The sequence below is a fragment of the Cupressus sempervirens genome, chromosome 9 (genome assembly GCF_028749045.1).
Source record: "Cupressus sempervirens isolate cs-2001-9-10 chromosome 9, ASM2874904v1, whole genome shotgun sequence".
NCBI classification, from domain to species: Eukaryota; Viridiplantae; Streptophyta; class Pinopsida; order Cupressales; family Cupressaceae; genus Cupressus; species Cupressus sempervirens.
This window is the reverse complement of record NC_143126.1, coordinates 472,139,088-472,211,176: the sequence shown is the minus strand read 5'-3', so window position 1 is coordinate 472,211,176 and position 72,089 is coordinate 472,139,088. Positions and strand designations below refer to the sequence as shown.

The 72,089-nt window shown below is 33.6% G+C and overlaps 1 protein-coding gene across 1 annotated transcript; it reads left to right on the top strand.

The window, feature by feature from the left end:
* Positions 1 to 30,094: 30,094 nt before the first annotated feature.
* LOC149539371 (G-type lectin S-receptor-like serine/threonine-protein kinase At2g19130) lies at positions 30,095 to 31,957 on the top strand. The gene has a single exon (XM_089802559.1). It carries the CDS (start codon positions 30,095 to 30,097, stop codon positions 31,955 to 31,957), a length of 1,863 nt encoding a protein of 620 aa, XP_089658685.1.
* The last annotated feature ends 40,132 nt before the right edge of the window (positions 31,958 to 72,089 follow it).

Sequence of the window (72,089 nt, the reverse complement as noted above, 5' to 3'; positions counted from 1 at the left end):
TGCATCCGTTGGTACAGGTACACCATTGGTAGCATAATCCTTGATACCATTCTCTTCCAACAACAAAGAAATTCTAGCCTTCCAGACACCAAAATTTGAGGCACCATCCAATCTATCCTGATCTCTCAAACCAGCTGAAGCCATCTCAAGGGTTTAAAGCAATAATAAATCTAAAGAGATCAAAATTTCTTTCCTAGGGCAAAACTCTTCTACCCTTAACAATGCTCTGATACCATGTGAAAAATCAAACTATTGCAGTCACTGATTATTAATCTCCTATCACAAATGATTATTAAACTGCTGAAAATAAATTCCTAGCTAATATCAAAGAATAACAAACAGCAACTTCACTTAAAAATACGAAAAGAAATGCGCAACACAATGAACACAATATTTTTGGACAAATTGTCCCTGGAAAAACCCCTAAGGGAAAACCAGTTCTACAGATGAGGAATTATATTAAACTTCAGCAAATCAAGAGATACAAAATTCCTTGCCTCTCACTGGCAAAACTCCGACAACCTCCTAATTTCTCTCGCTGATATTCCCCACTGCTATCCTCACGCTAACACTGCGCCCTTGCTAACACTGCAAGACTGTTTGCTAACACTGCAAATTGCTTCACAAAAGCTTCTTCCTGTGCCCTTGCTAACACTGCAAGACTATTTGCTAACACTGCAAACTGCTTCACGAAAGCTTCTTCTTGTGCCCTTGCTAACACTGCAAGACTATTTGCTAACACTGCAAACTGCTTCACAAAAGCTTCTTCACGCAATGCTTCCTTGCTAACACTGCAAGACTGTTTGCTAACACTGCAAACTGCTTTTCCAAAGCTTCCTTGCTAACACTGCAAACTGCTTCTCCAAAAGCTTCCTTGCTAACCCTGCTAAGCTTCCTATCCAAATGACCCAATGACCCCTTTCTATACTACTCCTGTTGGTAAACCAACGACCGAGATTAAATCTAACCAACGGCTGAGATTAAGACAACTCGACAGCCAATAATAGAAGTGGTTGCAAAGTATCCAAAAGGTATCACTAAAATTAGTAAATAATAACCATTTACTAATTTTTGGCAAGTGGACAAACAGCTATCCAAACCACCCATAAATACAACCGCTATTCATAGATAAGGACGAACAGCTGTCCAAGCTACCCATAAATAGTGCTGCTATTTCTGGGTCAGAAATAACAGCTGTCCAACTAACAATAATTAACAGCCATTGTCACTCGTCAATATTATGGGTATTTACAGAGACTAGGCATTGAATTATATGTCATGAGTATCTTACTAAATGAGCTTACACATATGTTAGGCCAGTCGAATAAGAATAATGATTTCTTATTTGGTGAACGCATATTTTCGATCCAATACCTGATGATGCACTTTTATATGTCACGCTTCAGATTTGGGACTTCCGTAAGACAATGATCAACATGCCAACGTTGCCAGAAATGGTTTTGTAATGCTTTGTGTGTAAATATTTTCATGTTAAAGTCCCAAATTTATCTACGTGATAGATTTCATATAAGGTATTTACACTTGTCCTTGATTGTGATCGATCCAAATTGCCCATTTGTGATCTTCCTCACACAACGCAGAGAACCCAACTACCAAGATCTGTAGCCCCCAAGCTCAGTGACTTGACCTCTCATTCAGCACATCATTGCATCCAACTTGTGCAAGCTTCCATTTTTATTAGACTCGACCCTTCAAAATATTTACATAAAAAAGACATCGTCGTCAAATGAGCGAGCACCAAAATGATATAGCTGTTATGTGCGTCTAACAACGGATTCCAAAAAATTATATAAATTGGGAAAGTATTATTGAGAATAGGAATGATGTATTCCAATAACAACAATTTTTTGGAATGGACATATATTCATTTTAGGGGTAAAATGGGAATATGTAGTCCTATTCTGATTTAGTCTACCAAATGGAAAATACAAAAGGTATTATTAATTTCCCAATCCTATTCCAACAACCAAACGGTCATATGATGGTAGGTCCCAAGATGCATAGGAACCTTGAGGGAACTAACCAATCGGCTATTTTTATGACCTAACAAAATAATTCTATTTTCCTTCTTAAGATTATTGATTTAGGTAGAAGGACTTGGTTTAATTGTGTATTACAAATCAATGATAGCTCCTTAATCAGATTGTAATGCATAGTGATGAATTATTTTTATTAAAAACAGTAGGAAAGGGGTCCTAAAAGCATTAAAATACACCCATAATTGCTCTAGGCCATTGCAACAAAACAACAGAACAAGACTACTCAAGCCCAAACAACATGAGTCCCACTAGAACATAATTAATAAACAACCATCAAGTTTGAAGAGCAATTAATAGTTTCATTCCTAACAACATTACTTAAAATATTGTAACTATAAAAAGATTTATAAAAAGTCTTCCAACCCCAATAGGAGTGAGGACCAACATAATACATATAAGTATTAAGGTTGTGTCTTGAAATTACAAGCGAGAGCACAACAACGAAGTCTAAGTAGATCAAACATATAAGTAGTGATAATCAGACAAAAAACCAAAAAAATTGAAGAAGGAGAAATCACTAAGCATGCTAAACAATTTTCCCAGTCTTCAACTAGGAACTTGAGGTCTTCCATCCAGTTAGTGACATCCTTTGGGTTCTTTGACTCCTCATGATTTTTGTATAAGCAGGCCAACCTTCTTGAGTTTTCTCTCTTCAATGATGGTTCCAAACATGGCCTTCCTCATCATTTCCTTCAGAACCTCTTAAATAGAGTTCAGACAAAAACACCTAGCTTGATACATCTTATAGCACTGAATTTTGTGTTGTTGAGGGTATCAATTTGTCCTAAACCTCCTTAATCTCGATTACGAAGTCCTTTTCCACATTGTCAATCCTATTTTGCATAGTAGGTACAAAATTATCCTTTTCTTTACTTTCCCCATCCACCGATATTTTGGGCAACTCAACCTCCTCTAGAATCCCTAGGTCAATCTCAATAAGAGTCTTCTAAGAGTTGTGTTTTGCATCTTCTGTCACCTTAGCATCTTCTACTTCAAAGTCCTCATCTTTAGTAGTGTTATTACCCAATTTTTTGGAGTCTTTTCCAGTTTAGTTTCATATATCACCTCTTCATTCTAATTATGGTGAGTTCCCTCTTTTCTCTCCTCCTTCTAGTTCTTATCTTTTTCATTTCTCAACCTAGAAGACCTTCTCTCTCCCAAACTCGACTCAACTTTTGGTTTCTTGTCTCCATCTTTACCATCTAAATTACCTTGTGAATCCTACTTATCCACTCCAATGTTTTCTTCTAAAATTATGCTCTTTTTAGGGGTTCATTTCTTCTAAAATTATTCTCTTTTTAGGAGTTCATATAGGATTGGACTTAGTAGAAACATTATTGCACTTAGCAAGGGATTCAAACAATAGGGATTCCTCAAGGATTTGGTTTTTTCCCTTAGAAATGTTGGTCTTGTTGTTAATTTTATCCATAATTTTTGAGTTTGGTAGGGCTTTGTCAGGAATATTTTTGGCAATAATTTCTTCAATAGTGATAGAGGATCTAGAGATATGAGGGGGGATTTTATTCCTAGGAAAGCATCTATCCAAACCAAGATGATGTGAGAAAGCATGGTGATATAGGGAAATAATGAGGCATTGGCGCATAGGCAAATTATCTCAATCAACAATACTATTAACCAAAGAGGAGTACAAAGAAAGGATCCATTGATCACCTCACTATGCCTTAACATATTGAGAAATTGAAAATGATACCTATGGTAGATGGTGAAGTGACCCTCTAGGGTAAGGTACTTGATAAACCACATTCACAAAATAGCAAAAGGGATAGTGAAAGAAAGATAATTGTAACGTCCCACCAAGGGATCCAAAAGAATTAACCTAAAGTTTTACTAAGTTCACTAAACATTTATTTTTTTTAAAGTAAGAAAGTATAACATACACATCAAACAAATAGTAGCAGAAGCAATAACATGTAATCATCAACAAACATACATAACAGGTTACATTCCTTAAGGATCCCAAGACATTGAGTCACATTTAAATTTAATCTAATCCTAAGTCTAACAACTACCACATCTACATGAAAGAATAATCAGAAAGTCCAATGTCCATATAATATACATTTATTCTAAATGCCTCTTGGCAAATTAATTCAGAATGCTCAATCATCCACTATACATGTCATAGGGTATGAAAGGCTTAAAAGAATATACATATGTAAAAATAGAAATGCATCAACCTCCACGAATCCATGATACAAGGTACAGTAAAATAAATGAAACTAATAACATACATGATACATCCATCCGTCATAAAAGATATAAAAATCTAACATACTAGAATAAAGCATAAGTAAACAGCATCATCTAAATATGATAAAAAAGCAGACCAAGAAGCTCCAGCCATGGTGACTATGGAGGCATCTCAGTGGTAAGAGTGAAAAAGCACTACCACCCAACCATGTGGAACCTAAATGGTCCACTCCCACCGCGTTGAGGAGATAGTCTCAAGTCCTAAACAGGATATCAAATCACATAGCTCAAGTACTCTCTAAGTCCAAGAATCCTAAAAGTATACTAACTCAAAGGTTCCAACACAAAGATCGACATCTAGACCCAGAGGCACCACAAAGACACGTAGGAAACCTACTATGCAAGTGGGAAAGTGTCATTGCAAAAGTCACGTAGAAGTTACATGAGTAATCCCTTAGGAATCCTGGGTCCCTAGTGATCCCTACAGCCACTAGTATCCTCTCGAACTGACGAGGCAAACTACGGAATGCAAGGTTGCAACCAAACATTCTCTCTACCCCATCCTAGTTTGTACTTGCACTCAAGGCATGGGTGAGAACATACAATTATCTTGTTAGGTTCATTTTTCTCTCATTTAGTGTACATTTTTTCACTTAGTAAAACAACTTACAATGGGTTTACATTAGCAGCCTCTTATGGCCCTAGCCCCCATTGCAAGCCACTTCCTGACACTACACATAGATAACCTACCCTAGGCTCACAAAATCACAAATCAAAAAATCATAATAAAATCACTTCAGCCCTATACAAGAAACTAGAAAGCATCAAATGTTAATCATAATAATCACAACAATTCTCTATCAACAACTGAAGACATCAATGATCAATCACAATATCAATGGTTCTCCAATGAGCAACCGACAAGTATCCCACTAATAGATCACAATACTAATCAAAGACTCCAAAAAGGTCAAGTCAAACATGTCACAACATGACATCATCAAAAAAAAATCACTTAAAACATCTCAGTCCTCTCAAAGCAACTAGAAGGCAAATCAAATATAACTGATCAAGACTCAAAAATGGTTAAGTCAGGTTTCTCATAAACATACATCTCAGCTTCACACAAGGAAACTGGAAAGCAATGACAACTAGTAAATACAACATATCATAGAGCACTCCATCACATTACTGTGGTTGGGTTAAGAAAGATCGAGACCAAATCATCATAACATCACATTCACAAACCCCGAGCCTCTAGTAACAACCTAAACTATTCAACACTAGGACAACCTCAAAACACCAAAACATAAACAGAACATAGAAAGCATCATAATCCCATAGTTCATAGTAAAGTTCCAACTTTCATTTTAGTGTGAGTTTTCAAATTTAAAGAGTTGCATTTTAATCCTTATAGTTTAACCCATTTCCTGTGCGTTGAATAAAAGGAACTTTTATCCTAATAAAATTTTCTAAAATGATCTAAAGACATGTTACTTATCAAAATAAATAAGTAGTTTAAATCTAAACAATATTATTAAAATAATATTAGGGTAAATTTACAAATTCCATTTAACTATATTTATCAATGGTTAATTTTAATTAAACTAATGTTTAATTAAATTAACTAATGATAATCAACTAAGTTCTTATATTACCAACTCTAGAATTATCAATTATTAATAATTAATATAATTACAATAATTTTATTATTTAAAATAAACTTATTTTAAATACATTATTATTTAAATTAATAAACAATAATAAAACTTTGCAAATACTTATAATTTAAATAATAATTAAGAATTGTTAATAATATTATTTAATAATATCATTAAAACTTTTTTTAATAAATAATATTAATTTAAGAAATAATTAAAAATCAAATTTTCAAAAAAACTTTTATAAAACTCATAACATAGTTAATGAGTATAGGCCATCGCCCTTTCAAACAAGCGAGCACGGCAGGCCTGCTAATGTAGGGCCTGCGACAACCTGGCCAATGCAGTCCCTGCGCTAGCAAAGGTGGGTGGGGAGCGTGGAATAGCCCCCTACCCAATAATTTTTTTTTAATAATTTTTTTAAAAATAAATTTTTCTTTGTAATGAATATTTTTACAAATCATTTCCTTTAACAAGTTTTATAAATTAAAAAAAATTAATAAAACAAATTCTTGTTTTAAATAAAAATCTATTTTTCTTTATTTTTATATATAAATTTTTTTTTTGTGAAAACCTAGCAAATCTCTGATAGGAGGAAAATGATCAACCAATCGAATTTACTATCTAAATTCGATTTACCATCCAAATTTCATCTAAAATTTTCATTTCCAAAGATTCAAACTCCTTTCAAATTTAAATTTCTTAATTCTATTTAATTCAACCGAAATCCCAATTTAATCCAAATTTAGAGTTTTAGTCTTAGATTCAACCCTTCTCGTCTAAATCTTATGTATATAGAAGTTAATTGACAAGCATCTAATAAATTCCAATATTCAAATGTTTAAATATTCATCATGGAGAATTCGGGTCTACAATCCATAGACACGAACAAGACAAGAAATAGGGAAATTGTGTAAATAATCAGTGATCAAAACACAAGACCCTACCTGATCCTGATGCTAATACGAAATCCTTGAAACCCTATGAGAGAATTCGCTCCCCTTCAATAACTTTTCTCTATAAATCTTTTCTAGAATTCTCCTTCAAAAATTCACTTCCAAAATTCGTCTCCCAAAATTCATGCCTCCAAAATTTGTGGTCTCCCAAAAATGAACCCCCAACGTTGTGATAAGGAGTTTTCTCGTCAAATCGGGGCACTAATTTTGCGTTCACCCTAGAGGACTCCTTGCTCACAAGACTCAAACTCCAAATTAACTTTTATTAATCTTTGCTTTGTCCTTTAATGCACATTAAACGAATTATTAAATAGCCTTATTTAATTTTTCACTTGGTTTCTATTTTTAATCTTTATTACTTTTAATCCCATGTGCACTTTATGAAATTAAATAACATTATTATTTTCACTTATTTTATCTTTTAATTAATTTCTCATATTTAAACTCATGCTTAGATCATGTGATCTAGAATCCTTTAATAATTTAATATCTTTTCCACTTCTAATTTATTTTAGAAACTTTAATTGATAAAATATTTAATTAACCTAAATAACAATAATATTTAGCATTTATTTCAAAATGAACTCTAAATATATTATTATTAAATTAAATAAATATTATCATGTTCTAAATTTATCCTTAAACTCTTATCTCCAAATTTAATTCTTTTATTTAATTAATTTATCAATTAATTAAATATTAAAAATATCATATTAATTTTCCATTAAATTAAATCATTAATTAATCTTTTTAATTAGACTTAATTAATAGAAAATACACAAAGGACTCATAAAACAACATATGAAAACCCATCATAGAAAAATACATACTAAATCAAAAAAGAGGGCTATAATCACGAATTAATGTCATTCGACGCATTCAGAGGGTATACGACTCAGATACTTGTCCTAATTGTCAATTAGGACAAATGGCTTAATGGTTTAGGATTTGGACTTAAGAATTTATCTCCTCTCTCTTACCATTGAGATAATGCGATAGGGTATGCTCATCTTGGCAATTCAGGGAAGTTGATACCCGGTACCTGCAACCTACATAAAATCCACGCTTGTACAAACACAATATTCTAAGCTAAACAATCAATGGTAGGAAGTGGTGCATCGTGTAGACCCTAACTAGCAAGTGACTACGACTCCCTTCCTTAACCACATCAGAAATGTCGTACATAAAGAAAATAAACACGTGCACCATACACATGCAGTATGGGGTAAATATCCATAAGAAAACACATGTGATAATAAACCATCTAACTAATCATCATCGATAACTAAAAACACTGAATAATCATCATACATACATGGAATATAGAGTACCAAGTAATCTCATCATATAATAAACTGAATGTAAAACAATATCTAATAATCTCCAAAATAATAATACTAATCATCAAACATAAGACTGGCCTAAAAGAGTTTGGCAATGAAAGAAAAATGCGAACTAGGGGTAGGCACTACAATAATCATTGTATGTTGTTCAACTTGACCCTTACTGGCTCTTGAGTGCCTTAAAAAAAAAATGCTTGTACTTTTTTAATTGGTAAAGCCCTTTCTTTCCACTTCCATCCCTTCACAAGCAATACTAGTGGCTTTTACAATTAGTTCTGGAGTCACAAACTTAACACTCTTGATAGCCCCCTGACCTTTGTGCCAAGATTTGTAAAGTTTTGAAGAAAACATAATATTGTGGGGCCTCTTATCACTTGAATTTAATTTATCAAGCCCTACCCTATATGAAGTAGTTCCATTTTCTTTGTTTTGTATCAATTCCCTACAACTTTTCGGCCCAACATGTTTTGAAGAGCCACCCATAATGTAGGCTTTGTCGAATATAGGGTTTTCCTCCTCAAAGTCAATATCAATCTTAACAATATGCCACTCAATGGTTTTGCTTTGCATGATAATCTCCTCACTTAGACCACCCCACTAATGCTTGCCTCCTCAATTCTTCAGGTCCACTATTTTGGTAACTTTCTAGCTTATGATAGGATACTTGCAATTATTGATGAATGGGTTTTTGTCGTACTTTCATAATTTAAAAAGGTACTTAATTTTAGTCATCCCAAATTTGGCATTATTCCCTATCTTAAGTTTCATGATTATCAAAATAGGACATTTTCAAATTTGCTAAATCATATATATTTAGTTATCATTAAATTAATATATATATTGTAAACCATTTATAATAAATGAGAGTTTAAGGGTAATTTTTCATTTATTTAAAATTCTAAAAATATATTTAATCAAAGTTAATTATTCATAAGGGTAAATGAAATATTTTAGTAATTTGGTTGTCATTTTAAGTAAGTTTGTAAGATTTTAAAAATTATTTTATCAAATGTAAAATCAAGTTCAACATTTTTGTTAGGAATTTTTTTTTTTATCTAATAGTACAACAAAATTACATTTTATTGTACCATATATTACTAAAAGGAAATGCAACATAACTTTATACTTACAAGATATAGATAAATAAAAAATAAAAATGTTAAATATGTATTTTTTATATCTTGTAGATAAATAAAAAAATATCATTTTTGTTGAAATTTTATTTTAACTTATGTCCTATTTTGGTAAATGATCTTCAAAATAAAATAAATACAACAAATATAAAAGTTTAATATTCATCTCATAAAAGATGCTATAATAATGTTCTTATAAAAATATAAGACAAAAGATATTATAATAGAGCATATTTAATGGACTAGTATTATAATACATATATACTATTAAAGACTATGATAGTGAACATGTCCTAATTTTTTATTTATTCATTAGCTAAATTAGAAATGAGACCTATATCTTCATGAAATATTATGTGTAAAAATTATTTGATATGAAGGGCTTGAGAAGTGAAGTCAATGGTCCTATTGTATTAGGAAGCATGTAAGACTATCCAAAACTTGTTGTCAAATCTGGGCACATGTCACTTCTATCTCTCAAAAGCTTGTTTAGTCATGTCATGTCTACCTCTTAGAATTTTGTTGACATCAGTTTTTCTCTTTTCTAGAGCACTAGTTCTAGAAGAGACTAGCATCGAAGAGCCATATGACGATTTTAAAAGTTTAAATAAACCATTTGTACAATGTAAATGGATAATCCTCAGCCCTATAGAAATATAGAAAATAAATTTTATTTTCAAATATATTATTAAATTAATATTTATTTTATAGTACTTTTAGATATTTTAAATAAAAACATTGTTTATATTTAAAAATAAAACTTTTTTTTAATACTAAGTGAATCTGCCACTTTAGTATGAGTTGTAGACAAATCATTGACTTTTTCCAAGTAAACTAAAGATAGCCATTAAACTAAACTATAATAGAGGGTTGAGTAAAATTCATCCCTATTTAAATTCTAATAAAAATACAACTGAGTCACGGCGAATCGGCGATCCAACTGTATCTTATTTTGCTTTGGATGACGTCAACTTTGTATAGAACAATATGATGTCAATAACAAGTCAGAAAGTCAACTATCTTGATCCCAATTGCATATAATAAAATTTACATGAGATGAAATCTAAAAATCATTTTGGTAATGTATAGACCAAAATTAACATATTTACTATTTTGTAATTTTGTTCAATTCAAACTAAGAAACATATTTGTCTTCATACCGTACAAAATTGGTTTAACAGAACTATAAACGATGTCATCAACTGTAATTGAAAAAAATTTAAAAATTGGGTGATTATAGGGAAAAATAGAAATGTAACCATCCATATCAATCACTATAGATCGATGCTCGATATAATTAGAATTATAGTCTAGATCAAATCTTACTCTTGGTTCATGCATAATAATAAACTATTAATAACAGTTGACCATTTTAAAGAGATGGTGATGAAGTATTTATTCCTAGCTTAAGCTAAGTTTGATATGAGAAGGGCCTTAGCACTTTGAATAATTGCTATGCTTTATCATTATGGCCTTTCACAGTTGCAGTTCATTGGCACCATATGAGAGTAAGTCAATCTTGGCAGACAACAAAATTAAATTAGAAAAGGAAGGACAATGCTGGCTGAGAACAAAATTAAATTATGGTTTGTGTCAGAAAATGAAGGCGTGCATTGATGTACGAACAATAATAAACTATGCAATCATATGGAGGGAGAGAATGTGGATGAACGCCCCCATTGCAAGGAGATGGCCACTGCGTTTTCTACATATAAACATTCAGACAGGGAAGTAATTTTCCCGAGCTCTTCCAAGATATTCTACGCTAAAAGAGTAGGAGGAGGTTCATTCAATCGCTTACAACTTGGCGATGGATGAGAAGTAGCTGAGGCTTCTTTTTGTAGTTGCTTTGTTTATTCAATTGAACAGCTATGGTGTTGCAGTATGTTGGCGGTATTAATTTCTGGCAACCACCCATCGTCTGCAGTGATTGTTCACCTCCCACCGTCGTTGGTAGCAGAAAGTCTGCCATCCCAGCCTTTCCAACTGCTTTACATAGCTGCCCATATACAATTCTATGCGATATTCTAATAGTTTATATGCTATGTAATAAGTGTGGTAGAATTCTAAACACTTCTCATACTTCTATAAATAGAGGCTTATGTAATGTATTTCAGCAAGGTAGTAAGGCAATGCAACAAGTCTTATTTCTGTGTATTTATTTATCGTTGCCTTCAATTTGATATTAGAACATAAAGAGCTGGGCCTAGGAACAAAAGAAATATTTGTTGATATGTATAACTGCTATAGCAGTAAATGAAGCTTTTAATGTTTTCTTTATTGTAGATCATAAGCTTCTAAAGTTGGAGATTAGTGGTTGCGAAGATCTAGAGAAGAAAAGATGCCAGTTTAATGTTTGAGAGAAGGTATGAGCTGATTTCATGGAGTGAAGTCTAATGAGCGAAAACAAATATTAAAAGGGAAAAATAAGTATTGCATTGGTGTCTGTTTAAGCTATATGTCATTGGCTTAGACTTGTTTGGTGGGTTTTCTTTGTAAAGAAAAGTTTAAAATTGTCAAGTGCAGTTGTAAATGTGAGTATTAATATGTCTTTAGGAAGTAGTATAGCTCAACCACAAATTCCAATGTTCTAGTAAAAATTATGAATTTTGGGCTATAAAAATGAAAACATTATTTTGTTCTCAAGGCGTATGAGATCTTATTGAAAAGGGTTTTAATGAACCACAAGATGAGTCTGCATTATCACAAGATGAAAAAGATAAATTACAAGATAACAAAAAAAAGGATGCTAAAGCATTGTTTCTAATTCAACAATCTTTAGATGAATCAATTTTCCCTAAGGTTTTTGCAGATAAAAAGTCTAAAATTGCATAGGATATTTTAGAAACAACATATCAAGGGACATGAAAAGTTAAGATTATTAAATTGCAAACTTTAAGGAATGATTTTGAAAATTTTTGTATGAAAGATTTAGACTTAGTTGTTCAATTTCTAAATCAAGTAATGAACATGGTTAATCAAATTAGATCATATGGTGATGATTTTACAAATCAAAAAGTTGTTGAAAAGATCTTCATTGTTTGCCTAGAAAATTTGATCCTATTGTTGTTGCCATTAAAGAATCTAAGGATTTGATGGTACTCTCTATTGATGAGTTAATGGGTTCGCTTTTATCTCATGAACCAAGAATGAATAGAAATAACAATTCTTCTTTAGAGAATGGTTTTAGACCATAGGTATCTTTTGGCAAAGCAAGAGAAAGATCAAACTACAGAGGAAGACGAAGAGATAGAAGCATAGATGGATGTGGAAGTCCAAATCAAGAAGAAAGAACAAATCAATCCATTCAAAGTTCAAACAGAGGACATGGTAGAAGTTCATTCCAACACCAATCATCAAGGTTTGATAAATAATTCAAGAATTTTATTCATAACTTGTAATGTTGCTCAAGAAAGTTCTAGTGATATATGGTTCCTAAATAGTAGATGTAGTAACCATATGATTGGAAATAAAGGTTTATTTGCTAGCTTAGATGATTCTATAAAATCTAAAGTAAAGCTAGGAAATGCTAGTAAAGTCTCTATAATGGGAAAAGGTGTTATAGATATCTTGAAAAAAATGGAGGGAAAATATGTATTCCGGATGTGTATTTTGTGCCTAGATTAAAACACAATCTCATGAGTGTTGCTCAACTAGTACTAAAAGGTTATAAAGTTTCTTTTGATAATGATGTTTGCACAGTCTTGGATAGAAATCCTGGTGGCAGGTTAATTGCAAGGGTCAACATGACACAAAATTGAATGTTCCCCCTCATGATTCATTGCATTCAAGGAGGAAAATAAGTTAGTTTCAATACAGTATTCTCAGATCAGTCATGGCTATGGCATTTAAGGTATGGTCATCTTCATTTTGATGCTTTGAGCTTGTTACAATAGAAAAATATGGTGAAAGGATTGCCTCAAATAGTGCAATCAGCAAGTTCATGTGAAAATTTTATATTGGTAAAACAACATAGAGAAATCTTCCTAGTACAAGGTTCATATCGAGCAAGATCACCATTGGAATTAGTTCACACTGATATATGTGGACCTATGCAAACTCCATCTTTAGTAGGAAGTATATATCTCCTAACATTTATTGATGATTTTAGCGGGAAGAATTGGATATGGTTTCTCAAACAAAAGAGTGAAGCTTTTGAAAAATTCAAGTATTTTCAAACTTTGGTTGAAAAACAAAGTGGTCTCTACATCAAGGTATTACGATCTAATAGAGTTGGTGAATTCAGTTCTAATGAGTTTCTAGAAGTTTTTAGATTTCATGAAATTAAGAAGTAGTTTACCACAAGATACACACCACAAAAAAATGGTGTAGTAGAGAGGAAGAACAAAACCATAATGGAAATGGCAAGGAGTATGTTGAAAGCCAAAAATCTATCCAATGAGTTTTGGAAAGAAGCAGTAGCATGTGTTGTATACATCTTAAACAAGAATCCTACAAAGAGTATTAAGAACACAATTCCTCAAGAAGCATGGAATGGAAATATTATGTATCCCATCTTAGAGTTTTTGGATGTGTTGCTTAGTCGTTGGTGTCATCTTAAGTGAGAAGGAAATTGGATGATAAAAGTGAAAAAATATCTTCATTGGTTATAGTGAAGAATCAAAGGCTTATAGATTGTATAACCCTATTTCATAGAAATTGATCATTAGCAAGGATGTTAAATTTGAAGAAGAAGTTTTGTGACATGGAAATGATAACAAAAAAGTCACGAGAGGAGCACCAATATTACAAAGTGATGATGAATTGAAGGAACAAGGGACTCAATTACCACTCAATACTCCACCAAGGAATTTTGTGCAAGGAGCCTCACCTCTAGGTTCAAATGTAAGTGATAAATCAGATTCTACATTCTCAAGACCAAGTTACAAAGGTAAGAAGACAAGAAGCTTTAAAGAGATATATGATCAAGAAGGAGAGAATGTAGACATTTACTCAAATTTTGCTTTATTTTCTTGAGATCTATTCTATTTTGATGAAGCAATTAAATAAGATAAATGGATCAAGGCAATGGATGAAGAAATTGACTCTATTGGAAAAAATAAAACATGGGAATTAATGGATTTACCTAATGGAAAAGAATGTATAGGAGTCAAATGGGTCTACAAAACTAAATTTGATGCAAAAGGTGAAATTGTTAAGCATAAGGCAAGACTAGTTACTAAAGGTTTTTCACAACAATATGGAGTTGATTATAATGAAACATTTGCTCTAGTTGCTAGACTTGATATAGTTCGAACTATTTTAGTAATAGCTACACAAAATGATTGAAAAGTGTATCAAATAGATATAAAATCAAATTTTTTGAATGGTTTTCTTGATGAAGAGGTATATGTTAAACAACCACCTGGTTATGAGGTTTTTGGGTATGAAAACAAGGTATATAAACTAAACAAGGCACTTTAAAGTTTGAAACAAGCTCCTAGGGCTTGGTATAAGCAGATTGATTCATACATGATAAGTAATCAATTCAACAAAAGTAACAATGAGCCCACATTGTATGTCAAGACTAATAAGGAAGGTCATATTTTGATTGTATGCTTGTATGTTGATGACTTGATATTCACTAGAAATCTATCATTAGACATGTTCAAGTCAGAAATGATGAAAGAATTTGAAATGATAGATTTAGGGTTGATGAGATATTTCTCAGGTATTGAAGTTATTCAGTGTGACAATGGTATCTTCATTTGTCAATCCAAGTATATAAAGGATGTTTTGAAAAGATTTAAAATGATGAATTGCAATCTAGTGTCAACTCTAGTTACAACAGGAACAAAACTTAGCAAGGAAGAGAAGGGCTCAAATGTTGATCCAACTATGTTTAAAAGACTTGTTGGAAGTTTAATGTATATGATAGCTACAAGGCCAGATGTCATGTATGGTGTCATTTTGATCTCAAGGTTCATGGAGTCACCACAAAATTCTCACTAGATAGTTGCAAAAAGGATATTGAGATATATTTCAAGAACAATAGGATATGGAATCCTATATTCCAAAGCTAACAAATTTGGTTTGATGGGTTATACTGATAGTGATTTTGTAGGTAGCATTGATGACATGAAGAGTACTTCTAGATATATCTTTCACCTTGGATCAAGTGTCGTGTCATGGGCATCAAAGAAGCAACCTATAGTGACGATCTCATTAGCTATAGAAAAATATGTAGCTACCACTTCCACATCATGTCAAGTAGTATGGATGCATTGAGTTTTGCTCGACCTTCACCATCATCAGGAGGAATCAACACCAATCCTTTGTGATTAAAAATCAGCAATAGCATTATCTAAGAATCATGTATTTCATAAGAGGAGCAAACATATTCTTACAAGGTACCACTTCATTAGAGAATTGGTCAATAATAGAGAAATCTACCTTGAGTTCTGCAAATCTGAAGATCAATTGGCAGATATTTTCATGAAAGCATTAACAAAGTGTAACTATGAATATCTGCAAGATAAAATGGGAATTATTGATGTAATTTAATTTGTTAATGATAGAAATTAAGGGGGAGTGTTGGCGGTATTAAGTTCTCGCAACCACCCCCCATCTGCAGTAATTGCTCACCTCCCACCATTGTTAGTAGCAAATAGTCCATCATCCTAGTCATTCTAGTTGCTTTACATAGCTGCCCATATTTAATTCTATGCAATATTATAATATTTTATATGCTATGTAATAAGTGTGGTAGAATTCTAGATACTTCTTAGACCTCTATAAATAGAGGCTTATGTAATGTATTTCAGCAAGGTAGTAAGGCAATGCAATAAGTTTTATTCCTATGTATTTGTTTATCTTTACCTTCATATTAGAGTCTCAAAATACACTTTCTTTGGGAGCCTCGCTGGCTGGAAACCAAACATTAATTTCAAAGAATGGCACATTTGAATTGGCATTCTTCAACCCAAATGGAACCAATAACTGGTATATTGGAATTTGGTTTGCCAATATAGTAGAGAAGATGATTGTTTGGGTGGCCAACAAAGAGACTCCTATGAGAAACAAGCCTAGCATTTTGAAGTTGTCAAGACAAGGAAAATTGGATCTATTTGATCCAGAGGGTGAGGCCATTTGGTCGGTCGGTCAATGTATCGACCAAGGCAACCCATGATGTGATATTAGGCTCTGATAATTTATTGATGGTGAACGATGACAACAAGTCTGAAATGGTTTGGTAGAGCTTAGATGGTACTAGCTAAATAGCTAAATATTTGCACCAGTCTATTAGCCACTAGAATTACTTCCCTTACTTCTATCAGTCAATATTTGCATAGATACGTACTATCCTATAATATTTCTAAATTATTCAAAATAAATGAAGTTAGTCCTCACATTATTCATGAAACATGAATGAAAGTGAGAGCATCAACTTTAATTCTTTCCATTCCTATTTTTAAGACTTGTATAAAAAAAAATTATATAAGAGATTAATCATTTATAGTTTTTTTTTTTTTGTAAAATTAAATATAAAGTTTCAGAAAATTGTCAATTTAATAATATAGTAATTTATATTAATAAGATTTTTTTCACTTTAGTTTTATTTATATTAATGAATAGAATTATTAAAAAAGAAAATAAGAATTATGTGAAAGGCTATGATAAAATTTAATGATGAATAGATGAAATACTATTATAGTTTTTTTAATGATCTTGAATAAATGAATTAACTATAAATTTACTATAAAAATATTTACATACAAAATATAATATTAATTTATTTTCTAGAATAAAAGAAAAAATATTTATCAAAAATTTTAAAAATATTATGTACTAAAAATTTGAATTATCTTATCAAGATCAAATTAAATACAAATCTATATTAATAAATTTGTGCACAAGATTTAACAAACTTCTTTTATAATTTTTCTAAGAGATTCAATCAAAAGTAACTTATTAAATTTAAAAATTTAAGTATATAATTTAAACTTTATAAAAATAGATATAAGTTTATAATTTATTAATTATAAATTTCATATAATTTTAAAATAATAAAGATAAATTAATAACTTTTTTTTATGGAAGTTAACCACAAACAAGTTTTACCTATCCAATATGAGCCAAGGACTAAGGAGCAGCCATGCTCCCAAATTAAAAATATTAAATATAACATATGGTAAAAAATAAATTATTCAATCAATAAATTATTTTAAATAAAAACTAATAATTCTTGAAATTTATTTATTCAAAAAAAATTATTAATTTAATTTTTTTGAAGAAAGTTGTTAATTTTATAGTATTTTATTATTAAATAAAAATTATAATAGAAACTTGTTTTGATTTTTGAAAATTTTCTTGTATATAATATTTTTTTAAACTTTGCTAAATTCTTTTTATTTAGATTAATCATTATATTCTTGAAGAAAATAAATATTACATTTGGTATGAAAATACTTTTAGAATAGATTTAGAATTAGTGTATTTAAGATTGTTAATTTTTTGTAATAGTGTATTATCTATTTATTTTAGTTTTTTATTAAATTTTTTTTATTTACATACTAAATTATTCCATTTAAGTTTAAATAAATAATATTATTTATATAAAAGAATATACTTAATGTAATATATAATTAATTAAATAATCTTATTAATATAAAATAATATAATATTAAATTGAAAAAATTTCAAAATTCTATAACTTTTAATTTAATTTTAAAAAACATGAAATAAAATTGTCATAATAAAAAATAGAAAAAGTTAAATCATGATTTCATTAACATATAATGATGATGTGGAGTTTTCTTGTCTTTTCATTGCATAGTAATTAAATTTTTTAATTATTTGAACAGTACATTTCTTAGAAAACTACCTAATGGAAATAAGGATAGTAACGATGCTAGCTAAATAGTCTGGTGCAAACATTTGGCTATTTAGCTAATGCCTCTTATTTCCACCAATCAAAGGAGGTTCCCAAGGAAAGAGTATCTTCGGCCTCTACTATAGCACCATAACTCTTCAGATGAATAAATATGACAACGACAAAAAGAATTCTTAACCACTTCTCATCCATCACCAAATTTTGAGTGATTGTATGCAAGAAATTGGAAGAGCTCAAGGTAAAAAAATTATGTACCTCATAATTAAATAAAGAAAGAAAGCCTCCATTCATATGCAAAAGTCCACTTCACTTTTCCTGATTTTCTCTCTTCATATGATTGCATAGTTAATTGTTGTTCATACATCAATGCACGCTTTTGATTTCTGACACAAAACATATTTTTATTTTGTCCTCAGTCAAATTTTTTTTGATGGAGATTAGCATTTTTTGCCTAGCCTCTTTGGCTAAGAGCCAAGGACTAAGGGGTATCCATTCTGCCAAATTTGTCTGAGGCACGGTCCTGGCCTCATCCCTTTTAGGTGTCAAGTGGCCTTGGACTCGACAAGAGTTGATTTAATTTTAAAAGACATGAAATATTAACTTTCCCACATTTTCCAATATCAAACTGGGATTTAGCTAGGACCAAATTCTTCATCACATTAAAATAGATAGGAAACACTGCGACTCGTTAAAATGATCGATTCTTATTATCAATTTATTATTATTTTATTTTATTTTATGCAAGAACCCAAAGTAAGATTCCAATGAATCTATAATTTTAATTCTATTGAGTATCGATCTATGTCTATTGATATGATTGGTTAAATTTATGTTTATTTCCTATGACAATCACTCAATTTGTTTATTTGTGTTTTCTATTAAGGGTAATTTTGTATTTCTATTATAGTAAGTTTTGACAATATAAAGATAAATGTGCTAACTAATCTTTAGACAAAACACACCAAAGATAAATAGGTTTCTTAATTTGAATAGAGAAGAATTACAAAATAGTGAATAAGTCAATTTTTGGTCCATCTATTAACCAAAGTATTTTTTAGATAGCTTTAACTTTATTTCCTACAACTTTTATTATATCAAATTCCGATCAAGATTTACTCTCTCTCTCTTCTTATTGTTGGGAATCATGATCATATTGTTCTATACTAAGCTGACGTCATGAGATAGCATCATTCGATGCAAAAGAAAGAATCCATAGTGTCATATATGCTTGAATATAAATATGGATGAATTTTAGTCTACCCTTCATTATAGTTTAGTTTAAGGACTAACTTTAGTTGATTTGGAGAATATCAATGATTTGTTTACAATTCATAATAATGTCAACAATATTCTAACTATTAAACAAATTTTTCTTTAAAAAAATTAAAATAATGTTTCTATTTAAAATATCCAAAAGGTGTTATTTAATAAATGTCATATAACATAATGTAAATTAAGAAATATACTTTCCTTCCTCTATATATTGAGAAGATCTGGTATGAAGTTGGTGTTTTATCGATGGGTGAGATTATCCCCTCACAAAGGGTTTATCAAACTTATTAAAATTGTCAAGTGACTCCTTGATGCTAGTGTCACCTAAAACTATAATGCTCTAGATGAAGAAAAAATTACTACTATATATATATATACATATATATATATATATATATATACATATATATATACATATACATATACATATATATATATATATACATACATACATATACATATATACATATACATACATACATATACATATATACATATACATATATATATATACATATATATATATATACATATACATACATACATATACATATATACATACATATATATACATATATATATATATATATATATATATATATGTATATATATATATGTATATGTATATATGTATATGTATGTATGTATATGTATATATGTATATATATGTATGTATATATGTATATATGTATATATATATATATATATATATATATATCCATATATACATATATATATACATATATATATGTATATACATATATATATATCTATACATATATGTATATACATATATATATATGTATAGATATATGTATATATGTATATATATGTATATATATGTATATATATATATATGTATATATATGTATATATATATATATATATATATATAAACATTCATAAAAAAATTTATTAGAATTAAGAGAATTAGATTATAGGTATACATTATAGGTATCCTATGGTTTATAAGTGTTCCTTGGTTTCTAAGTTATCCTTTGGTTGCTGAGTTTGTTTGGGTGTCAAGTACCTTTGTTGCTAAGCTTGTTTGGATGTCAAGTTCCTTTGGTTGTCAAGCATTGTTGAGTTTTCCAAGTTGTAGTATTTTGATTGGTTCTTCATTTTTCGAGTTGTCTATGTGGTTTCTTATTGGAACCGGCCTATGCATTTAATTTAGTGATAGATATCTATTCTAGGCCCACTTGTGGCTTATCCTAGCATTTAATGTGAGAATTTATTTTATCATAATTGCAATAGGCCAACTTAATGTTGTACATGTATTTAAAGAGGTCTTTGATAAAGTCTTAGGGGTAGGTTTTGGGGGAAGAGAAAGAAGCATAGTAGGAACAGAAGTATGCAAAGTTTGATTATTGTAGGTTTTAATTGTTTGTAATATGGTCGTAACCCAAAAGGCCTTACAACTAGGCATGTAATTGATGATTCAAATTAATATATGAAGGCATTTTTTCCTCTATCCCCCAATTTTGTTGTTATTGTTTTGTTGTTTCCATTGTGTTTATTCTCGTAGGTGTTTTGAATAGCTAGGTGTGCCTTTCGCCCTGGTTATCTCATCACTCCCTTTGTCAAGATTAAATAGATATCAATTTATATATATTTTAAATGATATATGGTATGACTATACATGTGAACTACCCTTTTATTTATAGTATAAATTATATATGATATGATTTTATAGACAGACTATCCTTTCATTTATATTTTAATTGATATATGATATGATTACAATATTTTTTCATGCTTAAGTATTTTTCAAAAGTATCTATAACAATATTTTAAAACAAGACTCTATTGTTATCTATTAAATAGATATCAATTTATATATATATTTCAAATGATATAGGATATAATTGTGTAGATGAACTACCCTTTTATTTATAGTATAAATGATATATGATATGATTACAATAATTTTTCATTTCTTTATTAGCCTCATTGACAATCCTACTAAATTTATGCAACATGTTCACCGAAGAGGCTAATCATATTTAAGTATTTTTTGTTGGTGTAAATAAGTATTCACTATTTACACTTTACTTAAGTTTACTTAGGTTAATGCATTATTTTATTATTTATTAGTTTGACACCTAGGAGTATGTGTACTCATATGAGTTATCTTGTTGACAACATAGGAGTCATCAACTCCTTTTATGCACATGGTGTCTACAACACAGGAGTTAGCACTCTAATTAAGCACATGATGTATACAACATCTCTACATGACATACACATTGTCATACTTATCCTCTCATTGATGCACACACTTTCATGCACAATGGACAATAATCCACTTCCCGTGGATGTGTGCTTAGTTGTAATATTTATCTCCTAGCTCATTCAAGAGACATTCTAGATGCATCTTAGAGGCTTTTATATACAGGCACTCCTAGTGTGTATATAACATGACATGAAATCAATTCATTCTGATATTGTTATTTTGATCATACTTTATTGGTCCATTCTATGTTAGTACTTGAGTTCCTTGATCTTGTTTTATTTTTCCCTAAAGAAAATTCTTACATGGTATCAGAGCTAAGGGAATTTCTCTTCACATAGCCATCGGAGACCATTCTTGCTTCACCTCTTGAAGGACCTCGACTCAGATCTAGAGTATCACAGTCATTGTGAGGATCTAGAGCCAAAGTGGACCTCACTATTATATCTGGAGTGTCCATTCATTGAAATTTGACTATAAATTCACCTACCCTAGGCCATAGTCAAATTTGAGGAATTTTTTTTTTGCAAACCAGCACCTGAAGGCCCGATTTGCAATTTTGGTATAGTTATTTTTTAGATTTGTATAATTTATTTTTTCAAATCTACCATTTTTCTTTTCCATTTTCAGAGCATTTTGTTCAAAAAAAATTTTAGGCCATCAAGCCTACAGAGAAATTTCTTTTTGCAGGAACTAGTTGGTGAATTCCTAGCTCCTATAAGATATTTGACAAAATATTCTCTGTAATATCGATGATTTAATCCACAAATTTTGGCCACGAAATTCACTAAATACTAGTGACCAAACTCCTCTCAACCAAAAAATTGCACAACTCAAATCACAATTGGTCATTACAACAAATTTGGTGGCCTCTAAGCTCAACACAACCCGTCACTGACAGACTGTCTTTTTTTTAACTCCATAGCTGAGTGTTTATAAACACCTTGCTTCTCCTCCACAATGAGCATCTCAAACTAAAAGTCCCACTAGTGATCAACCATCAACCACTGGCGGAAACTTAAAAACCTACAACATACTATCCACATCGATCCAAGCAGCTCCTCCTACCGTGTGGTCCAATCAATAATCTTCCACACAACACTGTGCACCCCTTCACGTGTACCTATTGCCAGCTCACTACCACATCAAATAGACTAACACGCAACACCTTGACAAGTCATAGATCCATGTTAATAGGCAGTTCATACTGTCGCATCAATAACTGTACGATTCCATACATCTAACGTCATCTACCATGTCACCCAGGGCCCTACTTTTTTGTTGATTTCAGTGAATCACTATGTTAAAATTGCTATTCATTTGACCATCATCAGCAAACTAGATTACACTATCGTAACGGTCATTTGGATGTAAAATCTAACTGCATAGTTTGCTACCTAGTCCTCTCTTCAGATTAAGTTTTGATTTGATAGTCCAACATTGGGAGGCCATATCTCAATCATCTGGACTCCAAATTGGGTGCAGTATTTTTTTTAATTTGGCTAAAATTTCCTAAACTTTTTGGTAGTGTTATTATTTTCTAGTTTTGGTGCATAGATTTGTCAAAAATTGCATTTTTTGGTGACTAAACCTATCTAATCCTACATTTTATGACTTCAAACACTTGATATGGGCTTATTTGGACACATTTTCAGGTTTTTTTTTTTTTTTTGAAGTGCTTAATTTTTTGTCTACTTTCTAGATCTAGAATCAGATTATAGGCTTGTGTGGACCAAAATATCACTTTTAGAATTAGGTCCTTTTTTGCATTGTATTGCTTTGATTAAACTTCAAAAATTTTGTACATCTGACCTATAGTGCTAAGTACTAGATTTGAACCTCAAAAGGCAGTTGTAAACAACAAAACCAGAAGTCCACTTTTGTCCATTTTGACAAGTGGTTGATTGTAAATGCACTACATATAACGTGCCAAAAGCATCTTTTTTTTTTGTGGGGACGGGGATTCTTTGATTGAGTGAATAGGGGGGAGGGGGAGGGGTGTCTTGTGTTCTTGTGTCTCTCTCTCTATCTTGTGCTCTTTTGATTTCCTACATCATGGGTTCACCTAAAACTCCATTTCTAACTTCACACAATTATACTACATGGAAAGATATTGTATGGAGTAGAGTAATGGAAAAAGGTTTAAATCTATAGGTTGATGGAACAATTACCAAATTCACTGATGCTAAACACTATTTGATTAGAAAATTAAAGACAATCATGCTTTAGGAATTATTTGAAGTTGTGTTCATAGAGATCTCTTCTTCCACATTTCTAGCTTTAAGGATGCCAAAGGTGCTCAGGAAAAATTTGAAAGGTTGTATGGTAAGGTAGATGAGGAAAAGGGATTCAAATTGAGGATGATCTACTTCTATTGGATCCTAAAATTTTGACATAATTCAAGACTATGTCAAAAAAGCCAATGAATTGAGAGCACTACTTAAAGATTGTGGTAATCTCATGAAGGATGATAGATTAATTCATCACATCTTGAAGAGTCTACCTTTAGAGTATGCATCTTTTGTTTCAAGTCAACACTCATAGGTTGACCATGGCAAGTGCCTTCATTAAGCCTTCATTTGATGCATTTGCAAAAATGTTGATATTGGAACAATCCAAGTTGATAGATATGGGAATTCTTAGGTCATCAAAGACCAAAGTATTGGTGGCTAGTTATGAGAACCAATCAAATCAAGGCAGAAAATGTTCTACCAATAGCAAGAAAAAGTAGTGGAAGCAAAAATCACAATCAGAGACACAACAATCTTCCTCCTCACAACAAGACAATTCTTCTTCCAACAAGAAGGGAGACCACAATAAGAAGAACAAACTATTCTGTGCATACTGCAAGAAACCAAATCATGATGAGCATCATTGCAAGACTAAGAGAATCAATGAGTTGGAAAACCTACTTAGAAAGAACAAAATCAATGTACCAAAAGCTTCCAAGGATTCAAATCCATCCACTTCAAAGGAAAAAGGGAAAGCATTTATGGAAAGTTGAAGTTCTTCAGGGGAATGGATTCTTGACTCAGTTGCCTCCTATCATATGGGTTCTTCAGAAGGACACTTTTCTTCATTGAAGTAGTCTAAGTTACCTCACATCTTTGTACGAGGTCATACAAAAATGGAAGTTGAAGGGAAAGGACAAGTTGAGATGGAAAATGGATAGTTCAAAGACATCCTCTATGTTCCTAAATTTAGCTTTAATCTCCTTTCAATCTACCAAATCACTCACTATGGAGGTGACAATAAAGTTGAGTTCCTTCTTAACTCAGTAATGGTGTGCAATCTAAAAGATGATTAATTGGTTGTAGTGGGTAAAGTCAATCATGATACAAGGTTGTGTTCTTTCTTCCACTTTGTGCCTAAGTCTCCTTCACATGCCTTATTGATGCAATCTCATTCACAAAGTAAATTATGGCATGAGTGGTATGGACATCTTGCCTTCCACTATCTTCATCAACTTAGCTCAAACAATATGGTCAAAGGTCTACCTACAATCAACTTTTCTAAGGGTGAATGTTCAACTTGATCAATGGATATGCATATACAAGAAAAGGTTGACAAAGGGAAGTCTTGGAGAGCATCAAATTTTCTTGAGTTGATTCACATGGTTCTAGTAGGTCCTTTTGCAGTGACATCAGTTAGCAAGGATCACTATGTTCTCACTTTCATTGATGACTTTTCATGCTACACATGGGTCTAGTTTCTTGATCACAAGAATGAAGTGTTTGATAAGTTTCTAGCCTTCAAGAGTCATGTTGAAAATAAATCAAGAAAAGTCATCAAGGTTCTTCATATGCAAAATGAAAGTAGATATGTAAAATCAAGACTTAGAGACTTCTGTGAACCTGAGGGTATTGATCTTCAGAACCTAGTACCATTTACTCCACAAAAGACAAATGTTGCAGAAATGAGGAAAAGAACTCTTAAGTCAATGGCAAGTTGCATGATTCAAGCTATAAGTAGTGCCAATCACATACTTAATAGGTCTCCTCATAATGTATTAGATGGAAAGACTCCTTTTGAGGCATGGTGCGGAAAAAAACCAATTGTGAAACACTTCAAAGTTTCTGGTTGTCCAACATGGGCACAAATATCTTCAAGGGAATGCAAGGCACCACCACGAAGGCCTTATACTTTCATTGGATATGAAGACAATGTTAAGGCATATAGACTTATGGATCCTAAGACTCATGATATTTTCATAGAGAGGAATGTTCACTATGAGGAAATTTCACCAAGCTTATCCTTTAATCCTCTCCATACTTCATACATTGTAAAAACTAATAGTGATAGTAGTGATAGTGATTCAATAGATTCAGATATGTGGGATCTTATTGACAGATACAGGTCAAGGTCACATCATTAACACATTCCACATGCATACATTCCTACAACGATAGGTCCATGTAATTCAATACAGTTGGGTACACCTTATCTTCGAGCTCCAACATCAGTGGATGACTACATGACATATATTTTAGGTTTTTTTGTGGAGTCATACATAGTAGATTTGGGAGACATCATTGATGATATACATCTTCTCTTTGATGAAGAAGATCCCTCTTCAGTTGTTGTGAGGGCTCACTTTGATCCTCTTGTCCATTCTCTACATGATTAGTCTTACCAGGTTTATATGATTGTGGATCTTTATGTACAATAGTTGTAGGAGGTATCCTCATCATTTGAGGAGATAGTTGATTCTTTGGGATATGTTCGTCATCCATCCTTGCTAGATCTGCACTTCTTCTTTTTAGTAGTGTTGGAAGGGGCAACCGTCAGTATTGACATAAGGATAGTTGAGCAGGTTTTAGAGACACTATTCATCTTCAGGATTCTGTCTACACATTGGGGAAGCATCTCATATGTACCTATGATATTGTTTCTTCCAAATGGGAGGAACATTATTCAACAGTCATGGATCAACTTCTACATTGGAGCAACTATCACTGATCGACATTCTATATTAGGAAGGGGGGACTACCTTGTCTCCTTTCTTCTACTTCTTCTCTTTTATGGGGCATACATTTTCCACTTTTGGGGTTTTTTCCTTCTCATACTTCTCTATTGTATACATGATGTATGTTGTAATGAGGGGGTCTTAATTACTCCATCCATCCATGCATCTTGTCTTTTCATCTCTCTTTTTGGGAAAAGATTTTTCCCATGACGTTTTCCCTTTTTCTCCATTTGTAGAGAGTTTGCATATCTTTGTACATGGGTACTTAACATGGCCTAGTAGCTAGGACCCATCATGCATTTTCATCCTAGCTTTTGTGAGCTTAAGTGCATTCCCCTAAGTTGCACTTGAGGGTGGGCTGTTTGTGTAAATAAGTATCCACTATTTACACTTTCCTTAAGTTTACTTAGGTGAATGCATTATTTTATTATTTATTTGTTTGAAAGATAGGAGTATGCGTACTCATATGAGTTGTTTTGTTGACAACATAGGAGTTAGCAACTCTTTTTATGCACATGGTGTCTGCAACATAGAAGTTAGCACTCTAATTAAGCATGTGGTGTCTACAACATCTCTACACAAGATACACCTTGTCATACTTATCCTCTCATTGATGCACATACATTCGTGCACAATGGAGGATAATCCACTTCTAGTGGACATATGCTTAGTTGTAATGCTTATCTCCTAGCTCATTCTAGAGATGTTCTAAATGCATCTTAGATGCCTTTTATATATATCCACTCCTAGTGTGTATATAACATGATATGAAATAAATTCATTTTGATATTGTTATTCAGATCATACTTTATTGGTCCATTTTGTGCTAGTGCTCGAGTTCCTTGATATTGGGTGATTTTGCCTTAAGGAAAATTCCTACATTTTTCAAAAGTATATGTAACAATATTTTGAAACACAACTCTATTTTTATAGATTAAATAGATATCAATTTATATATACTTCAAATGATATATGATATGATTGTATAGGTGAACTACCCTTTTATTTATAGTATAAATGATATATACAGGTGAAGTATTCTTTCATTTATATTTTAAATGATATATGATATGATTACAACATTTTTTCATTTCTTTATTAGCCTCACTGACAATCTTACCACTGAAGAGGCTAGTCATGTTTAAGCATTTTTCAAAAGCATTTGTAAAAATATTTTAAAACACGACTCTATTGTTATAAATTAAATAGATATCAATTTATATATTTTTTAAATCACATACTATACAATTGTACACGTGGACTACCTTTTATTTATAGTATAAATTATATATGATATGATTTTTACAAGTGAACTATGTATGTATGTGTTGTGGGCCTTAGATCCTCACACACACTTCAATATGGTCTTTACCTGAGAGATCATCCCAAAATAAACATTGAATCATTTATCCAAAAAGTCTAACAAAGTGAACTGTTGCCTTCTAACTAGAAGGATTATGCCATTGCTCTCAGAATGAGAAGCAGACAACCAAACCTCTAGAACAAAGGATTTTAAGCTATATGCGATATGCAAGATTAATCTAGATAAGAATACATGATTAAGCTAAGAAATAAAGAAACATATTATGCTAAATGAATGCATTTTAAGCTAATATGAGATTGCAATGTAAGAATTTAAGCTACGAATGCAAGAGCAAATTGAGTAGATATTTCAACATAAGTTTAACACAAATTCCAATTTTCAACCTTTGTAATGAGGAATGGAGAACTTCTTTTATAGAATCCAAGAGGTGATCAATATTTAAGATTAATTGGAATGGACAATCAAGATTGAAGAGGAGATCTAGTCATAAAGAAAACTTCCTCATGAAAATGGAGTTAACTGGTTTCCTTTGAGTGATAAAAGGAGTTAACTAACTGCCTTTTGAGTGATAAAAAGGAGTTAACTAATTACCTTTTGAGTGATAAAAGGAGTTAACTAATTCCTTTTGAGTGATAAAAGGAGTTAATTGATTCTTTATTGAGTGATAAAAGGAGTTAATCAGATCCTTTTTGAATGATAGGAGTTAACTAGTTCCTTTTTTAGTATATTTAATTTAATAAAATAGAATATGACTTCATAAATGAATAATTTTAATTAATTGAATAATTAAATTCAATAATTAAAAAGAGAATATATTTTATGAAATTAAATATATTTAATTCCTTTGTACATTGGCTAAAGATGTAACTTTAATTTAATTAAAGTAGAACACTTATAATTAAACTAAATTAAATCAATAGGTTTATGTAGCTAATTTGAGTCGATACTTAGGAATTAAATAAATAATGTGATTAATGCAGATTAGGGTTTTCTACATTTGACACCTAGGTCAAGTAGTGATTATCAGAATTAGAATTGCCTAGTAAAATGGGACTTAGGAATATCTGAATAAACCAAAGTTGGTTAAATTTGACAATTTGCCAATTTTGAGATATTACACTATCCAAAAAGATGCAATTACTAATTTAAAACATTGTAAAGTGATACACCATGGAAATAAAATAAAAAGTGGTTGAAAATAATGTCATGATTGACATGATGTAACATACCCACCATGTCATGATTGATGTCTGACGTAACATACCCACCTTTTATTTATAGTATAAATGATATATGATATGATTACAATAATTTTTCATTTCTTTATTAGCCTCATTGACAATCCTACTCAATTTATGCAACATGTTCATCCAAGAGGCTAGTCATATTTAAGTATTTTTCAAAAGTATATGTAACAATATTTTGAAACACGACTCTATTTTTAAAGATTAAATAGATATCAATTTACATATATTTCAAATGATATATGATATGATCGTATAGGTGAACTACCATTTTATCTATAGTATAAATGATATATACAGGAGGACTATCATTTCATTTATATTTTAAATGATATATGATATGATTACAATATTCTTTTCATTTCTTTATTAGCCTCATTGACAATCTTACCACTGAAGAGGCTAATCATGTTTAAGTATTTTTCAAAAGTATTTGTAATAATATTTTAAAACACGACTCTATTGTTATAAATTAAATAAATATCAATTTATATATATTTCAAATGATATATGATACAATTGTACATGTGAACTACCCTTTTATTTATAGTATAATTATATATGATATGAATCTTACAGGCCGACTATCCACTAGGATGCAATTACTAATTTAAAACACTGTAAAATGATACACCATGGAAATAAAATAAAAAGTCGTTCAAAATAACGTCATGATTGACGTAACATACCCACCATGTCTTCAGAGATTCCCTTGCACATAAGTTTGGCTTGACTAGCACACCATTTAATTGTCTGCAAACCTTTCACATGCAACACTACAATAGACCAAATGCAACGTGCAACACTGAGTAAGAGGATATTTTTGACCTTCAATTTGTTTTGAGAGCCACTCTGGAGATGGACAGAAAGAGGGCAAAATCCCGCTTTAGCCTGCTTTTTGCAGTTACCGTGTTTATTCATCTCAAGAGTTATGCTGCTGCTGTCGAGGCTCGAGACACTCTCTTCTTGGGAGCTTCGCTGGCTGGAAATCAGACATTAATTTCAAAGAACGGCACATTTGAATTGGGATTCTTCAGACCAAATGGAACCAACAATTGGTATATTGGAATCCGGTACGCCAATATAGCAGAGAAGACGATCGTTTGGGTGGCCAATAGAGAGACTCCCGCGAGAAATAAGCCTGGCATTTTGAAGCTGTCAAGACAAGGTAAACTAAGATTGTTCGACGCAGAGGGACAGGCTATTTGGTCAGTCAACACATCGAACAAAACATCCCAGGCTGTGATGTTAGATACCGGTAACTTTTTTATGCTGAGCAATGATAACAAAAATGAAACGGTTTGGCAGAGTATCGACAATCCAACAGATACCTGGTTTTCTACCATGAGATTCGGGGGACGACAAAAGCTGGTCTCCTGGAAAAGCTCGTCGGATCCTGCTCCTGGGCTTTTCTCATTTCAAGCGAACCCATCTGGCGCTAACCAATTCGTGCAAACATGGAATAATTCTGTCCAGTACTGGAAGAGCGGAGTTTGGGATGGTAAAATGTTCGGTCATGATCCAGAACTGGCGAACATAAGACCTCAAGTCAGTGTTGAAATTACCAGCTCTGGTATGTACGTACGAATGACTACGACTCAAAAGTTGAATTACCAGCCCCTGCGTTTGGTCATGATGAAGTCCGGAGATGCTCGAACCTCTATGTTCGATGGCAAAGTGTGGAACGTTGTATGGTCTCAAGCCAAAGATGAATATGCCGTATATGGTCTCTGTCGTGCTTTTGGAACCTGCATCTCCAACAATCTTCAGCATTGCAGCTGTGTGGAGGGCTTCGCACCGAAAGACAAACAAGCCCGGGATTCGCAAGAGTGGTGGTCCGCTGGCTGTGTTCGCCAGAGCCCCTTAAATTGCAGCACCGACATATTCATCGACTCCAAATCAAAGTTATCTAATGACGATCACGATCTGTCCTACTCTGCACCCACAAAGATGGATTGCGAGAAAGCCTGCCTCAGAAACTGCTCGTGCAATGCTTATGCTTTCAATTCGCCTTCCGGGACCTGCCAAACCAGGTCCGGAATTCTTGTGAACTTGCGCAACTCTCTGTCAGAAAGCAATTCGAATGTCTTCATTCGAGTAGCTGCCCCTTTCCTTCCAAGTTTTAATCCTCCATCCCCCCCCATTAAATTAAAAACCGTTCTGCTTATAGTGTTTGGCAGTTTCATTGCTCTTGCCATTATTTTGGGTATGTTAACATTTTTAATGCGCAGGAGGCTACATGATCGGGCGCTACGATCTCATGAGAGTTGTGAAGATTCATCCGACTCTTTTCTTAGAATGTTCAGTTACAAGGAGTTGAAGATTCCGACTAGGAACTTCAGGTCTAAGCTGGGGAGCGGAGGATTCGGCTCAGTTTTCAAAGGATCTCTACCAGACGGTACACTTGTGGCTGTGAAGAAATTGGAATCCATTTCAAGCCGAGATGATAAGCAGTTCCGAGCGGAAATTAGTTCTTTGGGGAGCATACAACATGGGAATCTGATCAGGCTTCGAGGGTTTTGTGCTCAGGGATCCAAACGATTACTAGTTTATGACTACATACCCAAGGGCTCTCTATATTCTCTGCTCTTCACGAATAATTCCAAAAGTGAAAGAAAGGTACTCGACTGGAATACCCGATTCCAGATCGCTTTAGGCACAGCACGAGCTTTAGTTTACCTCCACGAGGAGTGTAGAGAACGCATCATTCACGGGATATAAAACCCGAGAACATTCTGCTCGACGCTGATTTCTAACCCAAGTCGGCCGACTTCGGCATGGCAAAGCTTCTGAGCAGAGATTTCAGCCGTGTATTGACCACAACGAGAGGAACGAGAGGCTATTTGGCTCCGGAATGGATTTCGGGCGTTCCCATCACTACAAAGGTTGATGTATACAGTTTCGGTATGACACTTTTAGAAATCATTTCTGGGCGAAGAAGTTTGGATTTAAATGTACAAGATTCCAGCAGGTATTACTTTCCAGCTTGGGCTGCAACCCAAATCCACCAAGGAAGCACGATTAATGTTGTGGAAGCGGGTGTTGCAGAGGACAAAGATATTGAAGAGGTGAGAAGAGCAGTTGTTGTGGCATTGCTATGCATTGAGAGGGAGGAGGAGATGAGGCACAAGCATGGGGCAAGTGCTGCTAATGCTGGAAGGGAAGACGGAACTTCCATCTGCTCCGCAAATGAACAGTGGAACAAACAGTAGCGACAGTAATACTGATAGCAATGGCTAGAAGCCGGTGGATTTATAATAAGAGCTCTATAGAGCTACAGTAATGTATGAAATATTGTAGTATTACAGCTACGGTAATGTGTGAAATATTGTAATATTTATTTGAGGATAATGAAATATAAAATGAATACTTAGGGCTTTCGAGATGTGTTTTGACTCTTTGAAATTTTAGATGAAATGAGTACTTAATAATATTAAGATGTGTCTTGACAGTTTGAAATTTTTGTGCAAGATTTTTAGGATTTTTGATAGATTTTGGAGCTTTCATAAGATTTTGGAAGTTTCTAGTCTGAAATCAGATTTAACTAAAAATTATTTAGACAATCATTTATTTTATCATAAAATAATATCAAAGACATTTTTAAATAAATATATTTTCTTAGATTTAAGTTTAAATCTAAATTTTTAATGAAATGGAGAATATGTAAAAAAGTAAAAAGATCATTTATATTTTTTTCAAGAAAGCGAGGCAACAATTTACAAAAGTAAAATAAAGGCATTTTTATAAATGCTTTCTTTAAGATTTGAAAATTTATAATTTAATTATGTAAGTTAGTTCTTCGGTGGAAAAGTTTTCTCTATTTATACTTATATTTTTATTTCAAAATCTGTTTGGTTTAAGTTGTATTGGGAGTATTTCTCTATATTTATAGAGCTTTCAGGGTTTGGATATTTAATTATTTTTATTAGGAAACTATTCATAAATATTGAGTGTTTTTAGGTTATTTTTTATTTTGTGTGAGGAATTTGTATATTTATATAGTTTTGCTGTAATTTTGTTATGTTAATTTTAATAAGAAATTTTTGAAGAGGATTTTTAAAATATTTACAAGGTATTTAGGATTATAAAATTGTGTGCTTGTTAAAAGTTAAATTAAGTCAAATTATATTAAAAAGTAATATAATCTAATTTTACTTGATGGAGTCTTCAAAGAACCATTATTTAATCTATAAAAGAATAGAAGTATTAGAGAAACCCTAACTTGAAGCACATTCAATGAATCTATTTTTCATTATACAAAAATAGGATTTGAAGGGACCTATAAATCTTAACCATCAAAGAAATCTAATAGAAAGAAACATCATAGAACCAATCTTTAGCCTACATAAAACCACTAAACCAAAAATAGGGTAAACATTTCTAAAATTAACAAGCATCAAGAAGTCAGAGAATACATCCCACACAATATTAGGGTATGTACAAGATAATGGTGTACCAAAATAGGTCTTTAAGTGGCAAATAAAATTCTAAAAATCAAATTAGACAAGTTTGGGACAAAGTGAGAAAGGCTATAAAGTTCCAAGGAAACACTTTGAAATAGAGGCATGTGTCATATAAATGAACTTAACCTCTTACCTAACTTAAATTTTATACCACACAATGGTGAATATGACTATCAATAAAGGAAAGCCTTGGAAATTGAAGGAAAAAATATTTAATGTATCATGTGAAATGATTAAATTCTATTGGCGAAGACATCACTACAATTAAAATAATTTTGTATCGTTATTGGAAATTGGTCAAATCATTAGACCCAATTTTCATTAAATGTGGGTGATACGAACACCTCAAAAGTGCTTTTTTTTTTTTGCCAAATCTAGTGTCACTAATGAGTGAGATTTTCCAATTGGCAAATATTCACCACTAAACTTATCTCTGGTGTGCATGCATCTATGTGTGTGTGTGTGTGTGTGTGTGTGTGTGTGTGTGTGTATGCGCATGCGCGCGCGTGCATGCGTGCGCGCGCGCACACACACATGTGCATGCGTCCGTGTAGTATCTTTAATTATTACACTTTAATTTTGATCAAATTATCAACTAAATAAACATAGAGATATTAAGAATTCTGACATACCTTCCACTAAAAAAATGCATCATCATGTTGCATCAATCAAAATATGTATTATCTTATCCAAAAAAAAATTAAAAATCCTTACTAGTTATGATTAGTGATCTAACTTTCATGTTGTAAAAATATTGATACTAGGTGCATTCATAAGGGCTAATTATTTCCAAATGCAATATAATCACATAGTTCTAGCAAGAAAACTTTTAGTAAAACAAATATGTTCATGCATCATATGATTATTTCATCAGTGTGTGTGTGTGTGTGTGTGTGTGTGTGTGTGTGTGTGTGTGTGAGAGAGAGAGAGAGAGAGAGAGAGAGAGAGAGAGAGAGAGTTCCAACAATACCTAGTAGTTTTACAAGGGTAGACTACCTCTCTGATAATGCTTCCTTTCTTGTGATGTATCATTCTATATGTTTCAATCTATCTATTGTAATCATAAGAACAATAGAAAAAAAATCAATCCATGTTACTATTATAATAAAAAAAAACCAAAATATCCTTCAAAATAATCATTATTGCTTCAAAAAACTATCCTTATATCTTAAATTCTAAGAATTAGAAAATAAATTTACACAATACCTTAAAAATCACATTGATGCACACACATACATGTGTGCCTACCATTTCACACTTTTGAACCCCAATGTATTGACCATGTAACTAGGTGCTATTTTGACATACTAGGACCAAATCTAGTAGAGTCTTCAAGGATAATTTAAAGAATAAGTAGCGTATAAGCAATTGCAAAGACAAGCATTCCTCATAATATTTTTTTCAAATATGGTTCGAGTAGTGGCTATCCAACCATAAATTTAGATAAATTTACCTTGTGAATAAATTCTTAAGAGAAAAAGCTAAGTGTCCCCTTGATATGATTCACCAAATGGTGAGAAGGAGAATTAACATTGGGAAAAGCAACATTGAAATCAATGAATATGCCAATGCTACAATTCAAGGGTCTCAAGCAAACAAAACTATTGGACATCACTCCTTAGAGTCTCAGGCTTGATTCTCTTTGATTTTCAGAATCCAATATTGCAAAGAAATGTTATGAAGGATGTGATAATGACCTTTTATAACTTTGTTGACTAGGTTGAATAGTTTCAATTCAAGTCATAATGTGGATGTTTAAGCATGATTAATTATTTTGAGATTGATGACAATCTTATGATTGATCTTATGTTATGATTTGTTTGATCCTATGAAGAAGATTTAACATTTTGATGATAATATGATATAATGATGATGATTTGTTTTGACCTTGTTAAATGAAATATGAAACTATGAAGAATTAATGTGCACAATAGAAATTGATGTATTTGATTTGGTTTATAGTATTATGGGCTAATCTACTAATGAAAAACTTGAGTGGATATATATGTTTTTGTAAGCATGATCAAAGGTGATGGTGTGGTTGAGGAAGAGGAGGCTAGCTCCTTGATAAGGGTTATGTACTATTTTTAATTATATCATAATAGTTTTATCTCAATTCCTAACTTTAAGATATCAAATATGATTAGAATAAATTGTCTTATTTTAATTTTAGATAAAAGATTAATTAATTTTAGGTAAGTACTTTTTATGTACAAAGTCTTTTATCTTGTGAAAAAAAAATTAAATTAAATTATTTTACGATTAAAATTATGATGGATTTATAAGAATTAAAAAAATTATTATAATAAATTGAGCTTATCAAATAATCATTCTTGAAGATGAATTATTAGATCAAATTCTATTTCAAATAAGCATGTATTTTATATTAAAAGTAGTAAAAATTGGGTGATTGGGATGAAGGAACAAAGTAGTGACAAAATCACTAACAACCGATTAATAGCTCACTAGCAACTAGATAAAAATAACTAGCCACCCATATTCAATATCAAAAATACAATTCTATGAAAGAAGTTTAGCATCCAACTATCTAACCATCTAAAATAGTAGATGTTATTTAAATGGTAAATAGCGTAAACTATATTATCAAAAGTATTAATAGAAAGTTCTCCATAAATCCCCTTTTAAATAAATTCTAATTTATTTAATTCCCTCCACTTTATTAAATGCTCCAAACTCATTAATAAATTAAATTTTATTAAAATCTAATCTTAATCCTACCTAAAACCTATCCTACCACCCATCACTCTCATCCTTCTAAACCTACCCACTTGCTAAACCCACTTTATTAATCCTAAGCTCCCTCTTAAAAAACTTTTGAAGCCCTAAGTGGTTTCTCACACATGTGTCAGCAACTCAATCCCTAGGAGCTCCTCTTTCATTAAATTCTCCAAAAAGGACACTTACATCCTTGTCCCCTACTCCTTTCTGCAAGGTTGCTCACACATATGTGAAAAAATCTCGAGCCACTCAAATCATAAAGGCTTTTTTTGAATTTTGCATGGCTTGTCCTTTAGCCCATGTGTCTCCCTTGTGACACCTATCTGGATGCCACATATATTCCACCTTCTCAAGGCCTCCCTCAAACCTGTAAATAGAGCCCTTGTCTCAATAATTTTTATCTCCTCTATCACATTGTTATCATGCTAGTTTAATCCTAGAGCTTTTAGAGATTTTATGCTTAGATCTAACCTTTGGTAGTTGTTTGCATTTTAGTCTTGGATCTTTCATTTTCATGGTGGTTTGTAAATTTTAGTTTTCTTATTTGCATCTGCATTCACCTCCTTTGAATGCTCTCAAGAATTGTTGCCTCCATAGCCATCTCTTGAAGCATTCTTGATCATTTAGCATACGTTTATATTCATCACTACAAATCATGTATCATCTTGGGATTCAATAGCTGTGTTTGAGGAGAGCACATCTACATCCCTCAATCGTTAGCACAAAAACAAGGTCTCATTTGGGTACCCTTCTTGAGCTGCTATGAGGTTGCATGGTATCCTTTCATTGCATGCATTGGTTCTAAAACTCTATTAGATTAGTTGTATTTCATTTTTTTTGAATCTTGATATACATGTACAACTAACATTTTCTTTTTTATGTGTGCTTCCAATAGAGAAGGATTTTCACCTATATAGGGCTTAGTAATAGTTTCATCTTCATCATCATCAATCTAATGGAACCTCCTAGCTTTCTATTTTTTCCTCGCATGTTTCCCTTTCTCCCCACTTCTTGTAGACTTGGAGTCAGAGTCCACCTCTTCTAGTCTTACTTTTTTCCACTATCTTTTTCTTACTAGGGTTTGAGACAACTTTGTGAGAGCATCTCCTAACCCCAGTTAATTCCATCCTAACCTCACCCAAATCCATAGCCAAGTTTAGTTACTAGGGTTTGAGGCAACTCTATGAGAGAATCTCCTAACCCTAGTTAATTCCATCTTAACCTCACCAAAATCCATATCCAATAGTTTTGAGTCCACTAGAGGGGTGAGAGTCTTGAGAAATAATATGGGCGTTGGGAATATAGATTGACACAACCACAAGTGAGGTTTTAAGTGTCGAAGGCTATAACGATAAAATATTACAGGGCAAACACATAGCCCAGTCAAATTTGTACATGCAAAAGATAGGACCCTAGTGAAGGATAGTATAAATTTTTCCTTTCTCTCTACATTTTATAAGATCCATTAACAACGATTCAAGATCATGAAGAAAGAGGAACATAAATGAAATCTCGTCATGGTAGTGGAAATGGTTTAGCAGGGGAAAATGGTAATAAAAACTTACCTTGAAATGACCCTTTAGGGTAAGATACTTCATGATCAGGTAGAAAACATCATTCCATGGATTCAAAAAATTTTCTCTATTGAAACCACCTATCATGTGAATAGAATCCTCATTGGCCTCAAAGAACTATTTCATACTTGTTTTGTCTGCAAACTTGGTAACATCTTTCCATTTTCTACTCTTAAAAGATCGACTAATTACCTCAGCTATGACTTCTTCATTAATTTCAAACATGATGCCATTAATATAAACTTTATGGTCCTTCCAAGTATTCACTAGTTGCATAGACACCATCTCATCAGAGCCTTCCATGTCCTCCATAAAAGGCAAGAGCCCACCCTTAGTAATGGGCATCCAAGTGCAAGGATTCTTAGTTCATTCATCTTCGATCTATTATTTCTCAATTATATCCTTGTCACCACCCATGTCAACTACTAAACCATGCTCCTCAGTTTCTTCCAGCATAAAATACTTAAGATAATCAATAAAAAGGGGAAACATGGACTTGCCGAGATATTTGTCATAATGGTATTTTCTAGTGGATGGAATAAAAAGATTCCATAGCCAATTTTAGTTACTAGGGTTTGAGGCAACTCTGTGAAAGCATCTTCTAACCCTATTTAATTTCATCCTGAACTCACCCAAATCCATATCCAGGTTTAGTTTAGGGTTTAGTTGGGTAAATGACATAGTTGGTGGGCGAGGGCATTAATTTTGAGTCCACTAGAGGGGCGGGAGTCTTGAGAAATAATATGGGTGTTGGGAATATAGATCAACACAACCACAAGCAAGGTTTTAAGTGTTGAAAGCTATAATGGGAAAATATTGTAGGGCAAACACATAGTCTAGTCAAATTTGTATATGTAAAAGATAAGACCCTATTGAAGGATAGTATAAACTTTTCCTTCCTCTCTACATTTTATAAGATCCATTAACAATGATTCAAGATCATAAAGCAAGAGGAAGATAAAGGAAATCTCAACATGGTAGTGGAAATGACTTAGCAGGGCAAAATGGTAATAAAAACTTACCTTGAAATGACCCTCTAGCATGAGATATTTCTTGATCAGGTAGAAAACATCATTCCATGACCCTAACAAATTTTCTCTATTGAACCCACCTTTCATGTGAATGGAATCCTCATTGGCCTCAAAGAACTATTTCATACTTGTTTTGTCTGCAACCTTGGTAACATCTTTCCATTTTCTGATCTCAAAAGATAGACTAATTATATCGACTATGACTTCTTCATTAATTTCAAATGTGATGCCATTAATATAAAGTTTATGTTCCTTCTAGGTATTCACTATTTTCATAATCACCATCTCATCAAAGCCTTCCATAGCCTCTATAAAAGGCAAGAGCCCACCCTTAGTAATGGGCATCCATGTGTAGGGATTCTTAGGTCATTCATATTCAATCTATTATTGCTCAATTATATCCTTGTCACCACCCATGTCAACTAGTAAACCGTGCTCCTTACTTTCTTCTAGCATAAAATACTTTGGATAATCACTAAAAAGGGGAAACGTGGACTTGTAGAGATGTTTGTTATAATGGTATTTTCTAGCGAAGTTAATTTTGGGAGTGATTTGTTGAATCCATACCTTATCGTAGCAGAGCATAGGAACTTTTGTTTTCACCAACAAAAGATAAGAAGATCAAACAGAGAAATCACCTAACATCATGCTTTTTTTCCAAATTATTCATCTATGAGAAAGCATGGTAGGGGTTCTGAAGAGGTTAACAAGTTCTTGTAACTCTTTGATTAGTGTGAATTCCTTGGGAAGTTCCCTCTATTTGTAGTTAAGGCATTTCCATTTATAGGAAGGGTGATATAGTCATAGACTAATTGACCAAAGTTAAAAATTTAAGTCATGCATGGTATGGAAAAAAATTCTAAAGATAAGAAGCTTATGTCCCATCCAACTATCATCTCAAAATTTGATTTTTTCACCCTTACGAACCTACCATCTCTAACCCCATTGAAGAGAGGTGATATTTCTAATCAAATTGTTCCAAATCATAGAGCCATAGAGATTTTTGATCACTTGGTTGACAATGGTTAAATAGATAGTGTTCTTGAGGTTTGGTATGATGATGTTGATAACTCTAGTGGTTTGAGTTAATATGGATATGGGCATGTGCATGATCATGGTGTTATTTTTTAGTGATTGGTAAGGGAAGTACTGTACATAGTATAAATTTGGGTTGTGGCCAACAATGTGGATGACTTATGGCTAACATGTTGTAACCCTAAAGTGGAAAAAATACTTGTATAAAATGGCTTAGGGTTAGGTATCTTTTATTAAGTGTGATGCAAAAATTGCTTCATGCTGTAGTATTGAGCTATAAGGGATTACAGATTGTAATCAATTTGTAAACACTAGATTGTAATAATATTGGACTTGATGTTTGGTGGATGTAGCCTAGGGTTTGGTTTAACCCCATTAAATCTTTGTGTATTGTGTTCTCTTTTGTGCGATTCAATGTTTTTTGATATTGTTTATATTTGCATGTGATTGTTATTTTTGTATGTGGTTTAATCCTAATACACAATATGCCCAACTATGGCCTTAGTGATAATTTGTTTTTAGAGAAAGAGGGTTAAACAACTTGACTTAAACATTTGAACAAGTTATTAACCTTATATTAACAATATGTAAGAAGAGAATTTGTAGCAAATTGAATGTAGTTTTTTAGTTATTGAGGCTTTTTGAAAAATGATTATTCTATATGGTAAAAATTTTAAATATTCAATGTATTAGTAAAAGAATTCATGAAAAAGATAAGAAGTAGGTGTACTTCTGACCGCCTTAAACATAGTCAAACAATTTTTTATTTACAAGATTTTAGATATAAGTAGTAGACTATGTCTAGGTGTAACACTTATTTTTATAAATTATTTTCCATGTAAATAATTAATTATGTTATTTTCTATAAATTTTCCAAATTATAAAAACTTTCATGTTTGACAAACTTAGCATAGTCTAAACTTTCAAGGAAAATTCATATGATGTTGATGATGAGGGTGATGGAGACAATGGGGATGTGCGTTGATTGCCTTGGTTTTGCCTTGTTGTGGTGTTCTTGGCTAGTAGTTTGGCCTCCTCTGATGGGGATCTCATTTCTTGTGGCTTTCAGTTATGGATGGGAATTGGTTTATCTCCTTTGGGAGATTGGGGTTTTTCCAAGACATGGGGTGTCTACATCTTATTTTCTTCATGTTCTCATACACTCATGTGTTTGCTTTTTGTTTTATAATAAATTGAGCTTATCAAATAATTCAATAAGCTATATAGATACTTTTCCTTTCATATTCATTAATATGCTAGATTTGAGAAAACAAGACCCTTCCTTTTAATTTCTCTTTGTCTATAGTAATTTTTTGATTTAGAGAATATGCTTTAACAAAAACACTTACCTCTATATTTTCCCTTTTTAGTATGAAAGTAAGGGTATGTGCAGGATCATGGTATGCCAAAAAGTGGCGATGTGAAAAAAAAAGAGTTTGAAGATGCCTAAAAGCGCTTCAAAATCCGCTCTGACTTTTTTTAACCTATCCAGGAACCAAACCTAGAAGGTTAAGCCAAGCCTTATTGGATATCCGATATGATGTCGGATATCCGATATCATATCGGATATCCAATTTTAAATCCAATATCCGACTAATAATTAAAATCATATAATAGTATGATATATTATTTAATATTATTATTATTGATATAAAATAATAATAATATTAAATAATATATCATACTATTATATTATAATAATATTATTATTATTTAATATTATTATTATACTATAATATAATAATATTATTATAATTATTATTATACTATAATATAATAATATTATTATTATTATATTATAATCGCATAATATTATACTATAATAATAATAATATAATATAATATTTCATATATTATAATATATACTAATGTAATATAATATATATATAATATAATATAATAATAAAAAGTAATATCTTATAATATAATATATAATAAAAAAGTATAATATATTATAAATTATAATAATATAGTATAATAATAATATTTTATATTATAATATATAGTAAATTAATATAATAAATATAAAATATAATATAAAAATATATAAAATGTAATATATATGTTATATTATATATATTATAATATCGGATATCCGATACCTGTGCATGGATTAAACACAAAATCACAGACCCACGGCCCTTATTTTCACGCGAATTTGGGCCAGTTAGATCGAATATCAGATAATAAATCGGATATCAGATAACAAATCGGATATCAGATATCAGGTATGTTCCCCCCCCCCCCCCCCCCCCCCCCGACTCATTTTTAACCTAAATTTAATAGATTTTAACAAGATTTTGTTTGTTTTAGTTGAATCTAGGGTTTTTTTTGACAAAAATGGTTAAAATTTAGATTTTTTTTTAATATATATTACGTTTTGCAATTCAATAGGAATGGCTGATCAAAATGATGGCACTGAGGCAGGGAATAATATTCCTCGCAACCCACCACCAAACGATCTAGTATCCCCACAAAACTGTCCACCAAATGATCCTCTACCTCCTCAAAACCCTCCTCGAATCGAGGATTTGATAAATGAAAATCTCACTGAGTTGAGAGGTTTGCATAGAACATACAATAATGTACCTGCACTGGCTCCTATGTTATCCACGTTAAACACCATAGTGGATAACATTGAAACTCTTACAAACCAACAAAATGCCGCTCTTCATTGGCGTGATGAAATGCACCAGATGTTTGATGATGGTTTGGATTATGGTGAGGTTGCGGCCCTCAACATAACCAAAGACGATTTGGCAAGCCTTTTTTAAACCCAAAAATGGGTATACCAATTGACCCAAAAAAAACCAAACTATCGATTAAATGGTGCACAAATGATGCCATACATGCAAATTTTTTGGACCGTTGGTGGATGGTCTTTGATATCCCTCCACATGGCAATTTAGACATACCATTTTATTTCCTTAAAAAATTATATGCAAAATTTGTGTTGAAACTTAAAGTGAACTATTGGAGCATGAAGCCCAACATGGGCTTAGGACTAGGAGCTCCTCAGGATAGACCCTCTTCCCAGCGGAAGAAACTTGGCACTTTTGTCCCCCTCGCCTGATATCTCCCCCCCTCCTCGAGTGCAGCATCCAAATATTATGGTAGAGGCTAGCTCTCAGACCATCAGAGCCATTCATAGGCTGAGTAGCCTAATGATATCTCAGGCTAGGTCAGTCTTGCCTCCTCGTGTTGATGATGTTGGTGCCAGTTCATCATCGGCTAGCTCATCACACGTTTGTGTGCCTCACACTTGCATTACATGCAAGAATATTTTCCTGGGTCCCATAGGTGATCTTCCTGAGTATCATTTTGTATTAGACGAGGATACACCAGATGCACATGCAGAGGCTACAGACCCTGATGCGAGAGAGGAGGGGAATGTAGAGGCATGGACTCCTTCGGTGTCGGTATGTGTATACATTTTTTTGTTATGAAATATGTGATTTAAAGTTAATTTTTATAATAGAGTAATTTTAATTTTTAAGCCATACTGACTTTTACATGTATGTGATCTTCATTCATGTTTAGTTGATGACCGAGGAGGAGCTCAGACAGATAGATGATGTTACACTCTCGGCCATTTCATTTGGCCTTGAGACATCTAAGGTACATTATGTTGTGTTCGCATTTATTTTTTCTATTTGATATTGTAGCATATATGGTTGCTAATCTTTCTTTTATCTTGCAGATACCACGTGCCCCGGGGGGACAAAGTGCGGGGGGTGAGCCAGCATGCATTGACAAAGGAAAGGTAATTAGATGTTTTCTAATTGATTAAATATTGATGCATTCTTGTAAAATGTTTGTGGTAATCTCATTTAATTACATTATTTATTGTATATAGGGTGTGGCTACTGGCGATGAGCCTGTACAGATTCGGCATCCTAGATCATCAGGGATTTTCATTCGCACAGAGAGCCCCATTGTATGTATAAGTATCATTTATTTTTTATTTTTTTAATTGATGCAGAGCAAAGTATGATTGTTGTTCTATACAATTTCTATGATTTTTTCCATACCAATAATGATTCATGTCTTGCATATGTTCATTACAACTTAAATAGGCTTATATGCACCTGTCCAAACGACCAAGTTGGTTACAAAGGTTTATTTAATCAAACAAATACCAAATTACTACTTTCCCTCCAAAACTAATATGACCGTTTGAATTTGAAATTCAAATTTCAAACTATAGTTTTTATGCATTCCCTAACTTTCTAAACTATTCCATTGACTCAAAATTGGTCATATGGATTTATTAAATGCAACTAAGTAAATTTCCAGAAAATTGAAGTTTTTATTATTTTTTCTCCAAACCACTGTACACTCTGATCTCCCCCTTTCAACTGAGATCACATATGACATATATAAAGGTCTACATGACCGTTGGAACAACCATATAGGCGTTCCCAACCATAAAACAAACAAATAACCATTTTTTGCTAATACTGTTTAGACTCTAAATACCCTATTCTAAGGCCTTTTGGTCCCATGGAGTCACTTGGTTTATAACCACACCAAAATGCTTGTGGGCCTTACATGTGCCTTTATTACAAAACATAGACCAACTTGTAAAATATGGACCAAACCTTTATTCCAACTTCCTAATCTACTTGAATCCTCACTTTCATGGAGTGGCAAGGTGTCCGGCAACAGAGATACTTGTTACCCCCTGCCACATAGGTTAGGTGCCCTACACCACCTTTCCTCTCTCTCATTCTGAACACTAGTCCACCAAGTGAGTGATGTTCCTCTCAGTCTTGTTGTTGCTACTTTTACCTTCTTATCTGCCTCTATGTCTTCAAGATCAAAGTAGTTCTCAAGGGCCTCTATCCACCCTAGCACTTCTTCACTATCCATTTTACCCTGGTATATTGGAAAATCAGTATGGTTCTTCCCACCATTACCTTGTACTGCCTTAATGATTCTCATAAATCTCCTTTCTTCAGGATCATCTGTTGTCTCATGCTCTTGCCTTGCATTACCAACCTCTTCTTCTTCATGGTTCTCTCCATGATTTCTTCCTCTAACCTCTTCTCCTCTAGGTTCTTGCCTTTCCTTTTCTAAGGATTCTATCCTTGCAATAAGCTTCAACCTCTCTCTTCTCATCTGTCTTTCTTCCCTCACTCTAGATGCTTCAAGTTCTCTCCTCTCTCTTTTCTCTTTTGCCAACTCTTCTCTCAATTCTTCAAGTTCTCTAGCCATTTGATTTTTAGGAGGCATTTTCACAACAAGTTTTGTTCTTTCCCAAGGGCCAACTCACTAATTCTCTTTCTTTCCTCACCAAGAAATCTCTGGACACCACTTATGTACCTTTCAACTTTGGGACACACAAGGAGGAATTAGACACACCAAGGCTTCAAAAAAGGGACCAACACACTAAGGATTTTAAAGATTATAGGTCTTGCTCACCCTCCTAAACACCCAAACTTCAAAACCCTCCTTAAAATGGCTTAAAAACCAGGGCCTGCTTGTGAAAACCCCAAAACTCAATTCTAGAACGTTTTGACTTGTCTAATGACAAGATATGATCATGACAACCTACATGAACCTATCAAATGACACATCTACCATATGAAATCCTAAAATCCTATCTCATGCCCAATTACAACTTTCTTCCACATATGAGTCCAACATTATAACTTTGTATGCTTCCATGAGCCATAATTGGTGCAAGGATTGCCCAATTGACTTCAAGAGATGTTCCATGACCTCTGTAATGCCTTGGATCTTCAATGTTCCCCTGATGAGCATGGGATGCTCTTGCATCACTTATCTTCATAAATAAATTCAAAACTAATTTCCGTGATATTAAAACCTACTATTTTGTATCTCATAGGAGACTCCTAGTGCACATGAGGTTCGACAGGACAGTTATGTAGATTTGATGATGCGGCCACTCACTCCTGAGGAGGAACCTACAATAGTAAGTTGTAGTTTGAATTCATGATTAAATATGTTATAAATTTAGCATGTTATGAATTATAATGTTATAGTTTAAATTGTAGATTCATCTGACAAAGGTATTTGAACATATACAGCTCACAATCACAGAGTTACCAGCATTGCCGAGGGCATACGAGAGGACTCCTGACCGGCGCAGGAAGTCGACGAGAGAGCTATTTATTATGAAATTTTGATAGTATTAATCTCCAATACGGAAAAGATCATTATGCATTTGATTAATTCAATGTTAGATACGTAGAATCATATAAATTTAGTAGTCTAACTTTGGGTTTTCCTTTTTTGTTTATGTAGGAGGCATCTGATCCACCTAGTGCAGCGAAGAGGCTACATTTTGATCATCCACCAGCACCCTAGGATAGTATAGTTTTCGTAGGATGCATCATGAGACATTTTGAGATGGCATATGCCACATTGTATATGGAAACATTGATATTATACACATTCTGATGGCAGGATCAGCCACATTTTGCATATGGATCTATGTATTTTGATATATATATATATTTGAGTACTTTGTCTATGGATACATGATCTTTGATATATATTTGTGCAAAATTTTGTCTATGGATACATGTATTTTGATATATATTTTTAACATTTACGTGCACAATGATATACATATTAATTTAGTATCTAGTATTGTTAAATTTATCGTGGATCATGTGTCATGCCCTAAATTTTACTAGTAAAAACACATCAATTTTTTTTTAAAAAAAACTTATGAAGTCGCATAAGAAATTACATATTGTAAAACAAGGTTATCATTGAATAGGAGTTCAAGAATCATGTGAATAGTGTGAAGGTGTTAACATTTTAGTTACAGGTGGTTTTCAAATAGATTGGATGACAGTCTAGTTCAAGATAGCGTCATGAGTCAAACGAGGAAGTTAAAGATACAACACTCATAAATTAGTGAGGTAATTCATATCATAACAAGCCTCTGATACTAATATTCTATTAGGGTCTGTTAGTTGTATCATATGGACTAGGTCGTGATTCTACCATGTAAGGGAAGGGACCTAGGGGTCCTAGGACCCCTAGGGACATATGTTGTCATTTAATGGGTCAAAGGGGGTCATAGGTCACCCTATGACCCCCTTTGACCCATATGAACGATTGGAATATGTCCCTAGGGTCCTCGGACCCCTAGGGACATATGTCATCATTTAATGGGTCAAAGAGGGTCATAGGTCACCCTATGACCCCATTTGACCCATATTACCCATTCGAATATGTCCCTTGGGGTCAGAGGACCCCTAGGGACATATGTCGTCGTTTAATGGGTCAAAGAGGGTCATAGGTCACCCTATGACCCCCTTTGACCCATAATACCCATTCGAATATGTCCCTAGGGGTCCTAGGACCCCTAGAGACATATCTCGTCGTTTAATGGGTCAAAGGGGGTCATAGGTCACCCTATGACCCCCTTTGACCCATATTACCCATTCGAATATTTCCCTAGGGGTCCTAGGACCCCTAGGGACATATGTTGTCATTTAATGGGTCAAAGGGGGTCATAGGTCACCCTATGACCCCCTTTGACCCATATGAACGATTGGAATATGTCCCTAGGGTCCCAGGACCCCTAGGGACATATGTCATCATTTAATGGATCAAAGAGGGTCATAGGTCACCCTATGACCCCATTTGACCCATATTACCCATTTGAATATGTCCCTTAGCGTCCGAGGACCCCTAGGGACATATGTCATCGTTTAATGGGTCAAAGAGGATCATAGGTCACCCTATGACCCCCTTTGACCCATAATACCCATTCGAATATGTCCCTAGGGGTCCTAGGACCCCTAGAGACATATGTCGTCGTTTAATGGGTCAAAGGGGGTCATAGGTCACCCTATGACCCCCTTTGACCCATATTACCTATTCGAATATGTCCCTAGGGGTCCTAGGACCCCTAGCGACATATCTCGTCGTTTAATGGGTCAGAGAGGGTCATAGGTCACCCTTTGACCCCCTTTGACCCATATTACCCATTCGAATATGTCCCTAGGTGTCCTAGGACCCATAGAGACATATATCATCGTTTAATGGGTCAAAGAGGGTCATAGGTCACCCTATGACGCCCTTTGACCCATATGTACGATTCAAATATGTCCCTAGGGGTCCTAGGACCCCTAGAGACATATGTCGTCATTTAAAGGGTCAAAGAGGGTCATAGGTTACCCTATGACCCCATTTGACCCATATTACCCTTTCGAATATGTCCCTAGGGGTCTTAGGGCCCCTAGGGACATATGTCATCATTCAATGCATCAAAAGGGGTCATAGGTCACCCTATGACCCCCTTTGACTCATATGACTGATTCAAATATGTCCTTAGGGGTCCTAGGACCCCTAGGGACATATTTTGTCGTTTAATGGGTCAAAGGTCCTCATAGGTCACCCTATGACCCCGTTTGACCCATATGAACGATTGGAATATGTCCTTAGGGTCCTAGGACCCCTAAGGACATATGTCATCGTTTAATGGGTCAAAGAGGGTCATAGGTCACCCTATGACCCCATTTGACCCATATTACCCATTCGAATATGTCCCTTGGGGTCCAAGGACCCCTAGGGACATATGTCATCGTTTAATGGGTCAAAGACGGTCATAGGTCACCTTATAACCCCCTTTGACCCATATTACCCATTCGAATATGTCATTAGGGGTCCTAGGACCCATAGAGACATATATCGTCGTTTAATGCGTCAAGATGGTCATAGGTCACCCTATGACCCCCTTTGACTCATATGAATGATTCGAATATGTCCCTAGGGGTCCTAGGACCCCTAGAGACATATGTCATCGTTTAATGGGTCAAAGAGGGTCATAGGTTACCCTATGACCCCATTTGACCCATATTACCCATTCGAATATGTCCCTAGGGGTCCTAGGACTCTTAACGACATATGTCATCACTTAATGGGTCAAAGAGGGTCATCGGTCACCCTATGACCCCCTTTGACCCATATTACCCATTCGAATATGTCCCTAGGGGTCCGAGGACCTGTAGAGACATATATCATCGTTTAATGGGTCAAGAGGGTCATAGTCACCCTATGACCCCCTTTGACTCATATGAACAATTCGAATATGTTCCTAGGGGTTCTAGGACCCCTAGAGACATATGTCGTCATTTAATGGGTCAAAGAGGGTCATAGGTTGCCCTATGACCCCATTTGACCCATATTACCCATTCGAATATGTCCTTAGCGGTCCTAGGACCCCGAGGGACATATGTCATCGTTTAATGGGTCAAAGGGGGTCATAGGTCACCCTATGACCGCCTTTGACTCATATGAACGATTCAAATATGTCCCTAGGTCTCCTAGGACCCCTAGTGACATATGTCATCGTTTAATGGGTCAAACGGGGTCACAGGTTACCCTATGACCCCCTTTGACCCATATGAACCATTTGAATATGTCCCTAGGGTCCTAGGATCCCTAGGGACATATGTCTTTGTTTAATGGGTCAAAGAGGGTCATAGGTCACCTTATGACCCCCTTTGACCCATATTACCCATTCGAATATGTCCCTAGGGGTCCTAGGACCCCTAGGGACATATGTCGTCATTTAATGTGTCAAAGAGTGTCATAGGTGACCTATGACCCCCTTTGACCTATATTACCCATTTGAATATGTCCCTAGGGGTCCTAGGACCCCTAGAGACATATAATGTCGTTTAATGGGTCAAGAGGTTTTGACCCATATGAACGATTCGAATATGTCCCTAGGGGTCCTAGGACACCTAGAGACATATGTCGTCATTTAATGGGTCAAAGAGGGTCATAGGTTACCCTATGACCCCATTTGACCCATATTACCCATTCGAATATGTCCCTAGGGGTCCTAGGACCCCTAGGGACATATTTCGTCATTTAATGGGTTAAAGGGGGTCATAGGTCACCCTACGACCCCCTTTGACTCATATGAACGATTCAAATATGTCCCTAGGGGTCCTAAGACCCCTAGGGACATATGTCATCATTTAATTAGTCAAAGGGGTTCATAGGTCACCCTATGACCCCTTTTGACCCATATGAACGATTCAAATATGTCCCTAGGGTCCTAGGACCCCTAGGGACATATGTCGTCATTTAATGGGTCAAAGAGGGCCATAGGTCACCCTAGGACCCCCTTTGACCCATATTGCCCATTCGAATATGTCCCTTGGGGTCCGAGGACCCCTAGGGGACCTATGACCCCCTTTGACCCATATTACCCATTCGAATATGTCCCTAGGGGTCCTAGGACCCCTAGAGACATATATCATCGTTTAATGGGTCAAGAGGGTCATAGGTCACCCTATAACCCCCTTTGACCCATATGAACGATTCGAATATGTCCCTAGAGGTCCTAGGACCGCTAGAGACATATGTCATCGTTTAATGGGTCAAAGAGGGTCATAGGTTACCCTATGACACCATTTGACCCATATTTCCCATTCGAATATGTCCCTAGGGGTCCTAGGTCCCCTAGGGACATATGTCATCGTTTAATGGGTCAAAGGGGGTCATAGGTCACCCTATGACCCCCTTTGACCCATATGAACAATTCGAATATGTCCCTAGGGTCCTAGGACCCCTAGGGACATATGTCATCATTTAATGGGTCAAAGAGGGTCATAGGTCACCCTATGACCCCATTTGACCCATATTACGCATTCGAATATGTCCCTAGGGGTCCAAGGACTCCTGGAGAAATATGTCATCGTTTAATGAGTCAGAGAGGGTCATAGGTCACGCTATGACCCCCTTTGGCCCATATTACCCATTCGAATATGTCCCTAGGGGTCCTAGGAACCCTAGAGACATATATCATCGTTTAATTGGTCAAAGACGGTCATAGGTCACCCTATGACCCCCTTTGACCCATATGAACGATTGGAATATGTCCCTAGGGGTCCTAGGACCCCTAGGGACATATGTCGTCGTTTAATGGGTCAAAGAGGGTCATAGGTCACCCTATGACCCCCTTTGACCCATATTACCCATTCGAATATGTCCCTAGAGGTCCTAGGTCCCCTAGGGACATATGTCGTCATTTAATGGGTCAAAGGGGGTCATAGGTCACCCTATGACCCCCTTTGACCCATATGAATGATTCGACTATGTCCCTGGGGGTCCTAGGACCCCTAGGGACATATGTCATCATTTAATGGGTCAAAGGGGGTTATAGGTCACCCTATGACCCCCTTTAACCCATATGAACGATTCGACTATGTCCCTAGGGGTCCTAGGACCCCTAGGGACATATGTCATCGTTTAATGGGTCAAAGAGGGTCATAGGTCACCCTATGACCCCCTTTGACCAATAATACACATTCGAATATGTCCCTAGGGGTCCTAGGACCCCTAGAGACATATGTCATCGTTTAATGGGTTCAAGTGGGTCATAGGGCCCTTTGACCGATATGAACGATTTGGCTATGTCCTTGGGGGTCCTAGGGACATATGTCGTCATTTAATGGGTCAAAGGGACCCCCTTTGACCCATTAAAGGATGACATATGTCCCTAGGTGTCCTAGGAACCCTAAAGACATATATCATTGTTTAATGGGTCAAAGAGAGTTATAGGTCACCCTATGACCCCCTTTGACTCTTATATATTAATAATATACATATATATTAATAATATACATATCAATTTAATAATATATATATATATATATACATATTACATTATTATATTTAATGAAAATATCACGTTATTATATAAATATATTAATAACATACATATTAATATAATAATATTTATAATATATATTATATTTAATAAAAATATTACGTTGTGATATAAATATTATATTATTATACATATTAATATAATAATATATAATACATATTACATTTAATGAAAATATTACGTTATTGTATATATTAATAACATACATATTAATATAATAATATATAATACGTATTTTATATATATATATAAATTACATTATTATATTTAGTAAAAATAATAATAATATATGTTATATTTTTAGATTGTAATAAGATTAACATAAGATATTATTATATATTACTAGATTATATCTTGTATGTTTACATTACGTTATTATATATATAATATATTAAAATATGCCTTTACATATTAATATAAGTGAAATAATTTAAAAATAAAAAGCTAGAATGTTTAAATCGAATTTCCCTCCAAAATTTGAATATTTTTGGAATTTGACTACCGAGCCAAATCGAATATCCGATTTTGAAATCGGATATCCGATTTGAAATTAGATATCCAATTTTGAATTGAACATCCGATCAGGCTTGGTATTTACCAAGCCTGTCCGGTCAACCCCAAAGACGTGTTTATAGAGAGTTTTAGTGATACTCAGACTTCGAGTAGCCGTCTGACAATGTTATTTTGATCGAAATTGAATGAAACGAAATGGTTTTTTTAATATCGCTCTCTAGATTCCATCAATATAATTTCTATCAAATTTTGAGTTCGATAAGTATTTATTAGTTAATTATCAATGAAGATTATTGTAAAGTGCTGATTGACATACTGAATGAAAAATAGCTATAACTTTCAAACGGTATAACATTTTTTAAATCTAAAAGTTGCGTCACATTCTATCATTTGCCTAGTATAAGAAAAAAACAAAAAACAAAAAATTTGATCAAATTTTCTATTAGTTAGGGTGGTCAGACATGCGACTTTTTTTAATCCGAAAAAGTTTTGGTAGAAAATTCATATTTAATTATTTATTTGGAATAAAAATATCAAAAAATATGCATCACATCCGGGCATGAGTCTAGTTTTCATATCTATAATTATATTAAAAAAATATTATGATTTGATTTTGATTAAGGTGGTCAGCCATACACCTACTTTTTATTTTCGCCCTGAAATTTTCTTAGTACTGCATTAAAATTCAAACTTTTGACCAATCAATTATTTTTTTCTCCTGATAAGGCCTAGTAGTTTAGAAACTACATTCAATTTTCTACAAATTATTTTCTTACAACTTTTTGATATAAAGTCCATAACCACTTCAAAATTATGTGTCAAGTTGACATAAACCTGATTTGCTGATTTTTCACTGCCACTTAAGGCCATAGTTTGGTACACCATGATCTTGCACATACCCGTAAGGTTAATTTATTTTTTCATGCACTAATGTTCATCCTGACTCTTTTTATTATAAGGAAAATATTTAACCCTCCCAATAATTGAATTACTCCATTAAGACGAGTTATCCCTTTTGAATTTATCAAATTTGTCTTCTTTCTTCTCTTCTTCGTCATTTTTAGTGTTATTTTTCCCCTCTTTGAAATTTTGATGATTTTAATTTGTTGTAATTAGAACAAGTTCCTTAGTAGATTTCAAAGCACCCATTTGAATTAACTTTTTGAGTTCCCTTGGAAGATCAATAATGAATTTATTGAGTGAGGGCATAGATCAAGTGATATAAGGGCTCTTTTAGTAGAATAGAAGATAGAGACGAAAAAAATGCAGAAGCTAGTTTTAAAGTGCATAAATGATTAATTATTCATCTTTCTAAGATCAAAACATACTAACATAGTCTTATTGGGACAAAAGATACTCAAATGACTCTGAACAAAAAATGAACTAGTTATAATACATTTCAAATACATGAAATGATATTCTATGGTTGACTATCACACCAAAATTGAGGGAACCGATGAAGAATGAGGTTGGTACTACTACACTAGTTGACAATCAACCAATGCAAATATTGAATATAAAATAATAAGTTTGATAAACTCAAAAAGGTTATTGTTGATAGTAAACAAATATAATTATTGAATGTGAAATGACAACTTTGGAAAAATAAAAAAGGTTATTGTTGGGAGGAATAATGATAGTGATATCTCCAATGATTGTATCAATTAGTTTTGAACAAAGTGTCTCTATTAAGGAGGGTAAATCAACACAAGAGACACAATAACATAGAAGAAGCATTGTTTGATTAGACATAATAATGATTATGATATACAATAGACTTTATCACTATGGAATTTAGTACCATCCATTGCTAATCTAAACACACACAAAAGTGCCCATTCATTGAATGCATAGTTACCACATTGAACAATACAAAAGATAACTATGGTTTTTAAATTACGCCAACCATACATTGGTAGACAATGTGGATAACCAATAACATGTTCATTCTAGAGTAACATACCAATTTCAATATGCATAGACTAATTTTCTAAGATATATTAATTACTATCAAAATATGCATGATGAATATGCAACAATCTAAACCACTATATGATATTTATAAAAATAAAATGTGTCCACAAACTCCCAACATAACTAGTCACCCTTATATTATTACAAAATACAATAACCAAATATTAGTATTACAAAATGAATGAATCATTTAACTTAAAATATGAAATTCATGTAAATAAATATATCATCCATCCAAAATATAAAAAAAAAACATTAGACACATATTGTAGTGAAAAAACACAATAAACCTTAAACCTTGACATTGTTGACAAAGACCACTTTAGTTTAAAGTCTTAAATATGTTTTTAAAAATCACCATTACAAAAAGTGAATAGGTTAACATGACCATCTGAGTCTCAAAAAGCTCAAACAAAAATTTTAAGAACTCTCACAACCTCAATGATCTCTCCCCATGTTTTTTCCACTTGTGAATACATATCATTTCTTACTAGAAATGTCTTACATCTACCAAATATAAAGATGGTAGCTAAGAGTTCCACCCAAAAATATTTTCTACCTCAAACAAAACATTAAAGAACTCTCACAACCTCAACGATCTCTCCCCAACTTTTTTACGCTTGTGAATGTGAAAAATCAACTATTGCGGTCACTGGTTATTAATCTCCTATCATAAACGATTATTAAACTGCTGAAAATAAATTCCCAGCTAATATCAAAAAATAACACAACTGCAACTTATAAAATATGGAAAGAAATGCGCAACACAATGAACACAATATTTTCGGACAAATTGTCCCTAGAAAAACCCCTAAGGGAAAACCAGTTCTACAGATGAGGAATTATATTAAACTTCAGCAAATCAAGAGAAACAAAATTCCTTGCCTCTTACTGGGAGAACTTCGACAACCTCCTAATTTCTCCCACTGATATTCCCCACTGCTATCCCCATGCTAACACTGTGCCCTTGCTAACACTGCAAGACTGTTTGCTAACACTGCAAATGTTTCTCCAAAACTTCATACTCCAAATGACCCAATGACCCCTTTTTATACTACTCCTATTGGTAAACCAACGACCGAGATTGATTTACAATTGACGGTTGAGATTAAGACAACTCGACAGCTAATAATAGAATTGGTTGCAAGGTGTTCAAAAGGGAATCACTAAAATTAGTAAATAATTATTCTTGCAATAACTATTTACTAATTCTTGACAAGTGGATAAATAGCTATCCAAACCACCCATAACTAATGTTTCTATACATAGATAAGGACAAACAGCTATCCAAGCTACCCATTAATACTACTGCTATTTCCAAGTTAGAAATAGCAACTATCCAACTAACAATAATTAACACTCCCTCTTAGCAAGGAATCTGTTCTGCAGGACACCTAACTTATCTCTGAAGAAGATGAATTTTGCCTTCCCCAGTGCCTTAGTCATAATGTTTGCTACCTGCTCCCCTGTAGGTATGTACAGTAGCTGAACAACTCCCCTTTGTACACAATCTTTGATGAAGTGATATCTGATATCTATATGTTTAGACCTATCATGAAACACTGGATTCTTAGACAACTTGATGCAACTCTGATTGTCACAATGTATCACAGTAGTCTCAACCTTCTAACCAAACAAGGATACTAACAACTTCTGAAGCTATATAGCTTCACATGTCGCCATGCTAGCTGCTCTGTATTCTACTTCTACTGAACTTAGAGCCACAGACTTCTGCTTCCTGCTGAACCAAGATACAACTCCTGATCCAAAGCTGAAACAACACGTTGAAATGCTCCTTTTGTCTATTGTACTTCCTGCCCAATCTGCATCAGTATAGCCTATCAACCTGATACCTTCACCTCAAACATATCTGATCCCATACTCGACTGTACCACACAAGTAACGTAGCACATGTTTAGCCGCTATCCAATGCATTCTCTTTGGTTCAACCATGAACTGACTAATTGAGTTTACTACCAATGCTATATCTGGTCTAGTGTTGACCAAATACATAAGTGAACCAATCAACTGTCTATATAAAGTGGGATCTACATCCTTCTCCTTAGATGTATCTACCTTCCTCCAATTCATCATCATGGGTGTAGACATGGCTTTGCGATCCTCCATCCCAAATTTCTTTAAGATTTCAATGCAATATTTCCCTTGACCAAGGAAAATCTCCCCATCTGTCTGCCACACTTCCATGCCTAGAAAGTAGTGCATATGTCCTAAATCCTTCATCTCGAACTCTTCTGCAAGGTTCCTCTTGCAATCCACTATGAGCCCTAATGAACCTGTAAGAAATAGGTCGTCCACATAAAGAACAAGAATGAGAATCTCACCCCCAACCATCAAGTAGTAGAGGTTAGCATCTGCTTCACTCTTCACAAAGCCCATTTTCTGAAAGTATGTATCAATGCGCTCATACCATGCTCTAGGATCTTGCTTGATTTCGTACAATGCTTTCTTCAATCTGCACACGTGGGTCTCTTTGCTATGTGCTACAAAGCCTTCTAGTTGTTCTATGTATACTTCCTCCTTAAACTCACCATTAAGGAATGCTATCTTGACATCCATTTGATGGATTTTCCATTCCATCTGTGCTGCAAGTGAGATTACAGCTCGTATAGAAGTATACCTGGCAACAGGAACAAATGTCTCCTCATAGTCTATTCCCTCCTTTTGAGAGAACCCTTTTGTCATGAACCTTGCCTTGTATTTATCGATGCTACCATCTACACCGTGCTTTATCTTATAGATCCAGCGTGATCGAACTATAGCCCTATCTGTTGGTCTAGGTACTACCTCCCACACATCATTCTGCATTATTGAAGAATATTCCTCAACCATAGCATCTCGCCATACCTGATGTTCTACAGCTTCCTGATAGCTAGAAGGCTCACTATCTACCAACTGACTAACTAATGCCACATATTCATTGAACTTGGTTGGTTGTCTTTGCTATCTAGTACTCTTTCTAGGAGCTCTCACAAACTCCTGAGTATCCCTTTGTGTATCTGGAACCACATGGTTCCCACTGCGAACTGTAGAGGATGAAATGTCAACCTCTAAGTCTTCTAGATGCATGTCTTGTTGCACCTGTTGCTCCATACTCTGTGAATCTTCACTAACTGAGTCTACACTTGTACTAGTAACTGTACTTGAGCTTTGTTGCTCTTGACTTGGTCTTGGAGCTTCTATTGGCTGCTCACTCTGATCATCTACTGGCAAATCTCAAGATTTCCTGAATGCCTTGTCCTCCATGAACTTGACATCCCGTCTGACAATAATTCTTTTAGTCCCTGGAATGAAAATCTTGTATGCCTTTGAGGTCTCACTATACCCAACAAAGTACCCCCTTTCTACAGTCTGATCTAACTTTGTACGTTTATCTCCAAGAATATGACAATATGCCAAACTCCCAAATATCCTGAAGTGACTAACATCTAGCTTCTTCCCTGTGAAAGCCTCCTTTGGTGTCATCTTCCCTAGCACCTTGTGTCGAACTCTATTCTGAATGTAGATTGTTGTATTACACGCCTCTGCCCATAAGTAACGGGGCATGTCCTAGTCATGTAGCATAGCTCTTGCTGCCTCTGATATAGAATGATTCTTCCTCTCAACAACTCCATTCTGCTGTGGATTGTAAGGAATAGTCTATTCTCTATTGATTCCTTCTCTGGTGCAAAACTCCTAGAAGACATTTCCTTTGTACTCCCCTCCATTGTCTGACCAAAGAACCTTTATCTTCTTTCCTGTCGAGTTCTCTACAAGAGCCTTGAACTCTTGGAATTGATTGAAAACCTCATCCTTAGTCTTCAAGAAGTATATCCAGGTCTTTCTAGAGAAATCATCAATAAAAGTAACATAGTACTCATATCCTCTGAGAGATTTCATCGACATTGGTCCACAAACATCTGAATGTACTAGATCAAGAACACCCTTAGATCTGGTGTCACTCCTTCGAAAAGATGCTTTCGCAAACTTCCCCAACACACATCCCTTACATACATCGTCATGCTCTGTGCTCAACTCTGGAACACTTGTCACTATTTCACGAAGCAATCTAAGTGCTCCATGATGAATATGGCCCATCCTCCTATGCCATAGCTCTCCAAGATCTCTAGGATTACTATTGCTCATAAATGCCTTAGGAGTATCAAACTGCAATCTATAAAGGCGACCACTCCTAACTCTAGTAGTTATGGGTGATTTCCAATCCTTGTGCTTAATCAACACATGTGTCCCTCTAAAGAGTACATTATACCCCCTATCCTGAAGAACAGATACGGAAATCAAATTCATACCTAAGCCTGGCACATATAACACATCATGAAGTGGAATTATCTTTCCATTCTCCCTCTGAAACTGAACAGTCCCTTTCCCAATAGGGTTGAGTTTGGACAAGTTTCCCATAAAAATCTGGATGTTGGTGTCCTCCTTGTAACTGGAGAAGTACTCTCTAACTCTTGTCATATGAAATGATGCCCCACTATCTATATACCAAACACATTGTGAGGTTGAGCTAACCATACAAGCTATGAGTGCAAGCTCATCTTCCATTCTACTGGAGAGTTCTTCCACACTTACTGAAGCTGCCACCTGCTTCTTACCCTTCTTCCTTTCTGGGCAATCACTGACATAGTGACCAAACTCATGACATCCAAAGCATTTGACCTTAGAAAGGTCCTTCTTCTTCTTCTCACTTTGTGAATTTGATCCTTTGCGAGATCCCTTCTTTGCTTTCCATTTACCCGCTAGGGCAACGTTCTCTTGTTCCACCTCATTTTTCTGACTCTTATTGGCCGCATTGACAAGACTTAGTCTAAACTCCTCCTAAGTTAAATCAGTCCATAGTCGATCCCAACTCGGTAAAGTATCTCGTCCACTAACAACTTGAACAAAGACACTCCATTGTTTAGTAAACCCATTTAGGGCTATTCTCACTAGCTCGTCATCACTAGGGCTATCTCCAATAGTTGCTAACTCATCCTTGACAAGTCTGATCCCGGTGAGGTAACTTGTGACGTCTTCTCCCTGATTCATCCGAGTATTCTTTAGCTTCTGTCTGAAAATCAACTTCCTGTTGGTGGTAGCATTCTGGTACAGATTCAGAATGGCGTCCCACATCTTCTTCGTCGTATCTAGCTCTGCAATATGTGGAACAATATGATCCTTTACACCATCAAGGATTATCCTCCTTGCCTTGGCATCGTCCTTTCTATATGTTGCAAGCTGTGTTGCATCCGTTGGTACAGGTACAACACTGGTAGCATAATCCTTGATACCATTCTCTTCCAACAATAAAGAAATTCTAGCCTTCCAAACACCAAAATTTGAGGCACCATCCAATCTATCCTGATCTCTCAAACCAGCTGAAGCCATCTCAAGGGTTTAAAGCAATAATAAATCTAAAGAGATCAAAATTTCTTTCCTAGGGAAAAAATCTTCTACCCTTAACAATGCTCTGATACCATGTGAAAAATTAACTATTGTAGTCACTGATTATTAATCTCCTATCATAAATGATTATTAAACTGCTGAAAATAAATTCCCAACTAATATCGAAAAATAACACAACTGCAACTTCACTTATAAAATACGAAAATAAATGCGCAACACAATGAACACAATATTTTCGAACAAAGTGTCCCTGGAAAAACCTCTAGGGGAAAACCAGTTCTATAGATGAGGAATTATACTAAACTTCAGCAAATCAAGAGATACAAAATTCCTTGCCTCTTACTGGTAGAACTTCGACAACCTCCTAATTTCTCCTGCTGATATTCCCCACTGCTATCCCCATGCTAACACTGTGCCCTTGCTAACAATGCAAGACTGTTTGCTAACACTACAAACATTTCTTCAAAACTTCATACTCCAAATGACCCAATGACCCCTTTTTATACTACTCCTGTTGGTAAACCAACGGCCGAGATTGATTTACAATCGACGGTTGAGATTAAGACAACTCGATAACCAATAATAGAATTGGTTGCAAAGTGTTCAAAAGGGAATCACTAAAATTAGTAAATAATTATTCTTGCAATAACTATTCACTAATTCTTGGCAAGTGGACAAACAGCTGTCCAAACCACCCATAACTAATGCTGCTATACATAGATAAGGACAAACAACTGTCCAAGCTACCCATAAATACTACTCCTATTTCCGAGTTAGAAATAGCAACTGTCCAACTAACAATAATTAACAGTGAATACATATTATTTCTTACTAGAAATGTGTTTCATCTACCAAATATAAAGATGGTAGCTAAGAGTTCCACCCAAAAGTAACCTCCACTTACTAAATATTACAAATTATAATTAAATATCTAATTAACTAAATGTTTTAAGCTTAGATTATGTGCGAGCTCCTTATGTTTGTAGGCGCTATTCTAAATTAATCACATCGCTATTGCTATCGCCAGTAGTGTCACTTTGGTTGATTCCGTTGTCCACTTCCGGAGGAGATGGAGACTTCGTCCTCCCTTCAAACATTAGCACCGGAGGTGTTAATTTCAACACTGACACTGAAGAACTCTCTGTTCGCCACTTCTGGAACATGACTGAAATTGTATTGCGTAGTTTATTGTTCTTCATACATCAATGCACGGCTTTGATTTTTGACACAAACCATAATTTAATTTTGTTCCCAGTCAATATTAACTTGCATACGTTTTCGAATATCAAACGCAAATTCGTCATCGCATTAAAATAGAGAGGAAACAGTGTATCTCCTTAAAAAGGTTGACTCTTATTATGAGCTTATTATTTTTGTTTTATACAGGAACCCAAATTAAGATACCATCAATTCTATCATTTTAATTCTATCTACTAGTCTTTGTATTATATTTGACCTTTTCCCGTATGACAAATACACTTCCTAGTTAGAATAAAACAAAATTACAAAACTGTGAATAAGTCAATTTTTGCCCATGCGTATTGACCAAAATACTTTTCAGATAGCTTTAGACTTTATTTCCTGCAACTTTAATTATATCAAATTGGGATCAAGATTGACTTTCTCTCTAATTATTGTGATCGTATTGTTCTATAAAAGAAGATGACGTCATGCGATAGCGTCATTCCAACCAAAATGAAGATTCCATAGCGTACAGCCATACTTGGATAACCATATCCGAGTTGTATACTTTGAATATAAATGGGGATGAATTTTAGTCTAACCTCCGTTATAGTTTGGTTTTAAGGACTAACTTTAGTTGACTTTTGAAACCGTCAATGATTTGTCCACACCTCAAAATAATGCGACTGATCTTCTTAATATTCTATTTAAAATATTTTTAAAAGTATTATTATTCCATGTTAGACCATGTTTTATAGGAGGGAACTTATATTTTCGTTTGTCCCCCCCTTGAGCTATTTATTCTTCTAGAGACAAAAGCTATAGACTAAGGTTTGGAAGGTCAAATTTTATAGATTAATTATGATGGGTTATTTTTTAATTTCATATTATTCTAGACCAAGTTTGTTGGGTTTATGCTTATATTTTTATAATTACAAAAATAAAATAAAATAATTAAATACTTTGGCAGTGGTCTCTGATAGTAAATTAGTAGATGTTTATGACATACCTTATCTTGGCCAATAGTGTTATCTCCTCGTCAGCTGTGATATCCCCAACTTAATATCTAAACATATGTTTTATCATTGGAGGATGGTGGATGATTTAGTTTATAAGTGACAACATCAATTCAAGCGATGACGTTTGTATTCCCGATTTGGGTGCACTTTATAGGTAAAAACGTAAGCATAACACATAGACTAGGTTTGTATAAATCATGCATGGATGAAATTATTGATATTTTGACACTCCAATTACAATTCATTTGTAAAAGATAGAAAATTAATAAAATTGGTTTGTATATTTGTCAAAATTTTTAGTGGTGGGAGCAAAGTCAATTGATTCATTTCATTTTTTTGTGGCAATTCTAGCCAAATACATAGACAACTGCCTAAAGATTAGACAATGAAGGGAAAGGCTAAAAATATATGTTGAACCCTTTATCTAATTATATATTGCATATTTTGAGGCGGTCATGGTTATGATTTTTCTAAAGTTTATTTTTAATGTGTGTGTGTTTTTTTGAAAGGTAATTGGTCAAAGCCAAGATTATTTATTATTCATTTTATTATTATTGTTAAGATTAATTATTATTGGGTGTTAATCTCGAGTAGATTCGAACCCATGAAGACCTCCCCGATGAGAAGCTCACAATTTACTATTGCATTGTAGGCTCTTGCTTGTTTTTAATGTTTTGTTAAGTATTCTAGATGAAAAATGCATTTGCCTACAATTAGCATGAAACAATAAAATAGGTTTAAAAATTATTCCCTCATTGAAATTTTCAACTTTAAAATTATCTTAATATAATTTAATAAAATTAATAAATTTAATTCAAATTTTAAAATTAATATAAATGTATATTCATACAATAATCTTTACTAAACATTCAAATAAAAGAAACTAAGATTTAAGGCAAGAGCCTAGAACACAACAGTAAATTGTGAGCTTCTTATCGAAGAGGTCTTGGGTTCAAATCTATTCACACTTAATAAATAATTAATCTTGGCTTCGACCTCTTACCAATCAAAAAATAAATTTAAAAAATTAAGATTTAATTAGAATTTTTAAAATTTAATTGTTCAAAATAATGTTTATTTTGAAAATAAATTTATTCTCAAATCTCATGTATATATATATATATATATATATATATATATATTTATAGGAACTTTTCATCATTACATAATTAAAATTAAATTAAGTAATATACTAATTAATTATTTTAAATTATATTTTTTAAACAATGCTATATTGGAGCCTTTATTTTTGGTTGTTTTTTAATTTTAAAAACATTATTATATTGGATTAATTAATCATTGTTACTCATTAAATTTCTTCAAAAATATTAATTTTAAATAGTTTATCTAAAAAAAAATCCTTCCATACACTTATATTTAATATTTTATAAATTAAAAAAATATATTATGTTTGACTAATAACATAAGGCAGAGACTCAAGCTCTCTTAGAGTTCTTGTTTAATAAATCTTAGTCTACAAGGTTCGTGGATGTCTTGGACTCCTAACAAAATGATGAAGTAGAGTGATGATGGGAGACATGACTACCAATGAATTTGTGCTCATGGAAGGCACAACTAGTGATGAAACATTGCTAGTATAAGGCATAGTTGGTATGGTAAGTGATAAAATGTTAGGTTTGTAGACATATGTGTTAGGATTTCTAAATAGAGTAAAAAATAAATATGTATTAGAGCCTTAATTAGATCTCTCATGCTAGTGGGAGAAATAACCACTGATGAAACAATGCTAGTACATGAGACACAACCTATATGGTAAGCGATAAAGTGTTGCAAATTTAGAGTATGCATTAGGGATTCTAACTACAGTAAAAAAAACAAATATGTACTATAGCTTGAGCTAGATCTTCCATGATAATAGGAGATACAACCATTGATGAATCAGTGCTAGTATGAGAAACAACCTATATGGTAAGTGATAAAATGTTAGAATTATAGAGTACGCATTAGGGATTTCAAATAGAGTAAAGAAACAAATGAATATTGCAACTTGAGTTGCATCTCCCATGCTTGTAGGAGGCACAACCACTGATGAATCAATGTTAGTCTGAGGCTGGTAAGTGATAAAAATGTTAGCATTGTAGATATAAGTTTTAGGGATTTATATCATACACACAAGCAATCCAAATTGAGATCTTGGGAGGGCTTCAACTAATAATCTACATGCATACCTCTGGCCTTTCTCATGTTTGACCCCATATTTGACACTTAGGACTCCTAACAAAATGAAATGAGATAGAATTTGTATGAAGGCACGAAGGGTGTTGTAATAGGTAAAACATAAATAACCCATGTTAATATCCCAAAATTGTTGATAATTACTATGAAACTAAAATTTAATATATGTACTTTGTAAATGCAATTGTTTAATACATGTATATAGAACAAATACATACCATAACCTCATATGCTTTGTTGAAAATAGATTAATACAAGTATGAGAATGTGTTTCAATCATTATTTTGTCACTGATGTCAAACCTGCTACTTGTTGGTAAGACAAGTGTTTAAGTTTATTTGAGTACTATAATTTGTTTGATTGATGAGGAAGTTTTGATCAAATGAGATAAAAATAGCACCTAGAAGAAAGGTTGAGTTATGGTATGAAAGAGGTGTACAAAGATTAGTAAATATAGTGATGGTATAGTGCATTGATTATCTACTTAAGGTTGCAAAGGTTGGATACACTGATTAAGTCTAGAAGAAAAAGTAAGAAGAATTGAGTCTACCAAGCTTGACTGAGTGGATAGTAGGTTTCAAGAAAAGTTAGTGCAAGCTTAGCAGAAAATTAGTTGGAGCCAAGAAAAGTCAAAATTTAGTGTATGTCGAGTGATACTACATAAGTCAAGTAAAGTTTAGTTGATGTTGAGCACCACTAAACTTTAGTGTTTGCTAAGTTATCTAGTTGATTCCAAATGGAAGAATAGTATGGAAGTGAGTGACAACATATTGATGCTAAGTGTCAGTATTCATGTTAAATCATGGATGTGACGAATCTAAGTTGACTATTTTGTTTTCTTGAATTTTGTGAAGCATGTGAAAGATAACTATGTTGAGTTGGTGGCTTAAAATTCATGTTAAACCATTTTGTGGAAAATTCAAAGAGGATTGAAGGAGAAGTTTCTAGAAGGGACTAAAATGAAAGCATGGGCAGATTCATTGAATTCTATTGAACCCTAAAATGGATGATAGAGGATGAATGAAAAAATATCTTAATTTTCTATTTATGGAGATGGTTGGTTAGAAGAAAAAGTTTTCATATCCAAGAACCTAAGGAAGATAAGGAGTCTAGGGTATTGCTTCATTCAGAGACTGAATAGAAGAGGTTGCTATTTGTAAAAAAGCAAGAAGGCTTAAGGGTATGGATGCTTGAAGGGTGAACAAGCTATCAGAGCTGAAGTGTGTGAAAGACAAGTAGAATGGATGGTTGAAATAGAGATCTATAATCTGCAAAGTAAGTTGTAACTTATTATCAAATAAAGCCTTACTGTTACTTTCTAATCATTGTACCATTCTAGGGTAAATCCTTTTGATTAAGGTTGACCTAACAGTCATTTGTAAATCCTTTAACCAGGTGACATTCCAAGTGAATGATCTAAAGTCCTCTAACAAGGCTCACTCCTAATAGGGTGATTGTAATTCTCTAACCAGGTCATATTTAGCAGTGTGCATTGTAACTTTTAACATGGTTAGCCTTTCATAAGGCATCGCTTCAGAAGAGTGAGAATGAGTAGCATGTTATTGGTGGTTATTCCCAAATTGGGTTTCCACATAAAATCATTATGTCAAATTTTTTATTGAATCTATTATGTTTCATGCTTGCATTCCTACAAATTTGATTTGAGAGTAACTACAAGTTTAAGTGATTGTATGATCTAATGGATGCATGCATGAATACTTTTTATTGATATGGGTTTACTAAGCTGTGAAAATATTTATTTGTACATCTAGACCTTGGATAATTGATTTACCCCCCTCTTAGTTATTCTAAAGGATTCCAAGAGTGCTTGTCCTATACTCATAAGAGGAAACATCATTGATGAGGCAACTTTGACAATTTCTTGGATGAAAAAACATAACATGTTATGACACAAAAATGAAATTTAATTGAAAGAAAATATGAAATTTTACCTTTTCCCTATCCAAAACATTGATAGTATCAGGTATATTCATCAACTCTACAAAACTCAATTGTTTCTACATACATTCACCAAACAAGTTATAATGTATTCATCAATAAATTGAGTACATGTATATACATTCATTCATAACAAATTTAAAAATATAAGCATGATTTGTGTTTACTATTTTTTAACATTTGGGTGTGCTTTTTGATTTCTTCTACTTTTCCTAACTTTGAGATGCATAAGGTACCCTAAATCATGAACAAAAGTAACATACGAGGAATGAATAAGATACATCATGAGATCAACCTCAAATTATAAAATTGATAGGTGTGAAAAATATGATACCACATAGTTGTCAAGGCCAAAGTTAATGGTAGAAAGCGTGGCATTGTCAACTTGAAAAATTTCAGCCGCTAACAAGCCCTATAAAAAACTAAAGAGTATTGTAAAAATATGAGTAAACATTGTAAATAGAAAGAAGGCACAAGAGAAACAAGAAAATCATATTAGGGAAAGAAGACGCAAGAAGGAAATGAAGGTCATTGAATGTTTTTTTATCATTCTTTATCATAACCATTGTTTTGTATACCATGACATAAGGGATTTGATAACTGTGAGTTGATTCGTGCATTGGGTAATTGGAGGTACAAAACCAATGGGTCTAAGAAGTTTAATGGATTTAGATAAGGTGGATATGATTGAAATGATATTTTAAAGATAGGAAAAATTGGGGCTCAAAAAGGCTATGAGGCCTAAATTGAAAACAAAGAGATCGGGTAGCAAAAGAGAGATATGAATGAACTTTTGGCACCTTGTCAAGAAATACAAGTATATATTCATGACATCCATACTCTTGCAAGACACCCTAGGTGATATGGAGGTTGATAAGTTCTTCTATGGGAATGTATATATGGAGGATGGACTCATGAGGTTCATTAAATGGTGTTTGGGTAACACTAGGAGTAGAAGATGTGGATGGGAATTAGATGGATTTGATAAATAGGAGGGTTTCAATTAAGGTAGGAGATGAAAAGGGATCTATAAAAGGGGTTTCACTAGTGGTAGGAAATGGAGGGTGATCTATAAATGGGGTGGATAAAAGAGGGATGATAGTTATGGGAGATGGAAGAGGAATGATGGGTGTGGAAGATGGAAATGTTTCAACACTAGAAACTTCACATGATATAATTAGATGACTAGAGTCATCATCTTTACTGAGATATGGATATTATGTTTGTATGCATTAGTATTAGGATGCAAAAGATATAAAGCCAAAGTCAAACATCTAACAAACTAAATCAATTAACAAACATATATGATAAAACAATAAGGAAACCCAAACAATGAGAGTGCAAACCTAAATACCTCTATAGCCTCCTTGATATGTTGATGTGATCATGATTATGAATGCGTGCTCAATTGTATGCTTTATGCTTCAACAATGGATGGATTTGATAGATGGATGCATGAAAATGTGTATATTGCCAAATAGTGCTTTGAAAGTAATAATGGCATAATAATTCTACTCAAAAGGTGGATGATTTGTGAGGAGAAAAGGGTTCAATTTATAGAAAATTGGGTGAGGAAGAGATAAGAATTCCTAATGGATAGTTAACTATGCAATGTATGAGATAGGCTTCAATTTACTGAGATAGGTGGAGGAAATAGACTTCTTTATTTAAAGATGGAAGAGGGATATGTGTCATGAGAGTGAGCTTGGGCTTGATTTGGAGGGAATAAATCATGCCTTAATCTATGTAGATAATTTGGAGAGGGATTTTAGACATTGAAGAGGTGCTGATAGAATTCAATTAAGGTGGATGAGGTGGCTCAATTGACTTGAGGATGTGGGAGGTGTATAGATTTGTTAGAAAAAGGGTTGGTTGATGAGCTTAATTAAATAAATAAATTATTAAATTAAAAGGAGAATTATTGGTGCATGAGATTTAATTAAATAAACAAATATTTAATTAAAAGATGAGTTGAATTTGGGTAAGTGGTTGTTTAGAGGACGAGTTTGTCGTTGGAGGTATATTATTAATTAAATTAATAAAATAGAGAGGAGTTTGGGTGATTAAATTAAATGGGTTTTATATTTTTTTAATTTAATAAAGGAAGGTGGACTTTATTAAAGAGGTTGAAAAGTGGCTCATACTCTCAATGTAGGAGTACAAGACAAGTGGAGATCAGTTCTACATTTTAGAAAAATGTGAGATAGGATGGAGGATGTGAGAGATAAGTAGGGGATTTTTCTTTTTAAATTGAACCCTTAGGATGTGGACTGTGGTGGATGAATGGGTGGGATTTTGGAAACTTTGTAGGAATTTTGGGATTTTTGGATAGGTTTGAAGATAGCATAAGGATGTAGGATATATGTTGATAGGATGATTTTGATAAGGATAAAAATTTATTATTTTTGTTGTTTCCTTCTTGTGAAATGGGGTGATGAGGTGGAATCCATTTGAAGCTTTCAGTATGGGATTCTTCATGAGGAGAATCATCATGTAGTTGAGCACTTAATTTAATATAGCAATATTAGTGACTGGCCAAGGTTACCAAGAACATTAAGGCCTTGTCATCATTTTTGCATAGGACTAACTCAAAATAACACACAAGGATTGCCCCAGCATCACACCCAAAACCCGATGGGAATCAAAGTAGAAATGACACTGGTTGTTCCCACAAACAAGCAATATTTCCCAATTGTACTATGTAATCATAATTATCATATGTTTGGATATGCAAGGGTTATGCCTAACTAACTTACAAGTAGAAAAAAAATGAAAGAGAGATCAAGACCTTGCTCATTAATTGCCTCATTCGCAACACACCATGATGAATGTGTTAAGATTATGTGTGTTGCACACATTGCATAATATTGTTCTATTGTATTACTTTATTTTATTATGTAATGTTGCACCTAGGGGTACCTAGATGGGCATGCAAAATGTAAATATTCCCATGGTATGTCCTTGATCAATTGTACTGTAACATTGTGATGGTAATTATTTAATATTGGGGAAAAGAACTAAATCCTATATTAAATGTGCGGTCAATGGGTTAGGTAGCACATGGTTTATGTAATACCACTTGGTGGTTTTGTGGAACTTTCTACTATATAATTAGCCACAAGGGTAGTTGTAGAGACATGGCAAAAGGGGAAAGGTGAAAAAGGAAAATCAAGCAAGAAAAGGCTTGACAAGTTAGCCAAGGGAGAATTGGTGAGGGTTGGAAGCATGGCATGGGATGTGTGGATTCATGCTTGTTCACATGGATTACTTGGTTGTGGTTGTGGCTTTAATGGCTTCCACAATTGTATTGCAATTGTATTTTTTCTTAATAATACATGGTGATGAATACCTTTGGAGGTTGGGTTTTTTTCCCTCAATGAGGGTTTCGTAGGGTATATCTTGTGTCACATTTTTGTGGGTATGTTGTCTATTCTCTTGCATGTGGATTTAAATTACATATTTTTTATAGATCTATTATGGGTTATGTGGAAATGGTTATATATTTGTTGGTTGCAAGTTTCTTTACAGAATGATCATGGTGACCTTGAGGAAGGGATAACCAAATTTCTCAAAAAAGACATGCAAGAACCAAAGTTGAAATCCAACATTAAAAAGGAGAGTAAATCAACAAAGAATAATTATGTGCTATAGATATCGGTAGGACTCATTACTGGCAGACCCAACTCTAATGAGAGGAAATGTGTATCCTACAAGGATTTATTAGTAGCACCTAGCAGTTAGATTCAATAGCAACCAGAAACTCTAAAGACAACACTTTAGTGACAAAGGATTTGAACATAAGGAGTTTATAAAGTATGTAGCAGTGAGAACTAAAGTCCATGATGATATGACTAATGAATAATGATGACTAAGGACCAAGAACTGATGAGTTAATGAGTGGTGACTAATATTGGGGGATAGTGATGACTGTTGACTATTATGTGGATGGTATGTAAAATGAAAATGACCAAGATATTGACAAGGATGACACTATATAGGAGCTATTTATAGGGATTGTGAGGATATGTTGGTGCTATGTACATGGGATGGTGAAGATTGGATGTGATGCATTTATATAGTACATATTCTAAGGGTGAAGGATAATGTGATAAAGTTATTGATAGAACACATGGGATATGTTACATTTTGATATTTTTATAATACATGTCAAGATCTAGGATGGTATCATCCATAGTAGAGCTATAATACATATGGATCATGATAGAGTACAATGTTTTTGGATTTTTTGCAATTATAGTTTTAAGTGCAAGTGTTTTGATCATGTGATTTTGAAACACGTCGAGGATATGGCTAAGTGGATGGAGGAATGCTATGGGGATTGGATAGATACTAGAATGGTCCATGTACACATGGTGCTTATTGTTAGGTTTTCACCAACTAACATATCCAAGGTGCTTGAATTGCCAAGTTTTTACTATCAGATGCTTACTTTTTTGTTTTTCTCTCTGTCTCTGTCTCTCTCTCTCTATCTCTCTTTTTGTACTTTTTTCAAGACTAGTAGGTAACACTGAGTGGCTCAAGCATAGAACTTCTTAAGGTGAACTATACTAGTGGGGTCATTTAGAATCTCACTTTTCAGAGTGGATAGCTGATATGTTGCTAAGACAAAAAATGTTGTGACAACTTATGAACCTAGCCAGGCAAGCTCAAATTTTCCTTTCTTCTCTCTATCTAATTCGAACATCATGTTATCTTTTAGGACCATGTCACCCACTTGAAACTAATTGGGATGAACCTTTTTAGTAAAGTTTCACTTCAGTCTATTTTTGCAAACTACTAGGTGGTCATAGGCTTGTTTTCTTTTCTCATAAAGTAGATCTATCTAGGTGAGTGTAGAAAATCTATAGTCATCATCGAATATTTCAACTTGCAAAGATATATGCAAGGATGAGAGTTCAATCTCTATGGGTAAGACTACTTCATCTCCATAAACCATGGAGTATGGTGTTGTGCTAGTAGATGCATGGAATGAGGTGCAATATGTCTAAAGGGCATGTTTGATTTTCAAATGCCAATCATGGCTAAAATCATTTGCAACCTTTGTTAGGATCTTGAGTAGGGTTTTATTGGTTTCCTCTACCTAACCATTGCCTTGTGAAAAGTATCAGCTAGAAAAATGGTGATGGATGTGTAAGTGGGAGCACAATTCCTCCATATTAAGGTTTTAAAAATTTTGAACATTGTCTAAAAAGATAGTGGCTAGGATACCAAAGAAGTAAATAATGTGGTAGAGGATGAATTTAGAAACTTTGACTCCTATGGTGTTGAGAAGTGGGACTACTTCAACCCACTTAGTGAAATAATATGTAACTTTGATGATCCATTTATGTTTGTTAGAAGATGGAGTTGGGTGTGATTACCCCAACAAGATCAAGCCCCTAGCATACAAAGGGCCATGGTGGTGAGATGAGTTGTAGATCTTGTGTTGGTGCATGGATTAGATTACCATTCTATTGACATGGTAGATATTTCTTAACAAACTCACAAGCATCATGTTCTAATGTGGGCCAATAATACCCAGCCCTTAAAAGTTTCTTAACTAGGCCCATTCTACTCATGTAGGCATCATAAATTCTAGCATGTACTTCCTTTAAAGCCATACCAGCCTTGTTTGAGTCTAGATATTGAGAGAGTATTGTGATAACCTCAACAATATAAGGTGTTTTCCACAATAGTATAGCGAGAAGAGATGCAAATGAAGTTGAGGCATTGGTGTTTAGTAAGATGGGGGGAAACGATACCATCTTTGAGGTAAGCATGAATTTGATGGTACCAAGGGGATTGGGGACCAGCCAGAACACAAACCATCATTTATTCATCATATTTCATAAGCAAGATCATGGAATTGTTCAACTAAGTATTGGTACTATGAAGCTTCTTGTGGAATGTCCAAATGTTATCCAATAGTAGCCATAGCATTGAAAACCTCATTCTAAAGTCATGGGACCTGTGTGAACTGAATCTTGGTAAAAAAAAAATTTCTTCTTCTTGACCATCTCTTAATAGGGCAACAATTTATCATCTTTTGTCTAATAATCATCCAAGAATTGTTTGATGATGAGTTGTGAATCAC

Bases quoted from the DNA above. Each gene is read 5' to 3' on its own strand.
- LOC149539371 (XM_089802559.1), top strand. From the start codon at position 30,095: ATGGACAGAAAGAGGGCAAAATCCCGCTTTAGCCTGCTTTTTGCAGTT.